The sequence below is a fragment of the Henckelia pumila genome, unplaced genomic scaffold, assembly GCF_033568475.1.
Source record: "Henckelia pumila isolate YLH828 unplaced genomic scaffold, ASM3356847v2 CTG_525:::fragment_3, whole genome shotgun sequence".
Lineage (NCBI taxonomy): Eukaryota > Viridiplantae > Streptophyta > Magnoliopsida > Lamiales > Gesneriaceae > Henckelia > Henckelia pumila.
Window position 1 is genome coordinate 2305436 of NW_027331857.1, and position 72089 is coordinate 2377524.

The 72089-nt window shown below is 34.7% G+C and overlaps 5 protein-coding genes across 9 annotated transcripts; 1 reads left to right on the forward strand and 4 right to left on the reverse strand.

Moving 5' to 3' along the window:
- The first annotated feature begins 2089 nt into the window (after nucleotides 1-2089).
- LOC140873016 (uncharacterized) lies at nucleotides 2090-3741 on the forward strand. Its single transcript, XM_073275978.1, has 3 exons — nucleotides 2090-2325; nucleotides 2436-2580; nucleotides 3445-3741. Exons 1-2 carry the CDS (start codon nucleotides 2164-2166, stop codon nucleotides 2577-2579), a joined length of 306 nt encoding a protein of 101 aa, XP_073132079.1. The 5' UTR covers nucleotides 2090-2163; the 3' UTR covers nucleotide 2580; nucleotides 3445-3741.
- Nucleotides 3742-3863: 122 nt separating this feature from the next.
- Nucleotides 3864-5836, reverse strand: LOC140873013 (pentatricopeptide repeat-containing protein At4g31070, mitochondrial-like). 2 transcript variants are annotated; one of them, XM_073275973.1, is made up of 2 exons: nucleotides 4254-5836; nucleotides 3864-4061 (listed from the first exon to the last, which is right to left on the reverse strand). In XM_073275973.1, the coding sequence occupies exons 1-2, from the start codon at nucleotides 5815-5817 to the stop codon at nucleotides 3964-3966; spliced, it is 1662 nt and encodes a 553-aa protein (XP_073132074.1). In that variant the 5' UTR covers nucleotides 5818-5836; the 3' UTR covers nucleotides 3864-3963. The 2 variants fall into 2 exon arrangements, with proteins under 2 accessions (XP_073132074.1, XP_073132073.1); XM_073275972.1 differs by having other exon boundaries at nucleotides 3864-5836.
- Nucleotides 5837-5979: 143 nt separating this feature from the next.
- Nucleotides 5980-8068, reverse strand: LOC140873014 (3-ketoacyl-CoA synthase 15-like). Its single transcript, XM_073275974.1, has 3 exons — nucleotides 7489-8068; nucleotides 6741-7325; nucleotides 5980-6667 (listed from the first exon to the last, which is right to left on the reverse strand). Exons 1-3 carry the CDS (start codon nucleotides 8005-8007, stop codon nucleotides 6116-6118), a joined length of 1656 nt encoding a protein of 551 aa, XP_073132075.1. The 5' UTR covers nucleotides 8008-8068; the 3' UTR covers nucleotides 5980-6115.
- A 204-nt stretch (nucleotides 8069-8272) lies between these two features.
- Nucleotides 8273-12008, reverse strand: LOC140873015 (organic cation/carnitine transporter 7-like). Of its 3 annotated transcripts, none has more exons than XM_073275975.1 (6): nucleotides 11941-12008; nucleotides 11323-11624; nucleotides 10297-10534; nucleotides 9713-10211; nucleotides 9303-9505; nucleotides 8273-8610 (listed from the first exon to the last, which is right to left on the reverse strand). In XM_073275975.1, exons 2-6 carry the CDS (start codon nucleotides 11589-11591, stop codon nucleotides 8377-8379), a joined length of 1443 nt encoding a protein of 480 aa, XP_073132076.1. In that variant the 5' UTR covers nucleotides 11592-11624; nucleotides 11941-12008; the 3' UTR covers nucleotides 8273-8376. The 3 variants fall into 3 exon arrangements, with proteins under 3 accessions (XP_073132076.1, XP_073132077.1, XP_073132078.1); XM_073275976.1 differs by having other exon boundaries at nucleotides 11323-11620; nucleotides 11941-12001; XM_073275977.1 differs by lacking the exon at nucleotides 11941-12008 and having other exon boundaries at nucleotides 8471-8807; nucleotides 11323-11901.
- Nucleotides 12009-13139: 1131 nt separating this feature from the next.
- LOC140873131 (uncharacterized) lies at nucleotides 13140-16137 on the reverse strand. 2 transcript variants are annotated; one of them, XM_073276111.1, is made up of 3 exons: nucleotides 15891-16137; nucleotides 14922-15146; nucleotides 13140-14806 (listed from the first exon to the last, which is right to left on the reverse strand). In XM_073276111.1, the coding sequence occupies exons 1-3, from the start codon at nucleotides 16071-16073 to the stop codon at nucleotides 13238-13240; spliced, it is 1977 nt and encodes a 658-aa protein (XP_073132212.1). In that variant the 5' UTR covers nucleotides 16074-16137; the 3' UTR covers nucleotides 13140-13237. The 2 variants fall into 2 exon arrangements, with proteins under 2 accessions (XP_073132212.1, XP_073132213.1); XM_073276112.1 differs by having other exon boundaries at nucleotides 15645-16031.
- Nucleotides 16138-72089: the final 55952 nt, after the last annotated feature.

Here is a 72089-nt window from a genome sequence, read left to right on the forward strand (position 1 = left end):
AGTATTTGTGAAATTTTAAAAGTTTTTAATGATGCTAGTGACCAATTATCCGGTGTTTATTATCCTACTTCGCATTTAGTTTTAACACATTGTTGCAACATTGCTTATATTTTTCATGAACATGTTAATTCTAATGATAATGCTTTATCTCAATGTATTCTCGTCATGAAAGCAAAATGGAAAAAAATATGTTTTGCTCATTCCTGAAATTTTTGTATGTGCTTTTGTTTTAGATCCTAGACTTAAATTAGATGGCTTAAGCGATATGTTAACATTATATTATGAATCTTTGGAGCCTATTGCGAAAACGATTCCTTCTATCTCATTGATTTTGTTTAATATTAAAACTCATTTACTTGATATTTATAATGAATATAGCATCAAATATGGTGGACAAATTGTTTCACATGAAACACAATCCACTGCAACTAGTAATGTTACTTCTAAACTTACTAAAGCACAACTTTTATTAAGGGAGCGGACGAAACGTCCACGAGGATCCTCAAGTTCCAGTCAGGAACTTGAGAATTATTTTACCACTACTTTTGATTTTAGTGATACAGATGAGGAAAACTTCGACATTTTGAGATGATGGTCGCAAAAAACACAAATATATCCAATTTTGGCTATAATGGCAAAAGAAATTCTAGCTTGTCCGATTTCAACAGTTGCAGTGGAGCAAACATTTAGTATTGGAGGAAATACATTGGACGAGAGACGTTCTAGCTTAAGGCCGGAAAATTTGGAAGCCCAATGTTTGCTCAATGATTGGTCAAAAGCCGCTACTCGAACACAACATATTCAAAGTGATGAAGAAGACCAAGATGATACCGAAAGAACATCCGGAACTACGACGGGAGGAAATGCGAGTGAAGTAGAATAAAATGTAATAGATTTGTAATATTAAGTCATAAGATATTAAGATGTTGAAATTATAATATATTGTTTAATTAATAAATGTAATAGATTTTTATTATGAAGATATGAAATATTTGATTGAGATTATTTAATGAATATGTCTTATTAAAAATCTGTTTAAAAATTTTAAAAAAATTAAATTTCGAAGGTGCAGCGCTCCAGCACTGCATTGGTAGCGCTGGGGCGCTTCCCCTTTGAATTTAATTCGAAGGTTTAGCGCCCCAGCGTTGCAATTATTATTATTTTTTTAAAATAGCACGGGTTAGCCCGGATCCTGAACCGGCGGTTAACCAGACTCGGACCCGGATCGGAACCGCCGGTTCACCGACCCGGATCGGAACCGGCCATTGGCGGGACGGTTAAGGGTTGACTAAAAGCCAACCCGGACCCAGACCGTGGCCAGGTCTAGGTCTAGACAGATTAACCAACTTTTGGTGCGTAGATGAAACATTTTCACAATTTCAAAAGTATTCTTTAATTACTTCATTTCATATTTTACAAATATATTTTCATTCTTTTATCTTCTGTCATTTTGAAATAGTCATTTCAACATCAGAAATTGATAATTTTAATTAATATTTTTTTTAAAAAAAACATATATTTCCAACCACAGTCCACATTGCATTGAAATATACATTGCTATTCAACTCCAAAAATAAAAATAAAAAAAATGAAAAAATACACTGCTATTTACCTAGTAGATGATCTATGGATAGTGCCTCTGTTTCATAGATCATTGTATAATTAATACTCCCTCCGTCCCAATTATATTGTCCACGTTTTCTTTTTTATTTGTGTCAAATATATAGTCATATATTATATTTAGTAATATTTTTTACACTTCTTTATTAATATACCCCTATTAACTACACCTTGAAAATTGTGCATTCATTTTTTAATACATTGAATAGGGATAAAATAGAAAGTTTATATAAAATTTGTTTTCCCAATCCATTTTTCTTAATCTGTGTGAAAATCCAAAGGAGACAATATATATGGGACGGAGAGAGTACGAAAGTCCATAATATATATGGGACGAAGGGAGTACGAAAGTCCATGTCATTTCAGTCCAAAGGCCCAACATTTAGTTAGAAGCCCAATTCAGTGGGCCCGATAAAATGCACATGACATTGCAAAAAAAAAAAAGAAAAGCCCAAGTGTACTGGTACCACACGACGTCGTAGCTAGGGAAACGAAGGGTTTAGCAAGGGTGAAGATTGGGAGCATAGAGGAACCTCAACGCCAATGAAGCCGGTGGTGGGGATGGTCGTCTCAAACAAAATGCAGAAATCTGTGGTGGTGGCCGTGGATCGGCTCTTCCACCACAAGCTCTACAATCGATACGTGAAGCGAACCTCCAAATTTATGGCGCATGACGAACAAGACCAATGCAACATCGGCGATCGAGTTAGTTTCTCACATTTGGTTTTTCTTGTATCAATTTGAGTCGTTGATTTTGATATGAATGATTGTGTGGATGCAATAATGGTTATTTCGGGTTGTAAATATCGTTGCAGGTGAGGTTGGATCCTTCGAGGCCGCTTAGCAAGCGGAAGCATTGGGTGGTGGCTGAGATTCTTAAGAAAGCTAAGATATACGTGCCTCCGTCGCTTAGTAAGGTCAGGAGTGGGCCTGATGGTTCGAGCAGCAGTGCCTCGTGAGGTGATTATAAATCTCTATTGTCTAAAGTTTGCAGCACTTACTATGTTAGTTAGTGGCTTTATTATTCGATGAGTTTGTGTGAAGAGAGGTAATTTATTGATGCTACTGTTGGCTTTCAATGAATTGTGACGAAAATAAAATTGATTGCACGGTTAGCTTTGAATGTCCAAGTTGGTGAACTAGGCGATAGAGCATATAAATTGAATTTTCAAGGTGCTCTCCGAATGGCTAACATCGAGATGCTAAAAGTTGCTCAAGATTGTGGCACTCATGTAAGAACTTGAGAAAAAAAATGGTACTTGGATTGGTCATGGGATAAGAAACTGGACAGTTCTGTGTCCATTTTTTTTATCAAGAAAAGGCGTTCGTGTGCTTAAAACTATGGTTTTTATGCTATTGAAAAACTATCATTGGAAACATCCTTTTAAATATTGAATATGTTTTACAACCTTGCCACCAATGAGATCATTGGCCTCCTTTCCGTCCATTTGTATCCCTCATTTTCCGTCCATTTGTATCCCTAAGTAACCTCTAAGAGATGGCTTAACACTTAATTCTTAGGCCGTATAGTTTCTCATGTACTGTTAATGAATGGATATTTCTACGCAAAAATGTTGGAAGGCCATTCACATGATCTGGTAAGCACACAATCACTAATGCGATGCCTTGAAGTGTTTAAAGTTATAACATGTACACAAACCGAATTATATGATTCCAAGACACGCAAGATCTACTTCTGAGTACTTGTTAAAAATGGTGCTTTGTATCTTGTTAAACTGATTCTTGTTTGTAATTTTCTATTGAAATCTATTTGCCGTAGGTTAAATCGATACAATCTAATTGCAGTGCATTTGTATTTGCTAGGTGAAATAGACTGTAAGGTTCTGCTCAGCCAAAACGGGCCTACCGCCTGTACAACATATTTGTTATCTTCAGAGGATAAAGACGGCATTCTGTTGGTTATCCAATTACTGATTATACTAGTTTCATTTGGTATAGGACTTTTGGTAGGTTGTTTCTTTTCTAGGCAGTTTCGGTCTGTGCCCTGGATCCGAGTATTAGAGTTTCTGGAAATCGGTCTCAAATACCAAAGGTTGTATAGCCAAGCATTTCTGGGCTTGAATTTATCTGGTTTCAATTGGAAATGATTGTTGTGGTTTCCGAACTATTTTTCTGACTTATCCTTTCATGACATCCTGGTAATGTGCTAAATTGCTGATAAAAAAGAACAATAATATGCTATTGTATGATGTTTTTTGACTTTAAAGCATAAATACACCAACTGTAAATATATTTCCTCTCTCTTGATTTACTTCATGGTGACAATAAACATGAAAAGTAAAATGTTGGTGAAGACCAATGAATTCCAAACCCTCGGGTTTATTATCCTACCAAAATTTTGCTAAAACTACAGCTCTTCCTCAACTTCCTCTCCTTCATGTATCTTCTCACTTCTTCCATCCCAGTCCACTTGCCAGATTCTGCATACACCACACTCAACAAAGTATGATTAGCAGGATTCTCAGGTTGAACACTAACTAGCTTACAAGCTAATGATTCTGCAATATCCAATCTTCCATGAAGTTTACATGCAAAAACCAATGAACTCCAAATCCTTGGGCTAGGTGCCATGGGCATTCTATGAACAACATCGCATGCATTTTCAAGCTTACCAGCTCTTCCAAGAAGGTCAATATAACAAGCGTAATGCTCCATCGTCAAGGAAACATCGGCATCTTTCAAGGCTCGATGAAAAACCATTTGGCCTTCATCTAAAAGTCCAGCATTGTTGCAAGTGGATAAAATGGCAAGATATATCACTTCATCAGCCTTTATTCCACTCTCCTGCATCTCATTAAAGGCTTGCAGAGCCTCATCTGCGTAGCCATAAAGTCCATACGCATGAATTAGAGCACTCCAAGAAACACAATCCCTAGTTGCCATTTCATCAAACACTTGAACAGAATCTTTAAGATCTCCACACTTGGAATACATGTTAATAAGAGCGTTTTGAATGAATAAGTCGGAACCCAAACCCAGTTTCAGAGAGCAACCATGGACTACAAAGCCATCTGGTAAAGATGCTAGATTAGCACATGCAGAAATTACTGCCAATATGGTAACGTTATTTGGTAGAATCCCAATCTTTTGCATTTCATTAAATAGCCTTATAGCTTCTCTAGCACCATCCTTTCTGTGAGAATAGCCTGAGATGATCGCACTCCACATAACGACATTATCTTTACCCGATTTTTCAAATATGAGCTTGCCAAGCTTCAATCCTTCCCCAGATTCACAGTACATATGCAATAGAGTTGATGATAAGTGTGAATCAGAATCAAAACCATGGCCTATAGCGTAGCCATGAATCTCTTTGCCAAGCAATATTGAGTCTAAACCAGCACATGCTGGTAAAATGGTAATCAATGTCACTCTATTGGGCTTCATATGTTGAACTTGCATAGCTCGAAAATAGGTGAACCCAGTGAAATAATCACAAGCATCCATGCATCCCGAAATCATAGAAGTCCAAGAGACCACATTTTTTTCTTCCATTCTGTCGAAAATAAGAAATGCCGCATTCGAATCACCAAACCTCCAATAGAAATCCAGCAATGCAGTGTAAACAAAAACGGACTTCTCTATTCTCTCATCAAGTAATACAAGAGCATGCACAGCCCTTCCTATCCTCCAATTTTCACTCCTAACACATGCCGAAACAACACTAGCAATCAGCTCAGGCTTGGGAACAAAACCATGTGCATACATATCCAAGAACATCTTTAATGCCTCCAAGAAGAGCCCATTTTGAATATATCCATTAATCATCCCATTCCAAGAAATGGTATCTCTACTGGGCATTTCATCGAACACCCTCCGCGCATTCTCCATACCCGAAATCTTGGAATACATCGATATAATGGAATTCGATACAGTAAATTCTGAGCCAAGCCCATTTTTGAGGACGTTGCAGTGGATCTGAAGACCCAAAAACTGGTGAATTTGGGAATGAGCACAAGCTTTGGCGATGGATGGAAAAATGAAAGCTGTGTTTGAGCTTGATTCAAACGGGTGGACGTGTTGTTTGTAGAATGCAACGGCTTGGCCGTATTGTCCTTGCGAGACCAATCGCTTGATTTCAATGTCTGGCCTGTGGGCAGATGCTGTGGCGCCTGGAGTCGTTGAAATCAAACGTTTAATGTTTTTGAAGTGGTAGCATTCCCTTTGTCTCAACATTCTTGTGCCATGGTGTAATAAATCGATATAAATATTTTCTCTTTATTTTCGTGGAAACAACTTGACAATTCGTTTCAAACTTCAGAAGTCGTGTTTCGTTTATTGGTAAAATTTCTACTCAAGCATATGCGTTAACACAGTTTATTATCATACAAATGACCAATAATAACTCATTGTAACTTTAAACTTTATTTTTTTCCGCAACAATTATAAGCTGTAAGAAAATTTGAAGGGCACTTGATAAATTTTCCTGTGCTTATGATTATTAGTTAATACGGTATATTTAATTTTATAGTCATCACTCCTCATTCCATGGGTTACTCCTCTTCTCCTCCCTAATATTGGTCACAGCCTTCCACACCACACTGTTACACTTCAAACCGGAACCAAAAGCCAATTGCCATATCCTGTCACCATTTTTAACCTTACCTTTTGCTTCCAAATAGGCCAATTCATACCAAATACTACTACTAGAGGTGTTCCCGAATCGTTCCAACGTCTTTCTTGACGCTTCCATGTACTCATCCGTGAGGTCCAAGTTCTTCTGTATCTCATCAAGAACTTTCTTGCTCGTGGGGAGGATGCATACGTGCTCGAACGCGAGCTTGTAGTCGGGGATGTAGGGCTTGGAGGTGGATTTTTTCTTGAAAATGAGGGATTTGAAGAAGTGGAATTGCTCGGAGACGGGGAGAACTAGAGGGCCTAATGTGGTGATATTGGCCTTGAGTGCTTGGCCACCTATTTCTATGATGTCTTTGCTCACTGAGAGGCCTTGTTTGCCTTGTGAATCTTCCTTGATTTGTATGCTTTTGAAGCTTCTAGCGTCCATTCCTTTGTGGGTTCTAACCAACTGCAAAACAATTTTATGCCCTTTCAAGAACGAAAAATTATCATGACAAGAGTATTGGAATGAGTTCATGTACCTGTTTTAACTGATACTTGGCGCGCCACCGATCACGGCGGCGGTTGGAGAGCAAAACAGCGGCGGCCCCCATGCGGAGGAAGCAATTTGGGAGCACCATATCCAATTCATTCCCACCATACCAAGTAAACCTGATAACTTCAGTACTCACCACCAATGCATTTGACCCAGGATACGCATTCAAAAGATCGTTCGCCAGGTCCACGGCGGTGATCCCAGCGGCGCAGCCCATGCCTCCGATATTGAAGCTCTGGATTCCCAGGCCAAGCTTGTAGTGGTTGATAAGCATGGCGGAGAGCGAAGGGGTTGTGTTGAGAACCCCACAGTTGACAATAAGTATCTTGATATTTTTCAGACGGAGGCCCGTGGCGGCAATGAGCTCGTCCACCGCCCCAAACATCATCGCCGCCGCCTCTTCCCGGCCGCCCTTCAACTCTTTCTCGTAGTCAGGCTGAAACACTACCCGGGGAAGGTACGTTTCGTCGCCGAGGCCGGAGTTCTTAAGGACACGCTGCTGGAATTGGATGGCAGCGTCGTTGAATTGGCCTGATTTCTTGGCTAATTCTATGAACTCATCTTTCGTGATCTGCGTCATGTGATTCATTATCCATTATAAGTTTACTGATCAACGCAATGCAGATAATTTTCATGTATTTAAGAGATCATGTTGAGTTTTGGGAATTTGTTGATTGAAATGATGAAACATCGTGTCTGAAAAATGAACAGTGAAACAAAATATGTATGCATACCTTAAGTTCATTTGGTGGTCGGCAACATGCAAAGTCAACCAAATAAGTGGTACGAGGAGTCAAATCAAGATACACATACACAACCGAACACAAGAATCCCATGTAAAGAAGTGCCTTCCCAACTTCAAATTTCAAGTGAAAATCATCCCAACGTAGCTTCCCACTTAGTGTACCCATTAACACAACAAAAACAGGCGCCACCACGAAGCAAAACCCAATTCCATGGTTAATAAGGTAACCATAGCCAAGTCTCACGTATTTCAAATTCACACTGCTGAGGAAATCCGGCAGGCCGCGTCGAACCCTTATGGAGAAACTTGGTGAACCCGCGTATGGACCCGAGTCCTCGACGCCCCGGTTCACGATTTCAGGCGAAAGGTACTCCCTTCTGCTCGCCATGAAGAGGAGGGAGAACGTCTTTGTTAGATCAATGGACCTCAGAAAAATGTGTATTTGGAAGGGTAATAAAAAAAGGGAAAAATTTATGTTCCAGATGATATATATATATTCTAATCTCATAAAAAATGTATTAATTTAGTAAATGCCTCGCGTTTAATAACAACACTTGTGGTTTACTTGAAATAGTGAGAAAGATATTGAAAACTGAAAAAAATGTTGAAGTTGTCCATCGTGAGGTATAACTGAATGAGAGGGGCTTTTGGCATGAAGCCTTGAAATCTGCTGGTGAGTAGGCATGCACGATACGTTTTGTGCTCATATTTATTCATTGAATTATTATTATTATCTCTCAAATATACAAATGGAAGAAAATGAAATGCATATCAAATTCCAACAAATGATTATTATGCAGAGAAAACTAAATTCTCAGGCAAAAAGTCTTCCTTCTTTCATGGATTACAAGAAACCAAAATCCTAACATGAAAAAGATTATTGTGCAGTGCTAACAATGTTGTCTGATAGACCTCTTCCTTTGGTCTCAAATTTGAAAAACAGAACACAAATTCCGGAAATAACTATTACAATACCGAACATAACAACAGCAGCAGTTTGATGACATCCTCTGACCAAACCTACAGCCACGAGTGGACATATCATTCCACCAATTCTTCCCATTGAGGTTGCCAGTCCTGAGCCACTGGCCCTTACACATGTTGGATACACCTATCATCATAGTTAACCCCAAAGGAAACAACAACAGATCTTCATTTCATCATTTTCGGGATAAATGGATGTGATGCCGAGTGTGCGTTGTGTGAACGTCTTCATAAGATCAAGCAAGCAACTCGTGTGTAAAACGAGGATAGAAGTCAAGTAGTTGTCAGTGGAGTTTATAGTGTTGAAGTCCCATTTGAGTGATCCTGGTGCATGTGTGACAGTTTATATGTATATCATATGGTTGTAACGTAAGACAGAGTAGCCAAAGTGCGGAATTGCTTGAGAACGATGCTACATAATTGAGCCGAGCTACTTGAGCAACTAACCATAAATTAGCTATTTTAGCTAGATTCGTTTTTATTTCTTTCATTCACTTCATTTGATCTACTTTAGTTAAATCACTATTATATCTTGGTATTTTCATGCCATAATCTTTTTCTGAATCAAAATTTTAAGCGGGATAGGGTGGTCATTTTTAAAGTGTGAGATTTTTGAATTCGAGTTAAGAACTCAATTAACACATGGATTTAAGTAACGGTGGTACTCAAAGATGAGCATTTGTCGAGCTTAAGTAGTGCTATGGCATTTAGCATAGAGCTAGCGAGTCATATCAAGTTGAACTCAAGGATAGCATTACTACTTAGGCTCGATTCGAATCCTTTAGACTCATGATAAGACAGAAGGATATTGCAATTTACCTCCTTTGCATAGATGGTTAAGGTGGAAAACGCTGCAAAAAGGAACATTCGAGTACCAAATAGCAATGCCGTTGTTACAACCTGATTCTGATGGGAAGCCAATGGTAGGATTAGAATGAGCCCAAAAATGGTCAAAATTTCCATGGTGAGCTTGCGGCCTATTCTATCCACAAGAACTGTTGCGATAAGAAACCCTGGAAATTCTGCAAATCGATACACAAGAAAATAAAGTTGAGCTGGAGAGGAGTCCCATGGGCAAAACTGTGAATCAAGTTGAGTCTGATAATAGTACTACTGGAGTATATTTGAGCTCAACTCAGTTCATGTGCAATTAATCTCAAACATTTTGTCCACAATTTCAATTTTGAAAAAATAGCTAATAATTTACATACATAGAAGAGCAAGGTTACCTGCTAAACAAGCTATAAAAACACTAACATAGAGGGTAGCATCCTTTGAAACTTCCAAATTATTAGTCTTCGATGCGCACTCATTGCTTCCGCTGCTCAATGCAGATGTCATGAGCACAACTCCGTAGTAAGCAAATGTGAACGTGAAATGCAGAATCCATAATAGAAGAGTGGTCCCCCGCAGATCAGATGAAAGGAGTTCGAACATGGATTTAAGGAATGTCGTCTTTTTAATCGAGGATGAGAGAAGGGTTACTTGCGAAGTAGAATCATCTTCGTCTATAACCATCTCTTGATCAGATACAAGACAACCAGTTGGGAGTTTTTTGTGGTTGATAAGAGCGATTTTCTCCAAAATTCTTAACGTTTCGTTTGTTTTGCCTTTCATGTGCAAGTATCTTGGAGATTCTGGAATGAAATTGGATAATACGAGTGCTATTAGAGATGGTAAGGCAGAGAGAGCAAGTAGCCATCTCCACCCCAATCTTGGCATGATAATCTGCACCCAAAAAAACAGTATTTAAATTGTATGTATAACAACATAAAAATAAATATGAAATGGATTGATTTGGCAATTGGCATACCCAAGCAATTGAGGCTTCAAACACTTCACCAAGAATCCAGAAAATCAGCAGACTTAGCATCCAAGCACCTCTGTTACTACTTGGTATGAATTCAAGTAACCAAGATCCGAAAACATGTCCACCCGCAACAGCGAATCCAAGCAAACACCGGAGCACAAGTAGCGACCCGTAATTGGGGGAAAATGAACTTAGAAATCCAGCTCCAACTGTTACTGCGGCTATGCATCGAAGACCCATTCTGTAAAGAGCAGAATAAAGGTCATTTTAGAACAGAATAAGTAGGAAATTAATAAGAATATTGAACAAATGGAAGTAATTCACCCTGACAGAAATCTGGCAGACTCTAATAAAGAGAGAACGAAAAGTAAACGCAATCCAATTTCTTCAACAAGATTTAACTAAGCTAAAAAATGTGGCCATCAGTTGCTGTGCTTTGAATTTTTTGGAGAATACTGTATGCATAAAAGAAATGGTTGATTCAAAGTATTTTATAATTCAACTCAGTCGAAGCTAAAAGTAACGAATAGGGTCCGAACAACAAGAAGAGAGATGGAAAAAGAAACATGAAGTATCGAGCACGATGTTGTTAGAATAAACAGTGACAATGTTGCTCGCCAACAGAGCATGCCCCCGACTGAACCCCCAAAATTTGAATGACAAAACAAATCTATATATATAATAAGGTATCGGTGTCTACTTATATATGCAAAAAAAGACTTTAAGAATGTAATGCAGGAATCACTGCTGTTGGATATTATCAATTCAAGTTGCTGTCATTGAAAAGAAAGCAGGGGTGTGTGCAGATATTGGGGAGCGAGATTGAGATTGTAAATGAATTTTGAGTGCCGGCACTTTCAACTTTTTTTCACAAAAATCAAGTACAAAATTTCCAGAGCATGAATCTGAGGAGTGATGGTCTCACTCCACAGCTGGATTCGCCCCTGGAAACAATGGTAAGTTTCATTCTTTAAAACAGAAGATAAAATGCTTCTAAAGTTAATATAAGAAATTCCCAGAAATGTCTACCTTCTCCCATAGCTATCAGATAAAAATCCCCAGAAATAAGCTCCGATCAGCATCCCAGCGAAAACAGCAGTCGAAAGAAGGCTCTCTTCAGTGGGAGAAAGTGACCACTCAGACTTGACTGCTGGACCAATAAAGGACAGCAGATTCATCTCCATGGCCTCTGAAAACCAACCGACGCCGGCGAAAACCAGAGCCAGACTTTGAAAATTCCCGAATCCCACCTCAGAAAGTGCTTCATCTAGTGTGTATACATTGTTTTGATTTTCCATTTTTGGGAAGAATTCTCAATTTCCAGTGGCTGCCTGGGCAGAACATTAGTCCTTCATCAACATACAGCCAAATAGTAGAAAAAAGAAAATGGACCGTAGTCCGTACAAAGTTTTCATCATAATTTTTTTTTTGTTTCGATTTGATCTTTTTAAGTTGATGATCAACAGAAGAATGTGTTGAAATGGTGAAAAGGCGGTGACTTGGTATCCATCAAATTTTGATATTTGGGGCCGTGTTGGAAGCAGAATCCGATCAATAATCAATTTTCAATACCAAAATCAAGAAAATTTCAGTCCCAAGAAAACAAAGTGAAATTAAAATAAAATAATTTGAAAGAAAGAAACCAACCTTTTTAAAGCCTACAGGTTTGGAATTGACATTGGAGTTGGTGAGTTGCAGTGACAGGAAGATTTTATTGGGATGATTAATGAACCTTTGCAAACCAGTCAATCTTCCACATGCTTTTATATATTACAATTTTATATATTAAATATTTTTTTTAAAATTTTAAAGTGCTTTAAAATATGAACTTGATTTGTATATTTTAATGTGCTTACTTTTTATAATGTTTTGATGTACTTTAATTAATAAAAAATTCTTAATTATATTATGCGCTTGGTTACAGTATGATGCAATCAACCTAGGTATAATATATGAAATATAATTTAATTTTCTAAATTTTATTTTGTAAATAATTTCTAGTTACATAGCGTATCAAGAATTAAAACAAGGTATCAAAACTTCAAATATTGATTTAGTGGTTAGTTACCTTTTAATTTCAAAAACAGTAATGCTTAAAGAGTGAGTTAAACTCGAAGCAGCTCATAGTTGTGACTTGTGAGAATATAATATAATCATTTGGTTTTAACTTAGTTTTGAATATTCTAAAACATATTCGTATTCAAACTTGAGAGCTACAAGCCGACAACATAAAAAACTACAATTAATGTATTTTTATCAAGCAATTATTTATTAATTAGCAGTAAAATCAATTCACACACGCATATATAATTATATATTTTACAGACATATTTTAGTCACAAAATTTTCAATAAAGTTAATGGCTAAATAAAACTAACTTGCCATAATTTTTTAGCATAATATCATTAATTCATATGGTATATGGTAATAATATATAATTACGCTTTCTTTTCAACTTGAAAGAAAATGATATGTCATCATTAAAATATGACTCCACGAATACATTGGACGATACACATTTATTCATAAATGTTAGATCTATATTTTTTCAGTGGTCCATGCATTATTTAGATGAAATGTTGTACAAAGTGTAGCACAAAAACGCGCTTTCATGTGAAAGCGTTTCGCAATCGCAACTGAACAGAAATTAATCAGTAGCATCTAACTTTGTACAATTTCGACATTATGTCATTATTATGTGAACGTTTCGGAAAATGTCATTTTCTCGGTTTTGACTCACCATTCTTTTTTAAATGAAACAAAATCATTATCTTTTCCCCCTATTTTTAAATGGTGGTTGGATTATTAAATGAAAACGTGGTTGGATTAATAAATGAAAACGTGGGTAGGAAATGAGAAACGACTTATGGGCTACGAATAATCCTTTGACCATACAGCAAAATCACTTTTACACTACATTCACTCGATTCAATATTTTCTTTGCCTACTCACTCTCCTTTGACTTCTCCCTTTTCTTGCGGGCAGTTAAAGTTGCTTTCATCTTCGCCCACTCTTTCATCGAAGCAGCACTTCTCATGAAAGGGCAAGTGTGGCTTATAACGATGTCCGGTACTGGTACTGGCACTGGCACCCGTGCAGGTACTTTTTTAGTTGCTGGAAACGCGAGCCAGTCTGCATTTTCTTGTTCATCTAGACTCGTGTCATTCTGCACCTTGGTTAAAGCATCCAAATTCGTGATTCTTGGAATTTCAGGTGCAATGAAGGTATCACTGTCGGCTGTTTCCCTGGGTTTGGGGATATCTCCAACAAGATGATTTCGATTGTCGGGGACTGGTTTTTGCTGGTTTTTGTTTGTTGAACTCGAACCGTCATTCCCATATGATTGTTGAGATTCTTGGTTTTCTGAAGGAGCGACGACAGGTAAAATTTGTGCAAGATTGAATGACCTGTTAGTCGTGTCTCCAACCAGTTGTAACCATGATGATTTTTTAAGCCATGCGGCACCCCTGGATGATCTCATATCATCAACATCGCTCAGTTTAATGGGTTGAATATCAGGAGCTTTCTTGGATTCTTTGTCAGTGGATCTCATATCTTCAACATCGCTCAGTTTAATGGGTTGAATATCCGGAACTTTCTCTGATTCTTTGTCAGTGCTGGATCTCATATCTTCAACATCGCCCAACTTAATTGGTTGAATATCAGGAGCTCTCTCCGATTCTTCGTCAGTTCTGGATTTCATATCTTCAACATCCCTCAGTTTAATGGGTTGAATATCAGGAACCTTTCCCGATTCTTTGTCAGTGCTTGACCGGTTACGCGTTTCCTTCTTGCTCGAGGATGCAACTTCCTGACCATGGTTCGTCAAAATATCTGACATGTGGAAAGTAGCACTTCCCTTCTGATTAACCAGATCTCTCCATGCTGGCTTTTTCGATAATGCCACACCATCGGTCAACTGTGCACCTGATTTGATTTCTGCTGGTCGAGCAGTCACATAAATCCGTAAATCACTGATGCGGTCTTGAGGAACCTGCTTTCGCATCTTTCTTTTATCAGGGGACGTAACATATGCATCATCCATGGATACAGATGCTTTCCTCTTTTTGTCAAACACATGCATCGATTTTTTTATTCCAAGCAATTCATGTTCCTGTCTCAGAGAAACTCCATTACGTGGGTGGGAAATTACGTTAATCACAAGGCCATCTTCATCACTCACTTGATCATCCTCATAGCCACACACTTGCACACCATCAACCGAGCTAATAGAAGTATATGTTTTCTCAGTAAAATCAATCACATTAGAAACTGACTTTGCACGGTTCTCCCTCTCCAAGAACTTGTTCAACACGGACTTCACCATGCTAAGCTCTTCCTCATTCACCCCACAAGTTTCTGTGTCAATATCGGTTCCAAACTTTTTCTCAACCAATTTGAGAGGCACAGAATGCTCCTCACAATCACAAAAGTGGATAGGGAGGGGAGGAACTTCAACACGTTGGAAACTATATTTGTGCTTTCCCGACCCTTTGAGAGGCAGAGGTTTTATCTTCAAAACAGGACATGACGCATCAGCGATATTATATGATAAAATCAGAACAAAGATAAACTAGTGATTTAAATGAAAAAGGCATGTGATTCAAATTATTTATAAAAAAAAACACCTTTCTCAATTTGGGGAAATAAATCCGGAGATGCATTTGTTCAATGTCTAAGTTTTTCTTGGTTGTCTGCGAAGTATGCATGTTTGCATCAGCACAAACTTTCTGATCTGGCAACTTTTTCTCAAGATCAGTATCTTCTGTCCATTCACGCCTCAAACGAAAAAGATAGTGTTCTTTGGCCTTCTCGAGTTTAAGCCTCCCCCCTTTCCACATACACCCATTATACTGCATAATTTATTCATCCAACGGGAAATGAAGCACAACTCTATGGCAAGTGAGACATTGAAATCTAACAATTTGGTATGGGAAGTAAAAACAAGGTTAAAACCATAAGTTTAAGTCTTCACTCAAATTTAAGTTAAGCCTTCGCTCAAATTTACAACAATCTTTTTTTCTGAAAAATATTGACTCATATCTTTCTGAAACTGCCAAAAAAAAAAAAAAATGTTCTTCCCTACTTAAGATTGCATAGAGCTTCCTAAAACTCAATTATTACAATATTTTCTGAACTTCCTCATCAATCATAGCCTAGCAGTAGCAGAACTTTCTACCTATTCACATAAGAAACGTACTTCTTTATAAAGGCACAAGGTTCTTGCTTTCTTAACCAAAGTACTTCTTTATAAAGGCTCAAGGTTCTTGCTTTCTTAACCAGGAGAATTGATTAATGGTGCTCTCATTAAGACTCTAGACGAGGCCAAGGGTGAACCAATAACTAATTACCTTCCATAATTTGTCATTGAAACATGTATTCCTGATATAAATGAGCTAGTCGAATATTCCCCGTTCGGCCTAAACACGATAAATTCAAAACAAATCCAAGGGCGAACCCTTGAAATTTCATGAAAAGATTCAAGTTTTGCTCAGCTAAGCATATTAAAAGACTGAAATGTAACGTCCCCTGTTCATGAATCACCATTCACAGGCAGGCATACATGAACATAACAAGAGCGAGAGGCAGAAAGAAACCGTGCTGAATAGCTTGGCGAGCCCCTTCTCGGAGGCGGGAACGAAATCTAGGTAGGCGAAGCTGCGACCTTTGTTGCGAATAATTTCAACAGATTCCACTGTACCTAAAACCGGTGAACTGAAAATCTTTCTCAAATCACCTTCCGTTACAGTAGCTCCCAATCCTCCTATATAAATCCTCATCTTCTCCTTGTGTTTAATCAAAATTCAATCATCCAACCTAAAAATGCAGCCCCCAAATTTTCGTGAAAACCCTAAACCTTTAATTTGACGGGGAACATAGATGGGCCAAATGTCAACTAATCCATGAAACTGTGGGCCAATCTTAAAATATAAATGGGCCTCGATACTGGGTCGGTTTACTTAATGCTACGAAATCAACTGGTTCAGTAGCAAGGCCTTCTCTGTATACTATTTTCATGTCTGATTAACAAAAATATCATAAAAAAGTTTTATAAATTTGTATCTACTATTCCCCAAAAAAAAAACATTTGAGAATAACTTAATAAAATATTTTTTTATACTTTAAATTTTAAAATGATCGTATAACCCAAAACATAAAAAATATTATAAAAAAGTAATCTTAAAAAAATTCAAATTTATTATAATTTATAGAATTTTTATTAAATTATTTTTATATATATGGATGCATCACGTGACAATAGGCACTCATTCTTAATAATTGTAGTTTGTAGCTATAGAACTTTGTTACACAATAAATACCACTGTCCTCAGATATTTATATAAACATGAAAATTTTGTAATTTTCAAAATAATGATTCTTTAAATTTTTTTATAGGATTGAGCAATTATTTAAAAATTTTAAAATACAGATAAAGACATAATTGAATTTTATATTATAGTTAAAGATAAAATTGAAGATTTTGAACTCGTTTAGTTGGAGAAGTCAAGAGGGATAAAATTCTTTTTTTATTTAAAAAAAATCATTTTTCTAAAAAATTATCGACTTTGGCTACAAAATATTTTTTTAAAAGCACTTAAAAGCGATAATTTCTGACTTTTACTTCTAACAACATTTAAATATAAAAAAAAATTTGCAGCATTTATCCAAACTTTTGGGTGGTGAAATAATTGTCTCTGCTGAGTAGAGCAAACGATTGTGTTGTTGTGCGATTTAAAATATTTGAATTGCATCATCACTATCAGTTATAACTTTTGGTAAAGCGACAAGCTCTCGGTATTACAATTGTTATCAAAACAAAGATCATGAGTTCGATTCTCATTAATTGAAATGAGTCCAATTATTGGGAGAGACATTGTTGGCCGCAATAAAACGACAAACACTCGGTCCTACACAAACATCAAAACTACTTTTGTTTTTTAGTAAAAGATCTTGAAAAATCTTAACTTTTTTTCCTTATAAATAGGGGTGTCTAACCTCATTAAAAAATCGTAATTATTTTACTAAAAATATGCACGCTCTTAAAAAGAAATGATCATTTTAGGAAAGCTTAAAAAAATATTGATTAGTAAAGTTATATAATGAGAATATATAAACAGTAACATGTTTTATTCTTTTGTTTCAACAAAATATGAAATGATCAATTTGAAGCTGACGTTCGAGTGAAAAATAACAAGATTTTTACATACCACTAAATTAAATCTGAGAAATTATTTTCAAACCTTTCGATGATGTAACTATACTGTGTTACTGTTCTTGGTGTGTAAGTGTGTGTGTGATAATGAAAGCATTACTATAATAATAATAAAAATAAAAAAATATTGGACAACAGAGATAGAGAGCTATTAATATCCCTTCTATTTAATTATGATTCACATAAATAGAATATAAAACGCTAGCTGTGAAACGCGTCTTTGGAGCCTTCTTTTAAAAAGTCATGCATTTTTAGTGTTTTAATAGACGCGATTACTTCTCATAAAAAAAAATACTAAGATGGAAGCTGTTAAAGTTGTGTTTGCCTTTCTTTTCCAAAGGCGAACAAAGTTTTCTAGCTACATTGCATGCATGTGATTAATTTGTTTGTCTCGATTTTTTATCTTTAATTATCTTATTTAAATTTAACGAGATAATTTTTTTAATATATAGATTCTATTATTTAATTAATATAGGAAACGAAAAATGGAAAACAACTAACCATAAAGTTGCCTATAAGCGGCTAGCTAGTAGCTACAGCCTACACATAGCTTCAAAATTATATATTGGGACCCATAATTTGATTTTGTATTTGAATGAAGAAAGGATAATCTTATGGTTTAATTTAATAATAAAATAAAAAAGGGGTTCATAGTAGGGGTGACAAATTTTACATAAATTCCAATTCGTCCCGATTTCCAACCCGTTCCCGTCCCGAATTTTTCTCGTCCCGAACTTTTCCCAACCCGAGTGGTCGGGATTTTTCCCGACCCGATCAATTTCGGGATCGGGATCGGGATAGGCAACTCTTTCCGACGGGATTTTCGACCCGATCCGAATATAAAAATAATATTTTTTAATTAAAAAATTAATTTTTTTAAAATTTTATGTTTTAATATTAATGTTTTATAATTATATACCATATAATTTTTTTATATTTATCTTTTTTAATATTAACATTGAGTTATAAATTTTTATTTTGTTTTTTTATTATTATGAATAATTATATGTTTTTTTTATTAATCAAGTAGTTGTTTTAATTTATTTGTAATGTACTAAAAAAATATTTTAGTTTTTTAATGATTATATATAAAAAAAAATTTAATTTATTTGTAATGTATTAAAAAATTGATTGATTTTTTTCATAAATTTTTTTCAAAAAAATATTTTCATAAATTTTTTTTAAAAAAATATTATTCGAGATTACCCTCTCCCGACCCGACGGGATCCCGAATATTTGGGTCCCGACACTTCTCGGATGCGGGATCGGAAGAAAAAATATATCTCAATTCCTATCGGGACGGAAATCGGGTAAAAGGGTTACGGGACGGATCCCGACCCGATTCCACCCCTAGTTCATAGGATTTTGTATTGAGATAAATAATTTAATTTATAAAGTCGTATCAATCAATAATCATCAAATTTGCCTGACATATTAGCAATTTTCAGGAAAAAAAAAACAGATTTAAAAAATCATAAAAAATATATATATATTTTTTTTGGTATTAATGAATTGATTGATCTCAATATCACCGCCGTCCGCCAATTAACAGTTCTTATAATACACCAACTGCGTGTACTTCAATATTTCTTCCCGGAAATTCATGAACTTAATTTGCATGTTTCCTTTTGTTTTGGAAACTAACGTCATAGATGAAATTTACGTGACTGTAATTTTATTGTTTAAAAAGAGAAAATTAATCAAATTGGCAAACAAGTATTATGATCAATATCGGTCAAATTATGTCATAAAATAATTCACTTTAATTACTAGCATATTTTTTTACATTTTTTCCCTTCATATTAGTCATTAATATATGATCTTAGTTTTTTTTTTTATTTTTAGTTTTTTCATTTGTCCGGTGTTGAAGTGACATCGAAAAATACTGACATGACAAAAGAATTAAATTGCATGCATGTTCATTATCATATCACGTTGGCATTTTATTAAAAAATGACTAAAATTGCAACAAAAAAGTACAAATTAATACATTAACACTGTGAATTGATCAATAATATGACCAAAATAAAAAATGTACAAATTATCATAAAGAGTAATTAAATCTTATCTTTCACCAATGTTATTAAACATCTAGATGATATGATGTTAACGTTTGGCCTGCTTTACCTTTATGATAGGAATACTTTGAAGTTTGAAATGAAATTAAGAGAGTGTTTGGAAGAGCTTTTTAAGATGTTTTAGAGTTTAAAAGCTCTCCGGATCTGTTTGGTAAATTTTTTTAGAAACATCTTATAAGCTGTCAATTATTTTTTAAAAAAAATCCAAATCACATAAATTTTTCTAAAATAAAATATTATAACAATTTTATTTTTTAATATATGTTTATTCTAAAACTATTTTCATATATGTATAACTCGAAACATTATTTTCATATAATTATACCCTTTTTGGTAATTTCGACGATAAAAAGATCTTATAATACCAAACACATCAACATCTTTAAGTTATTTAAAATAAGTTTATCCAAACACTTTAACAACTTATTTTTAAAATAATTTCTAACATCTTATAAGCTCGTAAAACAGTTTTTAAGCTCTAGGAGCTTATAAGCTCTTTTTAATAAGTTTAGTCAAATACCCTCTAAATGAGGTAACTAGTAAGACATTATAAATTATGATTCCATGCCATAATCGTTAGTTAAAAAATCATTTTCAAATATACACGACACATTAATATTCATTGAAAGTTACACGATAAAACAAAAACGCACATTTCACAATTTTAGTACAAAAAATATTATAATAAAAAAATTAAATAATAATAATGCTTATTTAAGGTGGCATCAACCCAAAAGAATCACACTTTGGTAGTTAAACCGTCACCGCCGGCACGTCCTCTTTCTTCAAGCGCCTTCATTTAATGATCAAATTTATATAATAATTTAACAAACTTATATTATCTATATATATTTATTCAAATGAAAATATAAAATGGAATACGCGCCATAAATTATGGAATATATGTGTGTATGTGCGTGTGTGTATATATATATATTATATAGGTAAATTAAACTTTATACGTAATAGTAGAAATTAATATTGTATATAATGTAATCATATATCAAAGTCAAGAAAATAAAATTAATTTAACCGGCTAGGTATTATAAATTGTAGCTATATTCTCAAATTAATATATTGTACGTACAAATCGATGGAATCTCTTGATTTTACATGCAATACAAGCACTTGATCACCATTATTTAAACCAACTCTTTCTTCCGACTTCCCCATGTTCTGCATCATGATAATTATAATATTTTCTTAGCCAAAGAAAATATATGCACACATATTAAAAACACTCTCCCATCACTTAATTAATGTCACAAACATGGCTTTCAAGAAAATTCTCTTCTTGCTGAGTCTGTGTCTGTGTTCAGCTACTATTGTACACTCGGAGTTGGAAGCATTGTAGTGTTTTAATGTTCCGATGCGCATGCCGGAATTGGTAGGTTCCGTCAAGGCTACGATCGGGACTATCCAGCAGGTGAGTTCCGTTTTATCGGGGTTTGCCGGAGTAATGGACGATTTCCGGCTATCTAATGTTGTTCAAAATTGCCAATATTTGGTGGATACTTCTGTTCTGTGGACGAGTTGAGCTGAGTTGTTTCGGCTTCTCTCAACAGAAATAGTAAGTAACCATATCTTCAACCTTAGTTATTTATATTTTCTGTTTCTCTTAATTGGCTGAATATTATGCGTGCGTGCATGCATGTTGTAACTTTTTACTAGTGTTTTAAATTTCATGTTCAACTAAAAAAATTATTAAAGAACAAAAAATACAAAAATTAACTGTTAAAATAATTAAACCGATTAAATGAATTTATTTGTGACCGGTTATATTTATAGAAATATTGGTTAACGCAGATTTTTGATTATTTTTTATTTTTTATTTTATTTTTAATCACAAAGTTGTTTAGCGCAATTATTGGCTTATTTTAACTTGTTTGGATTTATGAAGGACATAGATTAGTTAATTCGATATATATATATATATATATATATATATGGGTCTTCTTATTTTAATTAATTGTATAATTAATAAATATGTTTATAAAATATTTATTTATTTATTATTGATATAGAATTTTGTTTCTCAAAAATTCTAAAATTTAATTTTAAATTTCGGATTTCATGTTCCACTAAAAAAATTATTAAAGAACAAAAAATAAAAAAAATTAACGGTTAAAAAAATTAAACTGATTAAATGAATTTATTTGTGATCATTTATATTTATAAAAATATTGGTTAACATAGATTTTTTATTATTTTTTATTTTATTTTATTTTATTTTATATTTTCAATTATAAAGTTGGTTAGCGCACTTGTTGGTTTATTTTAATTTGTTTGGATTTATGGAGGTCTTTCAGTTCTATTAACAAACCTAAAGGAGTTAATTCGAATATATATTTGGGTCTTCTTTTTTTAAGTATATAATTGATAAATATTTTTATAAAATCATTATTTATTTATTATTAATATAGAATTTTGTTTCTAAAAAATTTTAAATTTTAATTTTAAATTTCGGATTTGATGTCCAACTAAAAAAATTAGTAAGGAAACTAAAATAAAAAATTTAATGGTTAAAAAAATTAAACTGGTTATTTTGACGCCCGTGGCTGAGGAGGCGGGGGAGTGTTCGCCGGTGCCAAGAGGTTGCACTGACAATGAGCGGCTCCTGGTAGGCTTCTAGGCGAAGGAAGACATGAATGAACCGATCCTGCCGGAATGAGAGGGATTCTGAGACTGTGTAGGTATGGGACTGCATAGTTGAGAAGAGGTTAAAAGATTTCATATATACTACTCATATCAAGAAGGTGCTTCTTCCTTTCGGGAGCTCATCACATAAAGACTCGTCTTGATACAGTGGGACGTTACAAATGGTATTAGAGCCGACCTCTCTTAGTACGGTATGGTTCGGAGACGAACCAAGCGGAAGATGGTGGGTTAAAAAGGGTATTAGAGCCGACCTTTCTTAGTACGGTATGGTTCGAAGAGGAACCAAGTGGAAGCTGGTGGGCATGTGATGCCCGGGGCTAAGGAGACGGGAAGTGATCGCCGGTGCCAAAAAGTTGCAAGGACAATGAGAGGCTCCTGGTAAGCTTCTAGGCGAGAGAGATATGAATGAACCGATCCTGCCGGAATGAGAGGTATTCTGAAATTGTGCAGGTATGAGACTGCATAGTTGAGGAAAACTTAAAAGATTTCATATGTACTACTCATATCAAGAAGATGCATTTTTTTTCCGGGAGCTCATCATATAAGAACTCCAAAGTTAAGCGTGCTTGACTTGGAGAAATTATAGAATGGGTAACCCCTGAGAAATTTCTTAGGGTGTGTGTGAGTGAGAACATAAGCACGCTGGAAAGACCCGTCTTGATGCAGTGAGACGTTACAGTTATATTCGAGTTGGGTTGACGCAAAATACTATTAAAAAATTTTCTCGAACCGAATTCGATCCGAACATAAATAAAAATTTCACAAAATTTATATAAAATATAAAGGATTATCTAATAATAAATAAATAATGATTTTATAAAACTATTTATTAATTATATAATTAATTTTTTTTTAAAAAAAGTGACTTGGGGACTTGCATTTTTGCTGGTCCCCAAGTCAAAGGTGCTGGAAGCGGACTAGCGGACGCTCTCTTTGCAACGGAGGGTTGTCGTATTTTTAAAATTTATTTATTTATTTAAATTAATAATAAAAAAAAACCTTGCTTCATACGGGCTGAAAGAACACGACTTCAGCTCAGATACTTTCTTAAATTTTGAATGGGTCTTTGTTGCTCGATGATAATCAGAATTAAACAGCGGAATCCATAAATAAGTTACAATCCAAGGAAAGGAATCTGTAAACACTTAAGTTATACAACCAAATTGAAATGTCTCTGGTATCAAACTTTATTGAAAATCCAACATAAAACATAAATAGTAACAACAACTCCACTGCTAGAAACATGCAGTCTAAACCCTGTCGGAGCCACTCGCATCATCCAGTCGCAAACCTGTCCCATGGAATAGGGTGTCCCAAAAATAATACGAGACATGAGCATAAAACGTTTAGCACGAGAGTATGATTATACAAATATTATATATATGCATGAATGCAAATGATCGGGTACAAAGACACGAAGGTCAAGAATTCAAGTTCTTATCAAAGACCGGGCCCAAGATATATAGCACTATGCGATGTCGCACCAGAAGATGGCTCATATACCCGACAGTGGAATAATGGTGACCTTGATACGAGTCCACGTATCCAACCTTCCACGACAAGTAGGATTAACCTCCTACTACTAGTTATTCAAAGATACAAGCTCAATATGCGACATAATACATGCAAATAAATTATGTTAAATAAAACATATAATCACGCAAAACACATAATAAATGCATACTCAGTCTGAATATCTCGAACAGTACTTTCGTACATTAAACCGAAATCGCTACCGATTTCACCGGCCGAGCCGATTAATCCGACTAAACTCCCGGATCACTCTAGGATTTCAAAATATAATTTAAATTTGAAAAGATACTTCTCACCCTAGTTAAACCTTCTGGTCAGCCCCCTTATTGGTGAGGAACAACATGCAAAATTACAATTAACCACACTTAGCCATGCATGACATCAAGGACTCAAACTTGAGCAAAACTAAGCCATATTTTAACTTTTGTCTTAAATCATCTAAGTCCACTAATCATGCAAAATCCAGTAGGGTGTCCATCATCAAGACCTCATAATTTGTGTGCTTAAACACGCTAATCCATGAGATTTGATGTTAATAAGTTCTAGGAGTCACAATTATCCAATACAAGTTGAAAACACATCATGGCTCACCTCTTAACCCCATGGCCGAACCCATGGCTCCTCTAGGGGAGTGTGGCTGACCCCTTAGTGGTTTAAATCAAGTGTGTTTCACTTTTTTTTAATCATATTACATGATGATGTGTGCTTGATCCCAATCTTGATAGTTTTAAGTTAAGCAAACGCCTTCAAATCATGAGTTTACCAAGTTAACTTTGATAAATCTTTAACCTCATTTACCTATGTACAACCGCCTAGGCGGCCTGGGCACAGGTGCCTAGGCGGTTTATCCATTAATAATAATAAAAAAAACTTTTAATTTTTTTAAATAATAAAGCAAACTTAAAAAGAAGAGAAAGGACAACAAACTCACAATTAATTAAGAGAAAAAATAAACAAAATAAAACAAAAAAGGGTGGAAGAAAATAGAGAAAAGCCACCGTGAACTTGCATTCAATCTTTAACTTTCTTGTTGTCTCCCCAACTATTAAGTATTGACTATATTAGTATATATATTTTACTATATTATTACAATTTTGAAAGAAATTTACACAAAAAATTTGGAAAAACATAAGACATACAAATTATTTTTCATAGTAAAACTCATAAATATTCCAAGATTTTAATTTTTTAGGTTAAAAAAAATCGCCTAGGCCCCGCCTAGGCAGCTAGGCGCTAGGCGGTGGGTCGCCGCCTGCCTACCGCCTAGCGCTTTTTAGAACATTGCCTATGTATATTTATACATAATTAGAGGTGTTTTAAGATCTTTACCAAAGAAAATATTCCTCTTGGTGTTGTGATGCTGGCAGGGACGGATCCAGGAACGAGAGTTGGGGTGGGCTTGAACCTAATGTAACAAATTATATATAATTAAAAAATGCAACAAATTATATATATCTATATAATATTATTAAAAATTAAACCCAATTTACTAACTAACTTTATCATGGTGATTAATCCTTTTTTAATTCTCAAAGTACCCTCTAACCATCCAATTAAATATCCTACAATTTTATTTACATTTAATTTTCTATTATATTATTTTAATTTAAAAATTAATAAATTTATTTTAAAATTAGAAAAAACTACTTCATTATTTATTTAATTTTTATATTAAACACGCGCAGCGCATGTGCCATGAGCCGCTAGTATATACTATTTATTAAAGTTAATTAAACACCATTTACTAACTAATTTTGGTGTGGTGGTGAAACATTTTTAATTCCCAAAATACCCTCTAACCATTCAATTATATATACCATATTTTTTTTACATTTAATTTTTCTCTTATCATTTCAATTTCAAAAATTAATATTTTTAATTTTAAAAGTAAAAAAACCCTAATTTATTCTCTAACATTTTTTCTGAACACACACATTGTGTGTGCCATAATCCGATAGTTATATATTAAGGGCAGGGGTAAGAACATTTTTTGGGTACGTTTGGTGTGTCATTTATCATTTTTTTTACATTTTAATATTTTGTTTTCTTTTTTCTTTAGTGGCTAATTTTAAAAAAAAAGTCAAAACACCACAATAAATTTTGATACTTTAAATTATAAAAAAAATTCAAAACATCAAATATTGTACAAGTACGCAAAACGTGCGTCGAGATACTAGTATGTGTGTGTGTGTGTGTATATAAATTCAAAGACACCAAATATAAAATACAATAAATAACTTTAATTTTTGTCTAAAGTAAAAAAAAACATGAATATAACAGAAAAAGAAAAACCCTACTCGATTTTTCCCCCATTTTTCCCTAATTGAACAACCCATTAATCAATTCAATATTAGTTATGATAAACATAAGTGATTACAATTTTGTACAAAACAAATAGAATGAAAATTGAATGATAAAAAAATGAAAAGAACACTACCCCTGATTTGTGCAATGCATATCCTATTGTTGATTTAAATTTTAAAGTTAGATCTTTTTTATGTGCGTGGAATAAACAATTGGTGGGTTAGAACTTAGAAGCAGCATATATCTAGGTCAAATAATTGGTGAATTACAAAGTGCACGTGTTTTTACTTTTTAGCCTCGGAAAGTAGTTAATTTATTGCTTCAAAATAGTACACTTGGATATGAATTAAAAGAGGTGTAGGTTAGTTGCTCAAAAGGGTGGGCTTTTTGTGTGGGCTATTGGTGTTATATTTAAATTTTAAATAGGTGTTAATTTTTTTTTGTTATAGGCTGGGCTACAGCCCACTACAGCCCCTTAAATCATTCGTCTCTGGATGCTGACCGTGCACTTTAATGTTCCAAGGAAGACCAAATCCAAGCTCAACTCAACTTGTATTCTAGCTTGCATCAAAACCAACTTTAGTGAGTTAACTTGTCTAGATCTTCAAGCATATTTAAGTCAAGATCATAAGCATAACTTAGCTTAGTTTCTTACCTTGACTAAGCTCCAACTTTCTGGTTTTGAAGGTGATGATGAAGTTGATGGTAAAAGAAATGATTAAGATCTATTCTAGCTTGCTCTTAGCTAGTCTTCTTGCATCAACTTGCCCAAAATCTTGTTACTTCAAGTTATGCTTCAAGCTACTCTTGTCCAAGCCTTTGATCCCTTAAACAAGGCTACAAAATCAGCATGACCAAGTCTTTGGTCGTCCATGATAAGCTCAAGAAACCACAAGACAAGGAAGAAGTTACAACTTACCCAAAGCTAGCCAAGCTTTCCTTGCTCTAGAGCTCTTGGCTTGTTTGAATTGGTTCTTTCAAGAACCAGACTTAGCCCTTCCTCACCCTTAAAGTACTCTAAAAGAGGAGTGGAATGAAGCGACCAAACCAACATTTCTCACTTCATTTCCATCTATTCTAAGTGTGCTTGTTAGCTGGAAGGGTCGGCCAAAGGGGTTGATGATCAAAACATCAAGCAAAGAAACAAACACATCACAAGACATCACTTTGAGCAAGTTTGGGAAAAGATTTCGGCCTCTACCTTCCCAAGCTCCCTAGAAATATCAATCCGATTGAGTTCTCTTCTAAGAATATTTGTTTTAATTAGAATTTAAAGGAATGATTTTAGCAAATAAACTGGGAAGATGGATACTTAACAAAGTCTAATAACGGGACTTGTTAAGGTTTCAAAGTTAAATAACTTAATGAACCATTTTGTCACAAACCGACACCTACTTGCGCATTTCGAAAGATTCTAAAGCATGGTGCAAGATAGAGGTTGTGCATATTCTAGAAGTCTCTACATTATCCATGAAATGAACTTATGTAAAACCCTCTAGAATGTACTTGTATATACATGACTTGTATAGACTCATGTACTAGGAAGAATCTAGAATTGTGTACGTTGTAGAAGCTATTGGATAGTTAATATCCACCGTTGGATCACAACGATCTAGATCATTCATTGTAGGAAGCCATCATTATAAAATGATGGATCCATCATTTAAAATGAAATGATAGAGAAACTCTTCTCGCGATCACTATATTATTTCCTATCAACAATCAATCAATTACCAAACACTGCTAGCACAAAACATAAACGAATTTCGGATGATAAACAAAGCAGAAACTCCCAAAATCAATCCAAACCTAAAATCAAACCAATCAAACGGCCAATAACACAATGCAGAGGAAATTTAAATACCCATAACTGTATATTTCCAACTCAAATGACATGCACCTTGTTCATTTTTTACAGTGCAAAAGAATCTGAAGCAAACGGTTCAATAAGTTATTTAACTTTGAAACCTTAACAAGTGTCGTTATTAGACTTTGTTAAGTATCCATCTTTCCAGTTTCTATGCTAAAATCATTCCTTTAAATTCTAATTAGAACAACTAATCTTAGAAGATAACTCAACCAGATTGATATTTCTAGGGATTTAAAACGAAACGAGCTATTATTGAATCAGTATATTACAATCAATCTCGTTAACAGTTCCAGAATTGAATATCATCACTACCAGTGTCTCATTTCCAGGCTCGAATATCATCACTACCAGTGTCTCATTGTACACACAAAAATATGGAAAAAATTCAGAATAAGGTGCTATGTACACACAAAACAAAGCAATTTTTAGTGGCGATACAATATAGAAACTCTATTGTATCGCCGCAAGCACAAGTCATAGGTAGAACAATATATTTTGTCTCCTGCATATGCACTTCCACTTCTTGTAGCTGTGCTAGGCCGCCTTTCTGTGCACAAGATTGTATTATCAAGAAAATACATATCGTATCATCAAAAATAACAACACAAGCCAAGAGTAGCTCAGAATAATAAAAAAGAAATTGATCAAGAAAACATGCGTACTCACCGTATGGGCCTCTGTCCGCCTTATCAACTGCTGCGACTCCTGCACCGTCTCGGGCTCTATCCGTCACATCTCATACGACTGTTGTGAGTCCTGCGACGCAGGGACCTCCTGTAATGAAAACAAACGCAAATAATTGACAAGAAACGAGAAGTAAGCAAAGAAATGGAGAGTTTTGTCGAGAGAGGAGCAAAACCCGGTGGCGAGGTGGAGACGAGGTTCTCCGCCTCTTATTAGCTGTTGTTTCATTCATGTCTACACAATAGACGATTCCCTGCTTCGTTTCTTATTATTACGTCTAGGGGCGTCGTAGTGGTAGTGAGTGTACGTCCAATCCATTGGATCATCCATTTTTTTAAACAAAAATAAATTTGGCGTCTTGTAGATTTTTTTTTTGGCGTCTTGTAGATTCTAGTGCCCTTTTATAGTTTTTTGGCTCAAACTCCTATAACGAATATTGCAACTCCCTTATAATAAACATAGTTTTTGTTGCAACTACCCCATTTAATTAAGGGTAAATTATTGTTTAGTCCCTAAATTCCAACTGAAATTGATGTTCAGTCCTTTGTTAGAAAAAATTGTATAAACTCTCTGGACCCACATATTTTTTCTCGAATGAAATTTGGTACAAAATATTGAAAATTTGATACGAATACATGATATTCGAGAACTAATTGTTCAAGATCGAGTATAAAAAAAATAAGATTTTGAGTATAAAATCTAAACATCTTTATTAATATGAACTTGCAACATATGTTTGAATAATAAAAAAATCATAAAAAGTCAGTACAAAACATTGAAAATATGGTACGAATATATGATATTAAGCACTAATTGTTCAAGATCGGGTATAAAAATAAGATTTTGAGTATAAAATCTGAACATCTTTATTAATATGAACTTGCAACATATCTTTGAATACTCAAAATAATATATTTGTACCAGATTTAACATATTTGGTACTCAAAAATCATATATTAGTACCATATTTTCAATGTTTTGTACCGATTTTCATTCAAATAAGATAAATGTATCATTAATAACAATATTTTCTTAATACTCAAAGATCATATATTTGTACTCGATCTAACTTATTTGATACTCAAATATCATAGATTGATAGTGTATTTCTGATATTTTGTACCGATTTTCATTCAAAAAAGATAAATGTGTCATAATATCAATATTTGTTTACTTATTTGAGTACTCAAAAATCATACATTTGTACTAGATTTAAAATAATTGATACTCAAATATCATGTATTCGTACCCTATTTTCAACGTTTTGTACCGAATTTTATCCAAAAAAACTTATGGCCCAGATAATTTAAACAATTTTTTTTTTCTGACAAGGGACTGAACACAAATTTAAGTTTGGGTTCAGGGAATGATTATCAAATTACTCTTTACTTAAAAGTACAAAATACAATTATGCCCTCCTTCGACTTTAACACAATATAATATTTTGATATCTTGTTCACGTTATCTTTTTTTCATTTTTTGGTTGCTTTTTTTTATTATTCACTTGAAAATTTAATAATTTTATATAAGTTCAAGTTATTGATTTTAAATAGGTTAGCTGACTAAAAAATGTTGTGACTATTTTATAATTTTATATATTTATAAATAGGAAATTTTTTTTATAAAAAAATATAAATCTAATTTTAAAATCCTAACAATAACAATGATGGGGTAATTAAAGAAAACGAGCGACTTAAAATCAAAATACAATAAAATGTCTTTTGTATAGGATATTGTTGAATCCGATATTTTGGTGATAACAAACAACAACTCATCGTATAGGAATGTGCTGCCAACCATTGTATTTCAGGAATCTACTACAACTTCTACCGGAAGCTTGTCAACCGCCTTTGCTCTCGACCGGCTGAAGTCACAAGCCTATCGACTGGCTATCAAAACCAGCAGAGGATAAATCTATCTACCGGAAGCTTGTCAACCGCCTATGTCTCTCGACCGGTTGAAGTCTCAAGCCTATCGACTGGTTATTCAAACCAGCAGAGGACAAATATCCCTACCGGTAGAATGCCAACTGCCTATCAAGATATCTCGAGACAAGAACCTGTGACAAGATGTTCTTTGCAGGATCCTTTATTAAAAGCAGAACTGGCGTATCAGAAGATTTGTTGACTCCTGCAAATCAAGACAACAGGTTGTACCAAAATGGCAAAAACACAGAATGACTGCAGATAAAGCACTCGACCGTTTATTCCAGTTTTGGACCCTGGAAGTTGTCTGCAGTGTACGATCCTCATGCAGAATCATCAATGCATTTATGAGCATTAAATATGCATTCAATGCAGCATCAGAACGTTCAAAATAAAGACGTTGATGATTGATCTATTTAAAGGGAGGATTGCTCAAGAAGTGAATAACAACAATAACAACAAAAAAGGAACAACAACAAGTGGTATCAGAGCGGGTTCCTTTCTCAACTGTTGATCTAAAGTTTTAAAATCATGACTTCTTTCAACAGAATTCCTATGTTTTCTAAAGAAGAGTATGATGATTGGAAAATTCGCATGCAGGCACATCTTGCAGCACAGGATGATGACATGCTATATGTCATAACAGACGGTCCTATCAAAATTATGAAGGTCAACCCAGCTCTAGCCGATGGTGCAGGACAAATGATTGAGAAACCAAGAGCTGAGTGGACCACTGAGGACAAAAAGAAGGCCAATCTTGACAATGTGGCCCGGGACATCCTATACAAAACACTGGACAAGAATATGTTCAGCAAAATCAAGTCATGTTCCACAGCAAAGGAGATTTGGGAGAAGCTCACTCAGCTGTGTGAAGGGAATGACCAGACAAAGGAAAACAAGCTCACCTTGGCAATTCAAAAATATGACAACGCCAAAATGAAGCCAGGGGAAACCATGGCTAAATTTGATGAACGGTTCAGTAGTATCATTTGTGATCTTATTGCTTTAGGTAAAACTTATACTAACCGTGAAATTGCTGTGAAGGTTATGAGAGCTCTGCCCAAAGAATGGGAGATCAAGACAGTGGCCATGAGAGAGTCGAAAGACTTGAGCAAGGTTGAACTGCATGATCTCTTTGCAGATCTTAAAGCCTACGAGTTCGAGCTCAACATGAGAACAGAAGATGAACCATCTACCTCTCAACCAACCAAGGCCTTAACCTCAACCGTGATACGTCCACCGGTCGAGGAAGCTCCAAAGAGATCAGCTGAACAAATCAGCAATGAAGCCATGACACTCTTTGTCAAGAAATTTGGTAAATTTATGCGTAAAAACAATTCTAATTTTAAAAATTATCATAAATCGGACCATACAAACGATGGTCCTACTTGTTTTAACTGTGGCAAGCCAGGCCATTTCATTGCAGAGTGTACCAAGCCTAAGAGCAATGATCAGAAGCAATTTTCTGAAAGAAGAAGGGGCAAGGAGGACAAGAGGACCCTTAGAAAAGGAAGAGACCAAAGGGTTCTAGTAGCAGACGAAAGCAAAAGCAAGTGGGCCGAGTCTGACTCCGACAACTCCAATACCGGAAGCTCTTCAGATGACAGCGATGATGAAAAAGTGGAATGCCTTATGGCCGACATCGAAGAAGAAGCTGAGGAGGTATTTGACTTTGGCTCACCTGAATTTACTCACAGTGATTTGGTTACTGCTTTACACGAAATGGCTAATGAATACAAAGCATTATCCAAGGAGTTCGAGGAAGTAAAGGCAAAAAGAGCCGACCTAAAAGATAAGTCAAGCGAATCAAGCTGCATGCAGCAAAAAGAGCTTGATGGTCTTAAGGTCAAGCTAAGTCTGCTGGCTACTGAGAACGACACCTTGAAAAGAGTATTCCAAGCTACCTTGATTGAGAATAAAAAACTACTTGAAACCATTAAGGCTTGGAATAAATCTTCTGTAACCATTGACAAGATTCAAGAAATCCAAAGACCGGTACATGATAAGACCGGTCTAGGGTTTGGAACAAATGAACAGTCTATGGAGTCCTGTATTCAGTCAAGCCTGGACAAAGGCAATCTTAACAAAATAAGATTTGTCAGGTCCAGCACGATATATGAACACGATAAGTGCAGCTTTGACAAAAATCAGAAAGTATCTAACGAACGAAGTTCTAAGCATAGAGGACTGGGATATGTGGATCCCCAGATCTCTAATCAAAGAGGAACTTGGATCAAACCTAAACCTAATGAAAGAAGAAAGGGAAACCAATCTAATTTCAAAAGGCCATGGAATGAGCCTAACTACTCTAAGAAAAGATGGTCAAAGGAGAAGCCTTACCAGTACTTTAATTGCAGGCCAGTTCAAAAGAGGTACAGGCTAACTGATAAAAATCAAAAAGGCAAGCAGCACACAGTAACCTCACAAGCACACACATTTACTGCCTATCGACCGCACAGATTTCTGGACACACACACGGGCAAACCTGTAAGGGTGTTCCAGGTGTGGGTCCCGAAAGGGCTAATCCGACCTGGACCCTATTAGATATGGGTACCAAAAGTTCTTCACCCTTTGCAGGTACTAAAAGTCCAAACAGGCGAGAAAACCACTTCTATCAAGGACACTACCTGGTATTTAGATAGCGGTTGTTCACGACACATGACAGGGAATCCAGAACTTCTAACAGAAGTGGTGTTGTGCAAAGGACCAAAGATCAGCTTTGGAGACAACTCCAAAGGTAAAACCATGGGTAAGGGTAAGATTATCCATGGTAACATTATTATTAAAGATGTGTTACTTGTTGACAAACTATGTTATAATTTGATAAGTATTAGTCAACTATGTGACAATGATCATTCGGTCGAGTTTCACAAACACACTTGCCTCATAAAAAATGACAAAGGTGAGACTCTTATGACCGGTGTACGAGACCTAAACACCTACAAGGTAAACTGGTCTTGCTCACATATTTCCTCACCTACTTGTCTTACTGCTCATCATGATAAACATTGGCTGTGGCATAAGCGATTAAATCATCTAAATTTTAAGTCCATTTCTAACTTGAGGAAGCATGATTTGGTTTCTGGACTGCCCGAAGGAGATTTTATAAAAGACAAAGTTTGTCCTGCTTGTCAACTAGGAAAGCAGGTGAGAGCAACTTTTAAAAATAAAGGGTGTATGTCTTCTTCCAAATGTTTAGACTTACTTCACATGGACCTATTTGGTCCTATACCAGTAAGAAGCTTAGGGGGAATGAGATATGCTCTTGTTGTTATAGATGACTTTTCTCGATTTACTTGGGTCATCTTTCTCTCTTCAAAAGATCAAACTGCACCTCACCTGATTAAGCTTTTTAAACGCTTGCAAAATGAACAATCTACTGTGATAGATAGGATCAGGAGTGATAGAGGGACTGAATTTTTAAACACCACTCTTATGACTTATCTAGATGATCAGGGAATCAAGCATGAGTTGTCAGCTGCTAGATCCCCACAGCAAAATGGGGTGGCTGAAAGAAGGAACCGTACTTTAAAAGAAGTAGCCAGAACTATGATTGCTGATTCAAATGTTTCTCAAAGGCTTTGGGCAGAAGCAGTTAACACAGCTTGCTATACTCAAAACAGATCTATGATTAATAAACGATTTAACAAAACTCCATATGAGATCTGGAATGGCACAAAACCTGATATTTCATACTTCAAAATTTTTGGGTGCAAATGCTTTATCCACAACAATGGCAAAAACCATTTGACAGCCTTCGATGCCAAAGCAGACGAAGGAACTTTTATTGGTTACTCAGCCGTTAGCAGAGCTTATCGAGTGTTCAATCAAAGATCACTAACGGTCGAGGAAACCATTCATGTTGTTTTTGATGAATCTACTCTTTGTACAGAACAAACTCAAGGGAGCATAAATGATCTGAGTCATAGACTGGAAAACACAAATCTACAGGAAGAGAGTGACAGTGATCTATATCCTCCAAAGAAGGATGATCCAGCTCCCTCTACCGTTTGTGATCAAACAAGGCCAGAAGTGGATCCACCGGTGGATAACGATCCTCCTGCCAATAATGATCCAGTAAACGAGGACGTTCATCAACCAATTGATGACAACCCTTTAGGGAATTATTTTAGGTGGAACAAAAATCATCCACCTGGGTTGGTCATAGGTGACCCTTCTGCTCCTCGAAAAACACGTGGTCAAATGATTAATGAATTCTTGCATGCAGCTTTCATATCTCAGGTAGAGCCCAAGAAGATAAATGAAGCCCTATCAGATGCCAGCTGGATCGAGGCAATGCAAGAAGAACTGAATCAATTCACCCGCAACAATGTTTGGCATCTAGTTCCTCGACCGGAAAATCAAAATGTGATTGGAACTAGATGGGTGTTTCGTAACAAGCTCGATGAACATGGCACTGTTGTGCGTAACAAAGCTCGACTTGTTGCTCAAGGATTTAGACAAGAAGAAGGCATAGACTTTGAGGAATCCTTCGCGCCAGTTGCAAGACTAGAAGCAATCCGCATCTTTCTTGCTTATGCAGCCTTCAAAAATTTTAAAGTTTATCAAATGGATGTGAAGTCTGCATTCCTCAATGGTCTACTTAAAGAAGAGGTGTACGTTGAACAACCACCAGGTTTTGTCAATCCTACTCATCCTCAATATATCTATAAACTTGACAAAGCTCTTTATGGATTAAAACAAGCACCACGTGCTTGGTATGACACATTACTAAAATTTTTACTGGAACATGATTTCCAAATTGGAACGGTCGATAAGACCCTGTTTAAATTTGTAAAAGGTGATCATGTGTTACTAGTACAAATTTATGTTGATGACATTATATTTGGGTCAACTAACCCCAAGTTGTGCTCAAAGTTCTCTAAGCTAATGCAGGAGAAGTTTGAAATGAGCATGATGGGCGAGCTAAACTTCTTTCTTGGACTTCAAGTGAAGCAACTTGAAACTGGAATATTTATCAATCAGTCCAAGTATGCCAAGGAATTGGTAAAGAAGTTTGGAATGGAACAATGCTCAACTGCATCTACCCCCATGAGTACATCAATCAAGCTTGATAAAGATGAAGGGGGAATTCCGGTCGAGGTAACCATGTATCGAGGCCTTATTGGCTCATTGCTTTATTTGACTGCCAGTCGACCGGATATTATGTATTCAGTCTGTCTATGTGCTAGATTTCAAGCAGCACCTAAGCAATCTCATTTCATTGCTGCCAAACGAATCATTAAATATATTAAAGGAACTACTAATGTGGGTCTTTGGTATCCCAAAGATTCAAATCTTAATCTTATTGGCTATTCAGATGCAGATTATGCAGGGTGTAGAATTGATCGCAAAAGTACAAGCGGCACATGTCAATTCCTTGGAGATAGACTGATTTCGTGGTCAAGTAAGAAGCAGACATCAATTGCTACCTCGACCGCCGAAGCAGAATACCTTGCTGCTGGCAGCTGTTGTGCTCAAATACTTTGGATTCAACAGCAGCTTAAGGATTATGGAATCCGGTCGAGTGAAGCTCCAATCTACTGTGACAATACAAGTGCCATAGCCATCACTCACAATCCAGTGATGCACTCTAGGACAAAGCACATTGATGTCAGGCATCACTTTATCCGAGATCATGTCTTAAAGAAAGAAATCAAGCTGGAATACATCTCTACCGATCAGCAAGCAGCAGAAATATTCACCAAGCCTCTACCGGACGCTAAGTTTTCATATTTTCGAAATATTCTTGGCTTAGTAGATCTGAGTTAGTATGCATGTTTTTAGGGAGAATGATTGCCATTATGCCATTAAAAGCTTAGCTATTACATTGCCATAAATATTGGCATATCATCCGCCTTTAACCAGTCTCTGACAGGCTTAGTACTAGCAGCCTTGTGCTTTGAACCAGTTGATATTAATTGGGCGCGGTGATTATATTCTTCAAAACTTTTTGAATTTCAAAAATACTTTTCATGACGTCACCCTATGGCCCATAGATTCCTATATATACTGCTTTATACTCGTATATCAATCTTTCACCTTTGCTAAAAGCTTTCATATTGTATTAAACGCATCATCGAATTACTCTCTAGATTTTGCTTACTTTCTGCTCTAGTTCCTATTTACAGCTATCATGTCGATCCAGAAGACCTGCCTGGCAATCAACTTTGACTCCGTGGTTAAGGCAAACAATGCAGGAATTACAGAGGTCTTCACCATGCTTGAAGCCTCTGGACTGAAGAAATTTCTGGAATGCAGTGCCATCTGCGATTTGCCTGTTTTGAAGGAGTTCTTCACTACCGCTCAAATCGAGCATGGGACTATCAAATGTGTGATCAAGACAGAAGTCTACTCTTTCAATCAGCAGTTCTTCGCTAGCACTTTTGATCTGCCCTCCAGGGGTTTGACAAAATGCACGGATCTTCCAGACGGTAACTGCTCTTACTGGTTGAAGGAGTTCTCAACCACTGATGCTCCAATCAAACTGCCGGCCAGAAGACATCTCTCAAAGCTCCATTCAGGCTCTTGACCAACATCGTAGCCAAGAATCTTCTGGCCAAGGCTGGTTCTTACGACAAAGTGACACTGGAGAAATTTCAATACATGGCGTGTATTGCCTCCAAGATCAACATAAACTGGTCAGACATTCTGTTCAATATTCTATGTGAAATGATCAGGGGCAAAGGGCAATCCGAGGGATTTGCTTTGCAAATCTGCCATATCTTGGGCGTCCTTGGAGTGGACTTCTCCAAAACTGAGCCTCTGCATCCCACCAAATGGCTCAACAAGTCCACGATTCACAAATTCCTGAACAAAAAGGAGACTGCGGTCGACACCTTGCCCGCTACCGCAAAGATTATTGCTATCCCACAACCGCTTTCAACGGTTCCGGTCGTGGCCAAACCAGTCGACACCAAAAAGTCTGCCAAGCGCCAACTGATCATCGAATCTGACTCTGAAGACGAATCACGTGAGAATGTTCCACTGATTCAAGCTTTCAGCAAATCATCTCCTTCTCTATCCAAAGCAGCTGTGTCATCTACGCCTGCAGGCGAGAAGAAGAGGCAGCACAAGAAGCTAAAGTCTCTGTCTGGCCTTGCTCCTACCCTGCCAACGGTCGAGACCACTACCGCTGCTGCTTCTACTGCTCCTCATCCTACAAAGGGTGTGACAATCCGGGAAGGTGCCTTATCAGCTCCTAAGGTCACTCTAGCTGATCCCAAAGACAAAGGGAAAGGTGTGATGATCTACACACCCAAGGCTCAACCAGCAGCTACGGTAGAACTCAATTTGATCATCTCTCACGTGCTCCGTACTGTCAAGCGTCATCTACAACGTTTTGACAAATGGCATCACTCCCGCACTCACTTGACACTCGCTCAAATATTTCCTAAATGGAAATCTCTAAACGTCATTGAGCAGAAGATGCTTCTATTTGCTGATACTGAAGATATCGTGGAGGCTTTGGGAAGAAGACAGCTCATAGACTTGAAGCTTCGAGGAAGCCTGCTATCTCTGCTAATTAATGAGCGTGTCAAGAATTTCAAATCCAAGAGTCCTACCGCTGCCGATGACTTTGTGATTTTGACTGGACTACAGGATAGTCTACGTCAAATCACTCAACTACTTCAGCACTTCCAAGCTCTCAACAATGTCAACACACCAGCTTCAGCAGCCTGTTTACAAGCTTATGTGCTGGAAGGACAAGTGATGATGAAGACCTTTCTCACTCAAGATCAGGGTGAGGAAGACGTCTATGCTTTTTCTTCTTCAGATGGGATTCTGACCGATCTCATCACTGCCGACCTCTTTCAATCATCTGCTCTAAAATCGAGTGTGGCAGCCTCTTCATCGGTCGACCCCTCCTCCACCGCAGTCCAAGCAGTCACTCAACCGGAAGTAGTTGTGATTGCTCACTCCTCTCCAGTGACGACCGCTCACACCTCTCCCAGTCGTCCACAAGATGTTTTAGAAATGGTAGCACAAGAGATACCTGTCACCTCTGTGACAGAGGCTCCTTGCAGTAGTGCAGCAATAGTGCCCCCAATGGAGACACCAAGAACTATTGTATCACCTGCATCTCCAGTACAGCAAGTGACTGATGCTGATCAAGCACATCAACCGTCTCCATCCACTGAAAAGTTTATGGAAGATCTCATTATTGATGAACCAAGTGCTGATCCTGATACTCCACCAACCATATTGGCTGCAGTCGAGACTATTACATCTCCAACTGTACCATTATTGGAGGGTCCATCATCTAGCTCTCCAGCCAGATCACCATCACCACATCATCGTGAGTCAAGCCCGGTTTCACCAAGAAATGACCCACAAGGGCAAATGCTTCAGACTGATGATTCTTTGATTGACGCCATGGCCGCAGCTCTAGATCATACCTTGATTAATAGGCTACATGAGCTCACGCAAACGGTTAGGTCCTTCTCTCAAGATATCACTAACTCCTCCTTCTCCGTTGATAATTCACGCCAGACGATGATTCGGCATTTCGAGACCGTGTCTCGAGACCTTGCTCGTATGACCACAGAGATCACTAATCATCATCGCACTCAAATCAACACGCTCTCTACCGTCTCTGAACAAGTTGTCCGATCCGAAAATCGCCTTCACAAGCAGTTGAATGATCGGATGGACACTATGCAAGCTACTCTACTTGCTCAACTCGATGCAAAGATTGACAATATGCAATCCTGCCTTGGCACTCAACTCACTGAGATCATCGTTCGACTCAACCAAGGTGATGCCAAAAAGGGGGAAGAAGAGCAACGTAGAGCAGCAGAGGCAAGAAGACGAGAAGAAGAGTCCAGAAGAAAGGAAGAAGCCGACAGAAGAAGAAGAGAAGGCGACAGGTCAGGCGATAGGTCGGGAGGAGCCAGTTGGTTCAAAAGATGAACAATCTTCACTTATCTCAGCTGCATCTCTTTTTGACTTTCTTCTGTAGGTGTAATAAAAATGTTTATTGTACTTAATGAAATTCATTCTCTCAATGAAGTTCATTGTACTGCTTTCATATTGTTCTTGGGGCACTTAAGTTTTGTTATCACCAAAAAGGGGGAAATTGTTGAATCCGATATTTTGGTGATAACAAACAACAACTCATCGTATAGGAATGTGCTGCCAACCATTGTATTTCAGGAATCTACTACAACTTCTACCGAAAGCTTGTCAACCGCCTTTGCTCTCGACCGGCTGAAGTCACAAGCCTATCGACTGGCTATCAAAACCAGCAGAGGATAAATCTATCTACCGGAAGCTTGTCAACCGCCTATGTCTCTCGACCGGTTGAAGTCTCAAGCCTATCGACTGGTTATTCAAACCAGCAGAGGACAAATATCCCTACCGGTAGAATGCCAACTGCCTATCAAGATATCTCGAGACAAGAACCTGTGACAAGATGTTCTTTGCAGGATCCTTTATTAAAAGCAGAACCGGCGTATCAGAAGATTTGTTGACTCCTGCAAATCAAGACAACAGGTTGTACCAAAATGGCAAAAACACAGAATGACTGCAGATAAAGCACTCGACCGTTTATTCCAGTTTTGGACCCTGGAAGTTGTCTGCAGTGTACGATCCTCATGCAGAATCATCAATGCATTTATGAGCATTAAATGTGCATTCAATGCAGCATCAGAACGTTCAAAATAAAGACGTTGATGATTGATCTATTTAAAGGGAGGATTGCTCAAGAAGTGAATAACAACAATAACAACAAAAAAGGAACAACAACAAGTGATACGAGACAACGAAGAGAGACATTTCAATCACTTGAATAATATCAGAAGTCCTGATCTGATATACTTGAGCACACTTACAAGATCATTCATTTTGCTGCTCAAATAAACCCTCGCCTACAGTTCACATATCTGATCGTCAAGGATCATCCTAGGGTTTCCAAGCCTCTCGACCGCTCTGCAGTTTGAGAAGCTCAATTCAACTATACTCATTGTTGAAGAGACTTGAAGCTACTCTGAAAGCTTCCACCAGTCTGATAAGAACTGAGAATCTTATCTGTGTAAATCTAGGAGTTTCGGATTAGGCATTGGATAAGTCCTAAGTCTGAAGTGGGTGTATTACAAGACGTTGTAATAACCAAAGTCTTCTAGTGAATTCCTTCCTAAGTGGAAGAAGGGGAGACGTAGAAGGATTAAGCCTTCGAACTTCCATAAAATCGTGCTTTAGCCTTTACTGCCATTTATCTTACATCCTGCTCATACATTGCTTTATAAACTTTGCATCACTAAAACCTCTGAACTAGTTCCGCACTATTTAAGTTGTTCAAAACGTTTTAGAAGTTGAGAAAACAGATTAAGTGAACTAAACCTCACTTGATCATTTTAAAAAAGAAGAAGAAAAGTTTCAGAGTGTATTCACCCCCCCCTCTACCCTCTGAACCGATCCCAACAGATATTTTGGAATGCATTGAATATGATGATATATTAAAATTTACAGCATTTTGCATGGTATTTTTTTAAAAAATATATTAAGATATTATGAGAAATTTGTTCAACTATTTTAAGATACAATGTTATATGTAAAATGTCGGATTTTTACGTTCTTAATTTAAAAGTGAAAAAAGCAAACTAAAAAAACCGACCGAAAGTAGTGGTATGACTATTTACAATGTTGTATTTATTATTTTTACCCAATTTACTTTTTTAATCACCGAATTTGAATCATTTTATGCCCACTGTATGTTTATTTGGGATAATTTCAGCTTTTCTTTTGTGGATCCAATTGTTAGGATACAAATATAGAATATAAGTTAAATTTATAATTTTGAAATAATTAATAAAATAGAATCATCGATATTAATACTCTCATGCTTCAAGCTCAATTTTAAATTGTGGCTTAAATTAATAGCTTGAAATGTGGTATCGATAATTTACAATTTTGATTCAAATTACCTCCAATAAGCATTTGTGCTCGATTCACTTGAAAACATTTGTGCTCGATTCACGTATATTTTTCAATTCTATATTTCATACTATTGATATCGGCTATCGGTCATCGCTTTGTTTGTACCTTAATCATACACCAGGAATATGAAAAAAAAAAATGTAACATTTTTTCTTATTTATTTACATATAAACCATATATGAGATTCCATCACCACCACCACCACCACCACAATGATCTTCCAATATTATACTTGAATTTCGGTCATTTGTGTCCAATTTAAATTGTATTATACCGCTTTTTTTTTTTTAGTAATGCTAGATGTATACCTCGGTGTACACCTTGATTTACACCCTTCCTTATTAATTATAAAACTTTTCTTGATCAACTAGATATTTATTTCTTATCATGAGTATTTTGCAATTAATAAGGAAAATTAGAAAAATTTAAGTAAAAGTGTAAACCAAGGTGTACACTACAAGGTGTACATCTAGCATTTTTTTTTAATTATACTTGAATTAGCATATCTTGTAATAATTGTTATGTACATTTATTGTTGATAAATTGGAAGATGCAAATAACGGTAGCAATTTATTTATTTATTTATTTAATCACTTAATGTATATGATTAGATCAACACCACCACAATATTTTCAGTTTTATACTTGAAGATCAATGATATGTGCCCCATTTTAAATACATAATACCAATTTTTGAATGAATGATGCTAAAATTATCACATCTTGAGTAAATTATCTTATTATTATGATCATTTATTTGGAATACACTGCAGACAATTAAATTTTTCGACCTTCAAATATGGCAAGTACGAAGTAATTAAATATCAATAAAATAATTAGCTATTTTTGGGAAGATTATATTTTTAAAAAATAAATAGTTAATTAATTGATATTTTAATATATTTTGTGATCAAATCAAGATTTTTAAATCAAGATTGCATCTTGCAATAAATGAAATGAAATACTAATATTTTTAGTATTTCAAATCAAATCTTGAATCAAATGGAAGAAAATACTAATATTTTTAGTATTTAAAATCAAATCTTGTGATTAATGAAAGATAATCACCAAATAAATCAGGATGAGCCAATCAAATTACGACACCTCATCAAATCGAAATGGTAGGAATCTGCATCCTTTAGCTATAAATAGGGGGCACATGACCAACAAAAAAACACAACACAGAAGGCTGAAGCAAAGAATTAGAAGAATTCAAGATTTTTCTCTCAATTCACATTCAAGAAGTTCAAGGTGCAATTGAATGCGTTCTTCTTCAAAATCATCAAATTCGAGAAGATCAAGCCGTGATTCAAGGGATTAATTGCGTTCTTCTTCAAATATATTTAAATTCATTCAAATTCAAGAAGTTCGTGTTCTTCATCAAATTCAAGAAGTTCGTGTTCTTCATCAAATTCAAGAAGTTCGTGTTCTTCATCAAATAAATCAAATTCAAGAAGATCGTGTTCTTCATCAAATTCAAGAAGTTCGTGTTCTTCATCAAACAAATCAAATTCAAGAAGTTCGTGTATCAAACAAATCAAATTCAAGAAGTTTGTGTTCTTCATCAAATAAATCAAATTCAAGAAAATTGTGTCCTTCATCAAATTCAAGAAGTTCGTGTTCTTTATCAAATAAATCAAATTCAAGAAGATCGTGCTCTTCATCAAATTTAAGAAGTTTGTGTTTTTTATCAATTCAAGAAGATCGTGTTCTTCATCAAATTCAAAAAGTTTGTGTTCTTCATAAAATAAATCAAATTCAAGAAGATCACGTTCTTCGCCAAATTCAAGATCAATAAAATTCAAAGCGCAATTCAAGGAGTTTATACAGTTCTTCTCAAATTTTGAAGGTTAATTCGATAACAAGATGTGAACCCATTAGATTAACGTTATCAAGATATCAAATCATCTTCCAAGAAGATCAAATACCCAAAAAATTCACATTTCACAAAAAATTGTCATTGAAGAGAAGAATCAAGGGATTATCTAGAGATTGTATACACTAATCTTTATTTAATTCGCTTTGTATAAAGTTTCTATTTCTTAATTTTAAGAAATAAAGATTTGCGCTACAAATTTTGGCACGCCCAGTGGGACCATATTTATCCTTCATCTTTTCTCTTCACCAAAATTTTTAAGCCATCATGTCCACCAATGAAAAGATCTCTAACATTAAGATTTCTACTACGAAGTCAACTGGAAGTCCTGGAGTCATCACAAAAAGCATGTCTAAGAAATTACAAGAATCTTCTGAGCAAATTTATTTTCTTGAGACCTATCAGAACTCTCACATAGAAAGCGTGATGGTGACAAATGCCACAAATTTAGAAGATCAAATAGCAAATTTGACGAAGGCCATTGAGAGACTCACGAAACATGTTCAAGAAAAAGAATCCCAAATTATGAAGTTGATGGACAAGATAAACCATATTGATACAAGTTACATGGACAAAGAAGATGAAACTAATGATGGAACTGAGTCATCATTGAAGAAAAAAGAAAAAGGAACATACTAAAGATTTATATTTTTCATCTGACAGTTCAGTTCCTGTTGACCAGTTAAAAAAGTTTATCATGGGTACTATCAAAGAAAAGCTTGATGGATGCTCCAATCCATCTCTTACCTATGCCAAGCCATATTCACAAAAGATTGATAACTTAAGAATTTCAAATGGCTATCAACCTCCAAAGTTTCAACAATTTGATGGCAAAGAAAACCCGAAGCAACATGTGGCTCATTTCATTGAAATGTGTAACAATGCTGGGACATAGGAAGATTACCTAGTCAAGCAATTTGTCCGTTCACTAAAAGGGAACACATTTGATTGGTACACTGATCTGGAGCCATGCTCAATTAATAATTGGAAACAACTAGAACAAGAATTTCTCAATCGCTTCTACAGTACTCGACGAGTAGTTAGCATGACTGAGCTAACAAAATCACGACAATGGAATGAAGAAACCGTAATTGACTTTATCAATCGATGGAGAAATTTGAGCCTTAACTGCAAAGATCGATTGTTCGAATCTTCTGCAATTGAGATGTGCATCCAAGGTATGCATTGGGGACTTCGATATTGTGAGGACCTCGACTCTAATCAACTAATCTCAAATAGTAAAACAATCATCGATAAATAAATGAGCCAATTTTTTTTTTTTAAATCAAGAACAGTGCCTCGCTCGAGCGGTAGAAAAATATTCGGCTCGAGCGAGATCATCTCGGGATCAACTATAAAAATCAATTTAACTCGTTCTTCGACATACATCAATTCTAAGAATAATCGGGGCATAAAAATACATGCAGTATTATAAATCAACAATAAAAGCTTGCTTCAATAAATAACCGAGTTCTAAAAGTTATTCGACTCTAAATCGACGCCTCACATCTATCATTCGATCCCAAGCTAACCACATCGACTCTGACTAGCTTCTGCCCCACTTGTTGTCAAGTACACATACAAAACAAGACAACAGCCGGATAACTCCGGTGAGAATAAAATCCCAGTAAAAGCGACGTAACATGTAATATCAAGTAAGTATATTAAAATCATAATATACATTCAAATTCTTCAATGAAAATGCCAATAAAATGCATGTGTTTAAAAATTGGGATTATCAAATAAGATAATCAAGGGAATATCGGACAATCGGTTGGGATCACGAGGTCAAGATCATGCAACTAACCCACCTACGCTCCCGCTCGGGGTGGTGCTACGCGTCTCAAACCTCTAGACTTTGGCGCAACTATAGGAGTATGCTGACACTGGGGGAACTCAACATTCCAGGCCACTCGATATAGCTCCCAAACGTCTAATTCGAATCTGGGCAACTCAGCCCTCTAAAAATTTAAGAAATTTGGCTCAAGATGAATGCATATGAATCAAATGCAATTTAATCGAATCGAAAATAATAAATCTGTGTATTCAGACATCAATGTATCGAAGATGTCAACACATTCAACTCGTATATTCAAACTCATGAACATAATATCGAAAATCATTGAAGTAATTCAAATAAGAAATCTCATGTTTTTCAAATCGAATATATAAATCACTTACTTCAAACAATTTCATATAGACAAACTCATGTCTTTCAAGTAATATTGAAAATCAATTAAATCATTCAAATTCACATTCAATATCAAATAATCAAATAAACATGCAAGTATGTGATTTTAATCGGGAACTCGAGAATCTCAAACTCGCTCGAGTATTCATTCCCTTAGAAATCGACATCAGCTCATACCTCAATTTTTCAAATCTGGAAAAGTCCAATCCCTATGATCTCTGCCTTAAAATATCCTCGACTGGCTTCCAATCTGCGAAAAATCACATAATATACAAAAGTCAACCATAGTCAACTCTGGTCAAACTTTGACCAATAATTCGTCAACTTTATCGCGTTCTCACCGCTTCACTGTTTCGAATCTCAATTCGAAACTTGGATATTTGGATCTATCACGTCGAGACGATAAAAAATGGTTAACTCACCGGAGGTCACCGGAAAATCGGAGAAGACGGCGGCGACGCGGCGGTGTCCGTCGGTGATGTCAAAACTGCTCCAAAAATTATGAAATTTGGCAGGCTTGTCAAGCTCTACGAGACGATTCCAACCATATAAGCCACGACCGGAACGGAGCTCCGACGCGGCCAGGATCAGAGAAAAACGAGCCGACTCCGGCGAAGTTTAAAAGCTTCGATTTGCTCAATTCCTTCACCAAAAATGCTACAATAAGCTTGGGAAATGTTCTTCACAACTCAAATAATCGATTACTAGCTTTAAAACCAACAAAAACAAGCTCGAATCGCGAAAATCATACCGAGGAAGATGATGAACAGTACTCGCGCAGATCCCATCTATTCTAACTCGATTTCCCAACGATACAACCGTCGGATCGTCGATTTCTTTAACCAATAGCTTCGAATTGATGTTGGCTACAAAGTGACCGATCGGATCTTCGATCGGAGCTACGGTGAACAGTCGACGATGGAAAATGTGGGACTGCTACAGTGAATACGAAAATTGAGGAAAAATTCAAAACTCTGTAATTGCTTTTATGATGCCCATCGCGCGTTGTTTTCTATTTATAGTAACCCGATAATTTCCTGATCTGGACCAATTTATTAGATACTCAAATGGTAAAATTAATCTCCAATATGATATTTTTCTGATACACACACCCAACATCAATTAATACCATTTCTGAAATTATTGACTTTGACCAGTCAATTGGAATCAAAATTTTTTCAATTAAATACTAAATCCAATTTAGACTCTGACCAGTTCACTCGGTCAAATATTCTTCCAAATTAAGTTATCTGGCATAAATAATTATTTTTATTTCAATATCTCAATAATTAATCCCAAAATGCCAAATATTGAAGATCTCTAAAAAATAATCAAACTCATTGATTAAATGACACGTGTATTTGTAAATACACTCTATAATCTCATTAGAAATAATAATTATTTAGTCAACTCAATAATTATTTCAATTGCTAATTAATTCGATAAATATATTTTGGGGCGTTACAGATATATCCTTCAAGGAATCCAGCCAAAGACATTTGAAGAATTATCTACTCGAGCCCATGACATGGAGTTGAGTATAACTACAATTGAAGCGGAAGGACCTCCAACTCAAGAATATCATAGATCAAGAGAAACATAAATTTTCAAGAAAAGAGATGAGTATTTCACCAATACTCCTGACCCACAAGAGTATAAACTGTGAACGGTATCCACCAAAGGTGTTACATGTGGTTAAACTGTTATGTACTCCACCAAGTTATTACATTTGGTTAAACTGTTATGTCCCCGCCAATAGTGAATTCATATGGTTAAACAGTATTTCTCCCACTTATGGTATTTTATGTGGTTAAAATATTAAATCCTCACCTAGTCTAGGGTGGTTAAGAAATAGATACTCCTTGCCCGCATAAGTATAAACTATGCACGGCACCCCCCCATCTCAAACAATCAGATTTTTGAACTACGTTATGACTTGATCCATATATTGGGTACGTAGGCAACTTAGATATATTCTGAGTACACTCATGAATTTGTTGTTTTTTTTTCACGAGAAATATTAATATGCTTTATATTTTCAATGAAAGTTTAACACAATCAAAATATCACAAAAAAAAATCTCCAAGTTTTTTAGGCAACTTCAAGATTGATCGTCGACGTGTTCAAATTCATGATAACGTCATCATTGAAAGAAGAAATATTTTCAATCATAGTGTATTTTTCCTCAATCTTATGAAGTGGTTGAGCACTGGATACATTCATCATTGTCTCTTCAAGAAAGTGGATGATATTTTTTACCCTTCACTTCTTCAAATCACCAAGCCTTTCAAATTATGCGTTTTTACCATCTTGAGTTGATTGGACCGGCCCACCTTTAGAAATATCTCGAAGTATGTGATGTGCAGCCGCAAGATTGAAAAAAAAATTTCCAATATACGCTTCATCAATGCTGGTGAGTTCTTTGGCACTTTGAACGACTTCATCATATATATGTTCGGCGATGGAAAGACCCAACAAAGAATGCAAATCACACAAATATGTAAATGGTTAACAATGTAAAAGTCAATAGTTTATTATTGAGTAGACACCATGCTTCTCAAAATGTCTTCATAATGTTGGAATCTCGATCTAATGTGAATAATGAAGCATACACGGGGTCGTATATTTGCACCGCCTGAAGCATATGATCACCCCGATAAAGAATGCCTTCAGTACACTTCCAATATCATTTGATGTAATGAAATTAGCCAAATAATTGAAGTGTACTGTCTTGTATTGCTTTTTGTTCAATGATTCATCGCTTCGATGATGGATATGAATAAAAGGAAGAAAAAAAAATTTCATCCAAAGAAGATGCATGAAGGAAAAATAAAAGTTTTTATCTTTCGCTTGCTTGGTGAAGAAAAAAATATGGATGCAAGAAAATTTGGAGGGAATTAAATTTGAATTGAGGATTCGTGAAATCTCAAAGAAATTGCTGCAAGTAAATTATCGCGACTTATTCACTCAAAAAAAATCATTTGTGAATAAGTCTCGAGGTGACATTTGTAGACAATTAAATTTGTCGACCTTCAAATATGGCAAGTACGAAGTAATTAAATATCAATAAAACAATTAGCTATTTTTGGGGAGATTAAATTCCTAAAAAATAAATAGTTAATTAATTGATATTTTAATATATTTTGTGATCAAATCAAGATTTTTAAATCAAGATTTCATTTTGCAATAAATGGAATGAAATACTAATATTTTTAGTATTTCAAATCAAATCTTGAATCAAATGGAAGAAAATACTAATATTTTTAGTATTTAAAATCAAATCTTGTGATTAATGGAAGATAATCACCAAATAAATCAGGAGGAGCCAATCAAATTGCGACACCTCATCAAATCAAAATGGTAGGAATCTGCATCCTTCAGCTATAAATAGGGGGCAGATGACCAACAAAAAAACACAACACATAAGACTGAAGCAAAAAAGTAGAAGAATTCAAGATTTTTCTCTCAATTCACATTCAAGAAGTTCAAGGCGCAATTCAAGGTGTTCTGCTTCAAAATTATCAAATTCAAGAATATTTAGGCGTGATTCAAGGGATTAATTGCGTTCTTCTTCAAATATATTTAAATTCATTCAAATTCAAGAAGTTTGTGTTCTTCATCAAATTCAAGAAGTTCGTGTTCTTCATCAAATAAATCAAATTCAAGAAGATCGTGTTCTTCATCAACTTCAAAAAGTTCGTGTTCTTTATCAAATTCAAGAAGATCGTGTTCTTCATCAACTTCAAAAAGTTCGTGTTCTTTATCAAATTCAAGAAGATCGTGTTATTCATCAAATTCAAAAAGTTCGTGTTCTTCAACAAATAAATCGAATTCAATAAGATCGTGTTCTTCACCAATTCAAGATCAACGAAATTCAAGGCGCGATTCAATGAGTTTATCGTGTTCTTCTCAAATTTTGAAGGTTAATTCGATAACAAGATGTGAACCCATTGGATTAACGTTATCAAGATATCAAATCATCTTCCAAAAAGATCAAATACCCAAGAAATTCACATTTCACAAAAAATTGTTATTGAAGAGAAGAATCAAGGGATTATCTAGAGATTGTATTCACTAATCTTTATTTAATTCTCTTTGTATAAATTTCCTATTTCTTAATTTTAAGAAATAAAGAATTTGCGCTACAGACACACATAATTGTAATAAATGTTTTCCATACTTATTTACTCGTTATATGTGTGATGTTGGATCACCACGCTGTAGAACTATCAGACGGTCAATTTATGGTAGGGCCGGTAGATCCATCAAAATCCCACCGTTTGGTGGATCGAGGGCGGGCCGGCCCACCATCTCGGTGGGCTGAAAATCCTCAACCCAATCTAATCCAACCCAAACCAAACCAATGTGGGTTGTGGGTTAGACGAACTAGCTCAAACCGATTTTGGACGAATTATGTCGTAATTAACATATCGTGTGTAATTTGATAAAAACAAATATTAAAAAAATTATAGTTGAATTCGTTATGGGGCTCTATAATTTCTGATGGGTTATATCTAAAGAATCTATTGGGCCCTGGCCCAATTATAAAGGTTCACTCTAAATATTGTTGAAGCCCAAGCTTATTTGAATATTATTTAAATTTAAATTAAGCATGCCTTGAAATCTACAAAAGCTCATAAGAGGCTCAGACTCGCAAAATTCTTCGAATATCTATAAATAACTTAAGTCACCTTATTATTAAAGGACACACTTTTTCTTAGCACTATAACGCTCTACTCTTGATTTCTTTGAATAATCACTAACTTGAGCGTTAGAGTGCCTTTTTTGGAAACCCTCCCGGCTCTTCTGATTTTGTTTTGTGACGTTGGAACAAACCATTGAAGATCTCAACTGAGAACGTACAAAGAATTGCTGATACTCCGGATTTTGCGAAAGCAACTTGCCGAGTACAAATATTTTTTGGCTACATCAGCTTGGCGCCGCCTGTGGGAACCTGTTCCCTACGTCATTGAGAACACATACTACTTCAAAAATGTCTCGAGAAAATAATGACAATGGAAATGTACCGCCAAACATTACCCTCATCCAAGAATCCTTGACTACATTAATGGAAAACACAGCCCCACGGGCAGCAACAGAAGCAGTTGCTAAGTTCCTAGAATCCCGTAATGTAGCAGTCAGAGTTCTACGACAATTCAACAATTATTATTTTGACAGGATTTTAATTTCTACTATCTGCAATTTCATTGCCCCATAGTCCTACTACAATTACTCCAGAACGGTATCTCCATATTTCCTACCCTCGATCATCCTAGCGCATGCGACACGCTGAGATAGGGGGACTATGATGGGTTACGCCTAAAAAATCCACTGGGACCAAGATCAATCATAAAAATCCAGTTAAAATATTTTTACGGCCCAAGCTTATTTAATTATTATTTAAATTTATTTAAGCAGACATTGGAATGTACAAAATTTCATAAGCGACTCAAGCCTGTGAAACTCTCTGAATATCTATAAATACTCTGTCATCTCATTATTATGGTACACATTTTTTTAGCACTATAACGCTCTACTCTTGATTATTATTCTTTGAGTAATCACTGGCTTGAGCGTCGGAATGTCTTTGTCGGGAACTCTTCTAGCTCCTCTGAATTTGTTTTGTGACGTAAGAACAACCCATCAAAGATCTCTGTTGAGAACATACAAGGAATTATTGATACTATGTTTTCATTGTTACATTTGATTTTTATTTGCATTATAGCCCGTCGTTTATCAAGAAGGCGTATGATCGGCTTAAATTCAATTTTATAATAATACTAGCAAACACACTAGGTCAAGTGATAGTAAGTGGATTAGCAGTCCAAGTATTGAACCCACGGGGACTGATTTTTAGAATTACCATAATATGATTATTTAAACTTAATCTAGACCGAGAAAAATAACTGATTTGATGGATTCAAATAAAACTAAAATTAACAAATAAATTAATAATAAAATAAATTAAAATAAAAACTGAGCAAAGACTTGGGTATTAATTTCAAATAAGAAAGACTCGATCAAAGCATACGCATGTACTGAACAAATCATGCAAATCACGACAAATCTATAGGACCTAGATTTAATATTAAATCACGACGAAATCTCCTAAATTGTTTAACAATCTATTTCTAAAATTTGTTAAACCTATTCAAATCAGAAGGATTAAATTATTTCTACTTAATTTTAATCAGGATTGAATGCATTAAATTATACTTGTGAAAATTCAGTTTACACCTAAAGCCGCATACTGAAATCGAATATTATTTCTAGTACCTTTAACCATATTTTAATTGTTGAAATGAGCAAAATTAATTCCTAATTAGTCGACTCATAATCAATTAACATGCAAGCAAATAATTGATCAGATTATTCACAAGACATAAAATAAATCCAACAATCAATAAATTTAATAGAAATATGAAAATCTCAAACATAAACCACTTGTTTAACACAATCTGTTCAGTCCAATCTCGTGGCCTCAATCGAGTAAAATTTACTACTCAGTAAACATAATTCTAAACCAAGTTCTTAACAAGAAATAAAAATTTAAAAAGAAATAAAAATAATTCAGGAATCTTCACTCCAGTAGTCATCTCCTCTGTCTCTGCCGTCAGGAACTGGAACTTGAAACTTGGGAACCCTTGAAATAAGTTATCAAATCTTTTTATATGGCCAGGATCCTGAGTAAAAGATTATTTACTTCCAACCACGAATTTACATAATACTTTTATTTTTTTCTCTTTCCCGAGTTTGCGCTCGAGCGCGCAAAGCATCTACTCGAGCACGGAAGTGTAATGGTTCATGCATTTACGTAATCGTATCTCGCGATCGAGCAGGAAAAACATCCGCTCGAGCGCGAATCTTCACTGATTCTATTTACCTACAAAAATCAACCCGAAGAGTGAAATGAACATGCATGCAATAAATCACAATTAAAAACACATAAAAACACACATGAGATAATATGAATGCATGCAAACTAGACATAAAATGACATAAAATAATGCATACAAAATGAACTTATCAGCATACCAGAGACAACAGACCCATAATTTGAAGCTCCAATAAATCAGATAAACAGTTAAACTTTCGAATGAAATATTTTACTCTACAGAAGAGTAGTACATTGATATAATCATCATACATGGATTAATCATCCATAGACAATTCATAATTTGGAGCTAGTAATTTTTTGTTTACCTCTCCAATTATTTTTATCCTCATTTTCCATTAATTCAATAGCGAGCGATTCAATTTATAACACAGTTATAAATTAATTGGGTCCAACACTCAGTGCCAAAATTTAAAAAATAGATAATTGTCTTTCTACTTCCTGTAGGAAGGAATGAATTCCATATTTGTGAATTAATATTCTCAACCACTCATTTCAAATATAAATCTAAAATCCAAGTGTCCAGAATGCACAATTGCAAACTTTAAACAAAAAAATTAGAAATTACATTGAAATGAACATGAGTCTGTAATCACCTTAGGATTAAGATTTGTTAATATATGATCATCTTATGATTTAATTAGAATTTCATATTAATAACAAAATTTATTATGAAATATATAATTAAATCGGTCCAAGTCCTACATAATCTCATTCTATATAAATGCCCCATCTAGATGTCTCTACATCGACGGTTTGAATAATAAAGTCACGTTCATAATGTTCATGGGCCGCATTAGTGGTGCTTTAATCAAAGATCTCATACTTTAATTAATTTCATCACAGAATTTATTTAAGTTTATTATCCATAATTTTAATATTCTTGTATATATAACTATTTTATACACTAAAATTAAGGTTACATCCAATAAACTAAGAATTTTGCTATGATATTCAACACAATAATTTCAAGCAAAACTGTTCGATAATAAATGTCACTATTATTAATAATAACATGTACAATTACGTCAAGGACATTATCCCAGCAAACTTTCACTTGACCTAAAGAATGTGAGACATATCTCTAAGTCCTAGATTCAACATATGCCTTTCAAACAATTTTGTTGGCAATGTCTTGGTGAATGGATCGACAAAGTTATCAATAGACACAATCTTAAGAATAGAGGTTTCACCTCTTTGAACTATCTCCTGAATCAAATGGTACTTCTTTTCTAGTTGTTTCAATCTCTTGTGACTACGAGATTTCTTTGAATAACCACTGCCCCACTATTGTTTCACCATAGTGTGACTGACTTATATTAAGAAAAACTTCCAGTTCAGATAGAAACTTCTTAAGCCATACAAACTCTTTAGTAGCTTCGGAAGTGGCTATATATTTGGCCTCCATGGTCGAGTCAGTTGTGCTGGATTGCTTAATGCTTCTCCAGACTATGGCACCTCCACCAAGAGTAAAAAATGATCCAAACATCGGCTTACAAGTATCTCTGTCTAATTGGAAATCAGAATCAGTGTAACCGTCTATTTTGAGATCTTCACCCGAATGGAAAAGCATATGATTTCTCGTTCTCCGAAGATACTTGAAAACGTTCTTTACCGCTATCCAATTATCCATACCAGGATTTGACTGAAAATAAATGACTATCCCCTCAGCTTAACAAATATCTGGCCTTGTGCACAACATTGCGTACATGAGGCTGCCTACTACAGAGTAATAAGGAACTTGTCTCATGTCCTCGATCTCTTGAGGTGTCTTAGAAGTTAGAACATTGCTCATTGGAGAGGATGACCCTATGTCGGGTTGTTAGGTAACCCTTCTTGGAATCTTGCTCTATAACACAGTTGCATCTTATCAGTATAATTTGCTTGAGACAATGCCAACAATTTATTCTTGCGATCTCAAACGATTCGAATTCCAAAAATGTAATTGCTTCTCCAAATATTTAATGTAGAATTTCTTGGCTACCATCCATTTACCGTAGACAATTTGTAACGCCTTGATTTTATCTGAATTTGAGATTATATGATATTGATGTTGATTTTTCGAGATTATGAAAATCCGAGGATTGAATTGAAAGATGAAATTTTGATCAAGGACTGAATTGTAAATTTTGATGAAAGTAGGGACTAAAGTGCAAAATCCCTATTATATACACATGGGCTTGTTATTTTTCATGACTAAGCTCATTTATTTTCCCTCCCTTGAAGAAATCGCCATTCCCTTCTTCTCCAACGTGATTTTAAGTTCTTTGATTTGCGAAGTGTTCTATCTGTCCGTTAGATTTCAGATTTTATCGTGTATTCACGATCACAGCTGCGAAGAATTCGTTATGCCGTAAGTTTTATTCCGATATCTTATAATTCAATTTTTGGATGTTGTTGGAATCAAATTTTTATTGGATATATCTATGCCTCAGATAGCCGCGATAGTATATCTAGTCGGATCGAAAAAAGAGCAGCGTTTGAATTTGTTATGAATTTCTGAATTTTATTTGAAAAATATAAAATTATGATATTTATGAGTTTTTTGTGTATTTAATGAGATTTTGATGAATTGATGATGATATGATTTAAATTTGAGAGTTGTGATGATGTTTGTTGATTTTCGGTTGGCCGTATATTAGCCGTTATGCAGCCGGTTCGAGAATTTCTGAGTTTCAGAAGTTTGATTTGAATTTAGAATCAATTTGAGTTGAATGAATGATTTTGAGTAATTATGCATCTCTTTACAGATTTGATTGAGGGATGTTGAACTCAGATTATTCAGAAGTCGAACCGATAAAGAGTTGATCAAGATTGGTAATGAGTTTTACTTTGATTATTTGAATTGAGATTGGATAGATTTTGATTGAAATCTATTGATATTGATTATCCAGATTTTGAGCACCTTTGATCGAGAAAAAGGTATAAGCTGACATCGAATTAAAAAGTGATGAATACTCGAATCAGATTTGAATATCGAGTTCCCTTAAATCACATACTTGCATGATTATTTGATATTGAATGAGAATTTGAAATATTTATTGATTATATGCTCTTATATTATTTTATATGTCTTGAAGTACATGATTTTATTTGAATGCATTTTCGATTCATTATTGCATTCATATTGAGCCTACATTCTTGATTTGAGAGAGCTGAGTTGTCCAGATTTGAATTAGACGCTTTGGGAGCTATAATCGATTGGTCTGGGATGTTGAGTTACTCTTAGAGTCTGAATACTACTTATAGTTGCACCAAAGTCTAGGGGATTGAGATACGTGACTCCACCCTGATCGGGAGCGTAGGTGGGTATGTTACGAGATCTTGTCATCGGGATCCCAAAAGAAGAAACAAGATTTCTTTGATTATCCGATTTGATAATCCCGATTTTAAAGACATGTATTTTATCTTTATTTATCGCCGAATAATATTTTGGTTATATCATGATTTTGATATACTATTTGATATTGCATGTTATGTCGCTTTTACTGGGATTTATTCTCATCGGAGTTATCCGGCCATTGCTTTGCTTTGTATGTGTGCATGGTAACAGGTAGGGCATGAGCTAGTCAGAAACATCTGATTAGCTCGGGAATGAATGATAGACGTGAGGCGTCCGTTTAGATTGAATAGCGTGTCGAACTCGTTTATATTTATAAGTTGTATAACTTGTCATCGGAGCATGTTTAGACTTGAATTATCGAGAAATTATGTTGAAATGAGTATTTTATGAAAGCATGCTTTTATTGTTGATTTATGATATTGCATGTATTTTTATGCCCCGAGTATTATTTGAGTTGATGGCATGTTGAAATTCGAGTTCGGGAGCCTTTTATTTTATTTTTGGGCATTTTCTGCCCATAGCTCTCGCGCTCGAGCGAGATGGATTCTCGCTCGAGCGAGAGCAGAAAGGTTGTGTGCCTTGGTGCAGGGCGCGTTCGAGCGAGAGGAATTCTCGCTCGAACGCGAGTTGATTTGCCCAAGAGGGCCTTTGCAGGGCGCGCTCGAGCGAACGCAAATCTCGCTCGAGCGAGCCAACCCCTTTTTAAAATTTTATTTTATTTTATTTTATTTTATTCATTTATTTTGGGTATTTTATTATCGATGTATGATTTTATTATTCGAGATTATGTTATTAGCAATGTTTTCATAACCGGACCGGTGATCGAACCGGTCTACCTAAAAAAAACGGTCCAACCAGAAAATCGTTTATATAATATAATATAATAAATAATATATTTTAAATTTTAAAAACTCAAAAATATATTTAAATAGACAAAAAAATATATATTTGCCATAATTTGAAAGCTAAATAAAGATGTTAATATATTCAAAATATCAATTATAGTTATAAATTATTTAAATAATGAAATATTTAATTTTAAAAAAACAAATAACTATTAAAATAAATTTTTTTAATGAAGTAAAAATTTTAAATAACAATGTATATACATAAAAAAAATTAAATTTAAAGTTTTAAAAATAAAAATTTAAATTTTCAAAAAAAAAAAAAAAATTCGGAAAACCGGTTGAACCGGTTTTTCGGTTATTGACCGGTCCAACCGGTTCTTGACCGGTTTTGATCGGTTCTGATCGGTTGGACCGGTTTTTCGGTTCTCTCGGACCGGACCGGTGACCGGTTCCCGGTCGAACCGGTCGAACCGGCCGGTCGGGTCCGGTTTTAATAACACTGGTTGTTAGAACCGATGTCCTCACACCATTTTTTCATAGCATTCCCAATAAGTAGAATTTCGTCTACGTAAAGCACAATAAACACCACTTTCCCATCTTTGATGTGCTTGTATTCACAAGGCTCATCAATATTTTGATCAACCCATAGGATTTGATCGTTCATCAAATTTATGATTGCATGATCTAGAAACTTGCTTTAGTCCTTAAATAGATCTAAGCAATTTGCAAACTTTCTCTTGGCCTTGGACTATAAATGTAGTAACCCAAATCCAGAATTTAGTGATTAAGTAAGTAATTAATCAAGTCATCATCTTCACTATATTATTAAATTTTTTTTTGAGAGTACAAGTACAATATTTTAATCTATATTATTAAAATTAAGCACTTCATAATAACTAATACTAATTTGGTGTCTTGGTCTGTTTTTCAATATATTCAAAATACCATTCTTTTGCCATTTTGTTCTACCCCATTCTTACTCACTATTCCCACGTTTCCGACGGCTCCCTTTGCCATTTCCATGTTCCTTTTTGTTCTTCCCACGTTTCTTACTCCCTCTCCCCCATGTCTCCCAGTCCAATTACCTATTTCTCAAAATCATAAAATAACCTAATCCTTCAATTTTGAAAACCCAAAACACTCAACAAAAAAGACCACAAGTGGCTCAAAAAAAAAATAAAAGACCGCAAATCTTGTCTTGACTGTAACCATAAGGCAAGGACACGTGCTCGGTGCCCCTGCTGTTTTGGTGTCCTTTTTTTCCCAAGTCTCAATTAATTATTGTTCAATTTGTATGCCGGATTAAAATAAATATTTTTTGTTAATTTATCTATGATTTTTCTTTGTGAAATGATGAAAGATTGATACTTTCTGAATTTTCAAACATTGGTACTTATGCAGGTTCAAACATTGGGATCCATATTATTTATGATAGATTGTTTGTTGATTTAAATTGTTTTTCTCACATATTGAATTTTCTTTACTATGTTCTTATGAAATCTGAATATCTGCTGAAGATGTTGGCATTTCATAACAGAAGGAAAACAGAAGGGCCTTGACTATCCCGTATGAATTTCAACAAGGCTGAAGCCACTCTCAAACCCACCAGCCACCAAGCTTTTATATCACATAATGAATCTGTAGTGGTGAAACAATTTCACATGATAAATATTTAAAAATATATTTTCAGTATGAATAAATATTTTTTATGATTTAAGATTGCATAGAGCTTCCTAAAACTCAATGATTACAATATTTTCTGAACTTCCTCATCAACCATAGCCTATAGCAGTAGCAGAATTTTCTACCTATTCACATAAGAAACGTACTTGTTTATAAAGCACAAGGTTCTTGCTTTCTTAAACAGGAGAATTGATTAATGGTGCTCTCATTAAGACTCTAGACAAGGCCAAGTGTGAACCAATAACTAATTACCTTCCATAATTTGTCATTGAAACATGTATTCCTTATATAAATGAGCTAATCAAATATTACCCGTTCCGCCTAAATACGATAAATTCAAAAACTTATACACAGTGGGACAAATCCAAGGACGTACTCTTAAAATTTCATGAAAAGATTCAAGTTTTGCTCAGCGAAAGCATATTAAAAGACTGAAATGCAACGTCCCCCGGCCCATGTTCATGTATCACCATTCATGGGCAGACATACACTAGAGCGAGAGATAGAAAGAACCCGTGCTGAATAGCTTATCGGAGGCGGGAACGAAAAATCTAGGTAGGCGAAGCTGCGACCTTTGCTGTGAATAATTTCAACAGATTCCACAGTCCCTAAAACCGGTGAACTAAAAATCTTTCTCACATCACCTTCCGTCACAGTATCTCCCACTACCCGTTTTGCAAGCTTTCAAGCGCTTTTTTTCAAACCCAAATTTCGGCCGACGCTACCGAGGACCAACGTTATTTAGTTGTTTGGCTGCTCTATTTCGTATATTTGAGGTATATTCGAAAGTTAGGGTTTTAAGTTTGGGGATTTTTGGTTAATTCGAGTTTGTATACTTGATATATGGTTATTGTTATATTTGAGCAGATGGAAGGTAGGGTTCGAATTTCCTCCTTTTCGGCAATTTTTTTTGAATTTTCAGAATATATACATTAGATTTTCAAATTATTGAATGTAATTACGGAATATTTGGGTTTTTGAATGTGTGTGTTAGTAAATAAAAGTTCTGAATATTTAATTTTATATGTCGGAAGGCTATAATTTCTTTGGTTATTCTAGTAGTAGCATTACATTTTGGTAGCTAGGTCTCATTGGAGGATCTCGATGATCTGCATATTGGGTGAAGTTCTACATTAAGAAATTGCTTTTAAAAGTTTTCATGCGGTTCATTGAGTTGGCTATAATTTGCAACTGGTCCCGAAGGATTAAAATCTAAAATGAAATTTCCACCTTTTTATTTTATATTATAATATGACAAGTTAGAAATATAAAATAGCCATGCATGCATCTGGCATTTTCCTGTGATGCAAGCAAGGAGGAGTTCGAAAATATAGATTCAGTTTTTACTAAACTGTAGCTCGAGTTTGGTTGTGTGTGCTTCTTTCTAAAACAAAACGAGCTTATTGAGATAATTTAAATGTTTATTGCTTTTTTTATTTTTCTCGAAGAATTCCGAAAATATGAAATGGGATTTATTTTGTGTATGATCTCCAGTCTGATAAAATGTGAATTAGTTCTGCAGAAAAAGGTGTATTCTTCTCGTAGCAAAAATGATTCCAATATTCATTCTTGCTGTATGTTTGGAGGGTTTTGTGGCATTCCTTTTGATGGTGAATATTGGGCCACTTAGGGAACTGGCGATGAAGGGTTTGGATCAAGTGAAATGAGAAAGACTATTATTTTAACCATTGCTGGGACTATATTTGTTATCCTGTTATCAAACTTATTTAGCATAATCAAGATTCGTAACAAGGGTGTGAATTTTGGAACATTGACACCAATGGATCTAGTACTTACTGTGAGTCTTGATTCTTGAGTATGTGCAAGCAGATTGTTTTACTTCATTTTCCACTAAAATGTTTGTCTATTTGAAGTTAGATTTATGGATGCTATGCCATTAAATCCAAATGCACGTGCTTCTGATCTAGGTATTGATTTTGTTTCTTGAAATGTTCTGCTCAATGAATATTGCTCTATATTTTCTGGTGCATTTCATAGCAACTTGTGGTTGTCTAATTAGGTGTTTCTTTGATGCTTTGATTACAGTGAATAGCAGTTTAAGGTTAATACTAACTTTGTTTAATTTGATATTATTTCTGTTGAAGGATGGATACGAGGAAAACTTTTTATGTTCATGTTCTCGGTAGAATTGTATGTCCTTTTTATCAGTTGTGTAATGTTGAGTATGTCAAATCTGTTTTCATATTTTGAATTTCCTTTGCGTCAGCTATAGTGTAAAATTGTATTGTGACACCGTTTTTTGAAGGCTAAAACGCTCTTAGGACATATCAATGGGTCCATGAGTTTAGTTTCATTATATTTATTTGGCTACAAATGCAATTGTAATTTTTGGTCGTCATTGTTCGATTTCAGCCTGTTCTTTTTCTTAGGATTTCCATGGTATTTTGGACTATTTACGGTATGTATGGTTTCGATGGTGTGTGCTCTATGTCTATGAGTAAATGGTTTTGGGATATTCTGGATTTTATTTCAGCCTCAGCTAGTCAATGATTTGGGACACGATTATCAATGGAATTTCCAGTTTGGCTTATGATTCTATCTCCTATTATGGGCAGAAAGGTATTATGCTTCAACATTAAATTTATAATATATATCATTTCACTTGTCTCGTTTTATCATTATGTTGACATATGTTTACTGCTTGACTTTTGTGTTGGATTTGGGTTATGTATGGAATATATATTTGATTTATTTTTGGTTGTAGCTATTATATTGAAGTCGATTGAAAGCATCTGATTTTTTTCAAGAATTTGTTTGAGTATAATTTCAAATTGCCTAAATATTTGAATTGAGATTTTCGAACTTTAGAGTTGTTTAAATCCTTATTTAGATGCTTATATGTGTTAGAAATTGTCTACGTTAATTCCAGGTTATTTTTAGCAATTTTATTCCTTTTCAGATTAAGAAATAGTTTGGGTATTTCGATTTTTAATTTCATTATATTATCGGTGTATTCATTTAAACAAAATAGCATATCTGTTTGTTGTAAATCTGAGTTGGAAAAGCTTTTCGCATCTGTAGTCATGCCCGTGGCAGCTTCAGCTATTTACTTCCTCAATCTTCGTGGCGATGTCCTCGTCAATCGTCTCTATGGTGACGATGTCGGGTTAATCCTTTAGCTTTTGTGATCTCCCTGTCGCCTTCATTCACACGTGCATTTATTTATATGCTCCATAATTGAGGTATTCTATTTTTTTGTTATGAGATTGAATTGAGCTGCATGTTCGGTTTATGCCTGATTCGTTGAGTAAATTAATGTTGTTTACAAAATCATTGTGCCACATAAAACTTGGAGTCAATTATTCAATAATTCTCTCAAATCTACCAGGTTTTTTTTACAAGTTTCTGCTAAATACATCATCTAATATGATGTATCATATATGTTGCTTTATTGTTTTCAAATGTGTATGATAATTTATTTAGTGTAATTATCATGTTGTGTAACATTGTTAGAAAACATTGGTGAGTGATGTTAGTAAGTCATCTTAGAGACATATAACTTTTTTAATGATCTATATGGTATTTTTTAAAAAATTATACCGTGATTAATTTAGCCACGATTTTTTTAAAAAAACTATGGTTATAACGGTTTTAAAAATATAACCACGGATTTTTAAAAATCTTTGCTAAATTCCGTGGTTAAATTAACCACTGTTTTTTTTAATCCATGATTAATTTAACCACGATTTTATTTTGAGCCACGGTTTAATCAAAACTGTTGGTAATTTAACCATGGTTTTTAAAAAAATCGTGGCTAAATTAACCATGGTTTTTAACAAACCGTGGCTGAGGTTAACCACAATTTTATGAAAACCATGGTTAACCTTAGCCATGGTGGATTTAACCACGATTTCAAAAATCGAAAACCATGGTTAACCTTAGCCACAGTGGATTTAACCATGATTTCAAAAATCGTGGTTAAAATTTTTAACTGACAATTTTAGCCACAGTTTTGTAGTGAAATGAAGCAAAATAAATTGACAACAAATTGAATGTTACGACGTCGACGCTGTCTGGGTTTTATTTACCCAAAATTGAATTAACTATTATTTTTGTTTTTATTTATGAAATATTATACACATGCATTTAATGTGGTAAGTAAGATTGATAGAGGTGGGAAAAATTTAATTTTTCCATTTTAATTTTGTTAGTCTTGGATTTCTAAAAAAAGAAAAATTTTTAGCTTACGAATCGTAATTTATTTTGGTTTTATAAAAAAATAAACTACTAAAAATAAAAGTTTTGATATCACGTATTTTAGTGTGTAAGATTTTTTTAAGCGAACATTAAAATTCATCAATGAGTTTCAATGATTTATAAAAATAAAATAAAACACTAAGATTTGTGGTATCAAAAATATTTATTAAAATATAATCAAATTCATACCATATAAGAATAACGTTAACAATGTACCAATATGGTCTAACAATATTTACATTATCGCAAAATTTGTATATATATCATGAATTTCGTATTGAATTCATATTTGATAAGTATGGTCTAACAATATTCACATCAAATATGAATCGAGTGGATCGTTCTCATGTACAGTCTCACAAGATAAGTATGGTCTAACAATATTCACATCAAATATGGATCGAGTGGATCGTCCTCATGTACAGTCTCACAAGAGACCACTACAAAACACAGCTTTTATCATTGATCTAGTTATATATATATATATATATATATATATATATATATATATATATATATATATGTTACGATTTTATATGTTACGATTTTATATGAGTTTTTAAAATTTATAAATCTTATTTAATTAATCTTATGTTTCTTAAATAATTTTATGCCAATTTCGGTTAAAAAAAATATCGAAACAAAAGCTATTAATCCAATAACATATATTATATAAGTAGATAAACCAAAAAAAAACTATTGTGGCCCATTATTAGGTCCGAAAAACAACAAAATTATTGCATTGAATTGAGCTCATTTGACTTAGAGCTCGTTTGAATTTTGTAGTGATTTTTTTAAAATAAGTGCTTTTAAAAGCTATAATTTTTGGCTTTTAAAAAAGCTCTAATTTTGACTTTAAAAAGTGCTTATTTAAGCACTTTTTTGGTCAACCAAACACCTTTTTAACTGAAAAGCACTTAAAAAATGCTTTTTTGGCCTGATTTTTGAAACCAAACAAGGCCTTAATATATAAAAGACGGCCCTCAAACTCTTAAGCCTTGAAAATCTGTCGTATTCTCCACATTTTTCCTTTCCGTGTCAACAAACTCTTCTTTGTATCAACCGAAGACATGGCTGATGACATTGTTGGTGTTGATTTTTTTCTTTTCTTTTTCTTACAACTTTCTCATCTCCATGTTCAAGGTTCTTACAAAGATTGGTGTGTGGCCAATCCTACAATGCAGCTGAATACCATTAAGCTTCAACGGTATATCATTTGAAAATCCGGAGAGGAGGCCTACTTGGACGTAAAAGCGGGCAGAGGGTGCTGGAAGAAAAATGATGAGTCGATAGTATCCTCGTACATTTTTAACTCCGTGTATCAAAAAACATGGTATGCAAGTTCGAGAGATATATGTACATTACAACGGTGAGATTCCAAGTACACGGAAATGTCGTTTCCCAATCATTGCCTCTGCCTCTGCCTCTGCCTCTGCCTCTGCCCCTAAGCACAAGGAGTTAGTCCATCCTACTGAGCTATCCATATCAATTATAGGATCAGCAGCTGGAATTTTCTCATTAATTCGAACATGTCTTTGTTGGAGGTGTTGGAAGTATCTATCAAAACCTAAACCAAAACGGAATTCGTTGATTCAAAACACGAGAAGAGGGCCATGGGTGCGACGGAGAGCAGTTCGAACGTCGTTGAGAAGGTTCAAAAAACCACCGAGCTGTTTTGATTCAAGCCGCAACAAATCTCAAACATGAGTCCCAACATACATAGTTCAAGGCTGCGATTGGCATTAGAGAGATTCAAAAATCTTTTGAAATTACACATGGTAATGATAAGTATGGTGAAAATTCCCTTAGATTGAATCTCCCTCATGAAAATCGCAGCCTTGAACTATATATGTTGGGACTCGTGTTTGACATCTGTTGTGGCTTGAATCGAAACAGCTCGATGGTTTTTTGTACCTTCTCAACGACGTTCGAATGTCTCTCTGCCGCACCCTTAGTCTTCTTCTCGTGTTTTGAATCAACGGCGATTTTCATTTCCGTTTCGATTTTGTAGACACTTCCAACACCTCCAACAGCGCCATGTTCGAATTAATGAGAAAATTCCATCCTCTGCTCCTTTAATTGATATGGATAGCTCAGCAGGATGGGCTAACTCCTTTTGCTTAGGGGCAGAGGCAGGGACAAGGAAACGACATCTTCGTGTACTTGTATTCTCACCGTTGTAATGTACATATATTTCTCAAACTTGCATACCCCTGTTTTTTGATACACGGAGTTGAAAATGTACTAGGATACTATCGACTCGTCATATTTCTTCCAGCACCCTCTGTCTGCTTTCAATTCCAAGAAGGCCTCCTCTCCGAATTTGCAAATGATATACTGTTGAAGCTTAATGGTATTCAGCTGCATTGTAGGATTGGCCACACACCAATCTTTGTATGAACCTTGAACATAGAGAGAGGAAGTTGTAAATAAAAAAAAAAAAAAGACCAACACCAACAGTGTCATGTCTTTGGTTGATACAGGAAAAAGTGTTTGGTTGACACAGAGAGGAAAAATGTGGAGTTTGACTTAATCATCGGAGTCTGGAAACTTCTCCGGCTCCCCGCCTACGAATTTTCTTATTTTCGGGTGGGTAGATCCTACTTCCACAAAGATAAAGGACATTTGCCGATTCCTTACCCGGGCTCTCACCCACTACCTGGAAAACCTTTTTTATGATCTGCGGATCATTGGCATTGTCTGTGGGAAAGTGAGTTTAAGGCGTAGATATGACTATCATTGTAACGTCCCAATTTCACAATCGAAACGTTACTCAAACATACATACTTAAATTTGGTAAAAATATAAATTTTGCAGAAGCATCATCTTCTTTATTAAAAAGAGCATATAAAAAAAAATGCACATAATAAAATAGCATCTAAAAATCTTTTCCAAACATGGCCAACAACTAAAGGAAATTAAACTTGTTTGCCTCTCATCAAATAAAAAAATGTTTTTAAAACATCTTTCATGCTAAAGCGCCCGTTGGACCGACTCTTGCCTCTTCTTCATGTCCGCCCACATAATCATCAATAAAAGCATCCACATCATCGTTACCTGCACCATTCAAGTATAGTGAGTCGAAAGACTCAGCAAGAACATGCAGAAAAAGGATTTTTCTAACTTTAAAAGAGAAAACATTAACTTAAACTATCATGCAATAAACATAACATTGGTATAGCCATATCATAAAAATATTTGAGGTGATGAAGTATGAGTAGTGTGGTAACCGTCATAACGAGCCATTCATGGTTTTCTGTTGATCAACAAGCATATGGCATTACGCTCGTAAACTTTCATTTTTTGGATAGCCACTTCGGCGCTCATCCCGAAGTGCATACCCCATATTACCATCTCGTGAGCCATGTTTGGATAGCTGCTCCGGAGCTCATCCCGAAGTGCATACCCCATATAATCACCACAAGATGCATAATTCATCAAAATATTTTTCATGTATCATATCCTTCATCTTATCAAATCATATCATATCATTTTCATAAACCTCGTAACATGCTCATAAAGTTTCTCGTGATGTTACATGCTTAAAATTCTTCAAAACATTTCATGAGAAATTAGCTTTCATGAGTAAATCACATAATCATGCAATACATAACTTAACCGATCCACGTGAGGCATTCCGTCCATTTCGGACCTTGAAAACTTTAACATTCTTCATGAACATTCTTAAAAATAATTAAAAATACATTAAAATATCAAAATCATGATTTTTAGGACCCAAAAACACGTACATAGGGGTGGGGATTTCGAACCTGCGGCACGGGCGCGCCGCCCGCTCGCATTCAGGCGGAACCGCGGCGCGGGCGCGCTGCCTCAGCAGCGCGGGAGCGCCGCCTGTGCGTAAAAAGGCGGAACTGCGGTGCGGGCGCGCCGCTTGTGCGCAAATTTGCGCAGCTCAGGCGCGGGCGCGCTGCTCGTCAGCGCGGGCGTGCCGTCGCGACACCTAACTCCGAAAACTGATCTTTTCTGCACCATTTCAAAACCCAAAATGCATTGGGACGATTTTTCCATCAAAAATAACATTCAACCACATCAAAACTTCAAAATAACTTTTCCCAAAACAACAACCATTTCAAAGATTTTGAATCAAAAACCCTCATTCAACTTTTACCCCAACAATCTGATTTCTTGCCTTCAAATCATTCAAAACTCAATAAACTTGAACCGAAAACATCAGAAATGCTTCACGTATCACAATCAAGCAACATACTCATAAAATTTTCAAGAAACATGCATAGATCATCAATCAAACACCTAGGGTTTTACCTTCAAACTACATATATTCTTGAATGGGTTTCAAAATCAGTAAAAACTTGCCTGAATCATTTGATTGGGATTAACCTGGACGGCGGAACGATCTAGCCTTGAGAAGTCAAAGAACCCTAGCTTTGATGCAGCATTCGAGTGAGAGATTTGAAAGAAAAGAGAGCGTTCAAAAATGAGAGTTCAGAAAAAAATCTGAACACTTATTTCTTTTGTGACTAATGGGCTCCAACATGGCCTATTAGTTACATTTAAAATCCTTTAAAATTTGTACTCTCCCAATAAAAATACACTGCATACCTTTAAACTTAATTTAAAAAAAATATTTTCTTACTCGCTTCAAGGCTAAACTCGTTCCTGCGACCCAAGATTAATTTCAATATGAAAACTTTAAAATCATACATATTGCATAAAATTTCAGGCATTTAATTTAATCACATAATTAAACATAGCAATTAAACATTCTAAATAACATGCATTAAATCATATAATTTAATCAATTAACCGTGATTAAGCTAGTGGACTTTTTGGACCTTACAATCATCAATGATAAGAAGGTTCTCAACGTATTGCTGCTGCAATCCAGGAGCGAGTGGATGTCATGGTAGATGTTGTTGTACAAAGAATTTTTAATGCACTGCACAACAAAGAGGGAGAGAGGACGAACATGAGAAGGAAAATGAGTTGGAGGTAGAAAACGAGGCGGGAAAGGAGAAAGGAGAGGGAATCGGGGAGAGAAAAGGAGTAGGGAAAAGGAAAGGGTGATTAAATATGGATCGAGTGGACAGTCTTCATGCACAGTTCACAAGAGACTACTAAAAAACACTTTTATCATTGATCGAGTTATATATATATATATATATATATCTATTTCTATATATAATTATATATATATATATATATATATTATATATATATATTTCTATTTATATATATATATATGTTACGATTTTATTAGAGTTTTTAAAATTTATAAATCTTATTAACTGATTTTTTTCGTTTGGTTACACTTTAACGAGCATGTCATCTATATAAACTTCCATGATTACAGCGTCTGTTTCTATCCTAAGAGACAAGCAATAAGCTCAAATGTCTACCATATTTTGTGGTTGAGTTTTGCATCTTCAACTCATGATTTTGTCCAATTTGTTTGTTGTTTTTGGTAAATTGAAGGATGTGTTTGAACCTATAATATTCAAGCACAGCCCAGTCGTTGCCCCCAAATCTTTGATCATTTCTTGTTCGAATTGTCGTTGCCCGTGATAAGGAACTTACCAACCATATGTTATTTAGAGAGGGAGAGAGCAGGTATCTCTTTTTTATCCTCATCTCTCTTACGTGCACAGATTAATATGGTTTTAGGTTGTGTGTCCTTCATATTTTTGGATTTTAACATTCTTTTTGTGTAATGGTTTGTTTAGATACTCGTGATGATGGAAAAAGAGATGGGAGTACAAGGTCGAAATATTTAATAAATAGGTAAACTCGCCTTTTGTGTTTGTAAAATGCCCTAGAGACCGATATTGGGTGAATGGAAATTTTTATAGTGGTGTTTGAGATCAATTTTTTTTTCTTCTACAAGCAGATTTTACCTATTTATATGGTTTCTGCTTGAGGGATGCATTTTCTACATTGAATTACATGCATTCTTCATTACGTGGTTAACTTGGACTTCATTAAGCTTAATTGAATTTTTGATTTAAACTGGATCGTAGTTTAGTAAAAATATACCGCGTGTTCCTAACTTTAGGCATAACTTCATCACTCCTGACACGTCTCTGGAACGAGGCGTGTGCCTTGAGCTTACAGGGTTACTTGATTTTTGTTTTGTTTTGTTTTGTTTTCTTTTTCACTAATAACAATAATGATAATTGTAGAATATTGCCAGAGTAGTTAAAAATGGTGGAGTAGATCACCAGGACGATGACTGTGGTAGTTACTGAGATGATTTGGAAATTGTGGGTAATAAAGGTGAGATATTGAATCTATTCATTTTATTGTCTTAGTTTGCTTGCTTAATTATTTGAATATTTGTCTTGAACCCTGTTTGGTTTTAAAATTTTATTTCTATGGAGTTGATTAAAAAAAAAGAGTGATATACACTTTAGATTTTTATTTTTTAGTTTTACATATGCATATATGTAGATTGTGTTTACAGGTAAAAAGAAAAGAACATTGAATATTTACGAGGATGCAGTGGTTGCAGATGATTTACGAGGTTGAAGATATTCTACGAACCAATTTTAACTGATTTTTTTCGTTTGGTTAAACTTTGTTGCTAGATAGTGTACCAAAACTAAATGTATTTGTAGGCAGTAGCAGTAATATGGGCAATTAAGTGGATGGAGATATTCAAAGGAGATTGAACACTATATATGTTCGGCCTCATTGACTCACACATTCCAATGGAAACTATACATGGCTCTGGATCCTTATATTATAATTCAACCCCATTCAATACTCGTCTGGGACCGCTGAGATCGATGCATGCCAACCATTTATCACCATATTTAAAAAAATTGCACTGAATGAATCTAATTCATGAATTTATTTATTTATTTTTTTCAAAAGATTCAGGTAGCATGAGGAAATATGCAAAAGATATTGGCGTTAAAATTACAAGTCATTCGCCAAGCAAGACACCAAATCTACTATATACAAAAAAATTATAGAGAATATTTTCATTCTATTCAAGAATAGTTTATGGCTTCCATAATTTCGTAGCGCGGTCTGCCCCATAAGTTGCAGCAAGCTTTATACGTACGAAAATGGTTAGCAATATATACCAATCGCATGATCCTTTTGGTGTGCCGCAAAGAGCACAGTGGTTTACTGATCATATGCCCATTAAGGGTTATCGAATATACAATTAGAACAATGTATGTAAGAACAAGTACCAAAAACGCGCGAAGTAAAACTATATATAAAAATAAAATTAAAAATATCTCTTATTCCTCGATCGTATTTATATATAAACCGGCTGGCAAAGTACAAATCCCAAACTAGCATGGCAAGATGGATTTTTTCTGTTATGATATCATGTATTTCATGTTGTCTCTATATTTTATACATAATTATAATAAAATTAATAAGCAACCATGCAGAATATTCTATTATATGTTTTCCAAAAGCTATGTTCAGACAAATAAAAACAGTTAAATATATTTTTCTGTTGTCTAATTAACTTTTTTTTTTTGGACAAACAAGAAAAGAATAGTTTAAAATGTTGTCATAATATATTTTGTCACAAGGCGCCATTAAGAAATGGCTGGTATCGATGGTTCGACAAGTTTTAACATACAACCAGATCAATCTCTTCAAATTCTCGAAATACTTCCAAATGTTGATGAAATCATGCATATTCAAAAGTAACACCAAACCAAAACAGATTAGTGGAGATGGAACGTTGAAATTAGTTACTAGCAAGTATGCACACAATAGAACAACACAATCTTAGTACCACATCCATCGAAGCAACAACATTATAAATACGACGCTCATTCACCTTTAATTAGTTCCTCAAAAAGCTCATTTGTAAATGGTTTCCCACCATTTTTATCCACAACTTCGTTTACCAGGAAGAGAAGGTTCTTTAGCTAGCTATTTAATTCATCTGATGTGCAGTTATCCATTTTTTAATATATTATCGGGTTTGGGTCGGAGCAGGAGGCATCACATTCCTTAACACGTAATTGTTTTAAAAAAGAATTGGAGGATTACCTGGGTAAATTGGATGGTATCTATTTTTTTTAATACCATTTTATGACAATTTCACATTTTTTGAATAACATATCTGAGATTATATATATATATATATATATATATATATATAATAGTATCTGAGGTTACTAACATCTGAACTTCCTATTTCATGCATAATCGCATTAAGAAATTATCATACAAGATTCATATTCTAGGCTCTTTTCAATAAACTAGTAAAAGTCGAAGTACGTGGAAATATCTGTTTTTGTTGTCAATAATAATTGTTAAATAAATTAGATAAAATGAGAAGATATTAACAAGCAGGTGATTAATGATTTTTATGATAATAATATATATTTTTTGAAAAAAAAAATACATGTTTAGTGATGTAATCAATATAAGTTTTGACATTGAAACTAATATAAATATTTGCAACATTTTTTTAACAATGTAGCAATTGTAGTTTCAATTTTTGTATCATTTACGATCATCATTATTCTATATCTATATTAATATTCTATTCGTCTCGATTATATAGTCCTATATTATTTTCAGACTGATTAAGAAAAAATTATTGGAAAAGCAAATTTATATAAATTTTCTATTTTATCCACATTTAATGTATTAAAAAATGATTGCACAATTTCAAGGTGTAGTTAATAGGGGTATATTAGTAAAGTAGTGTACAAAAATATTACTAAATATGTTATATGGCTATATATTTGAGACAAACAAAAAATAAAACATGGACTATATAATTGTGACGAAGTCAGTAGTTTAGAATAAGACATTATCAAATTATGTGAAGTTACAAATATAGTGTATAATTAATGTAGTTGTATATATATATATCGACACGATATTGATATTAAAATTATGTAATTATTACAGCTCGGATTTTTCATTTTTTTTATTAATCTTGAGCAATTATGATATGCATTCATACCATAAATTTGTCTTATTTTCTATCTCATGTATGTATGTCTTGAATCAATATAATTTATTAATTATTTGTTAATCAGTATGATACATTAATCAAATTAAATTAAATATTGATTTTATAATTTACTATCTTATATGTTGATAACTTATTTTATGATTATTGATTTATGGGAAAAAATTTATATGGATAATACATTCTAAATTTGAATTTTAATTTAAAGTATCAAGTCAAATATTTTTTCCTTTTATATTTTGAACTTTTATCTCTTTCACGATATTTTTTACCATGTGTTTTTTATTCTATATGAAATAATCAATATCATCATCATCTTTAATAATAATTCTTGTGATGTTATCTTCATAAATCATTTGTGTATTTTTTTATAATTATTATTTAATTTATTATTTTGTTAGATGGTCTTTTTTTATGCTAAAAATATTTACTTACAAATAACAATAATTTCATCATTTCAACTACATTCGGGTATGTTATCGTCTTTTATTACCTGTATATCAATTTCCTTAACCATCAATTTATTTGTTGGATATTATCTTATCTTATCTTTTTCTTTTTCATTTCTTTTTTTTCGAAATCTACTGATTTTTTTTATCACA

Excerpts from the sequence above, each read along its gene's own strand:
- LOC140873014 (XM_073275974.1), bottom strand. The coding sequence starts at position 8,007 with ATGAGATTAGAATATATATATATCATCTGGAACATAAATTTTTCCCTT. Across the intron at positions 7,326-7,488 it reads GACCACCAAATGAACTTAAG|ATCACGAAAGATGAGTTCAT; the intron begins GTATGCATACAT and ends CACATGACGCAG. Across the intron at positions 6,668-6,740 it reads CCAAGTATCAGTTAAAACAG|TTGGTTAGAACCCACAAAGG; the intron begins GTACATGAACTC and ends ATTGTTTTGCAG.
- LOC140873013 (XM_073275972.1), bottom strand. The coding sequence starts at position 5,817 with ATGTTGAGACAAAGGGAATGCTACCACTTCAAAAACATTAAACGTTTG.
- LOC140873131 (XM_073276111.1), bottom strand. The coding sequence starts at position 16,073 with ATGAGGATTTATATAGGAGGATTGGGAGCTACTGTAACGGAAGGTGAT. Across the intron at positions 15,147-15,890 it reads TCGCCAAGCTATTCAGCACG|TATAATGGGTGTATGTGGAA; the intron begins GTTTCTTTCTGC and ends TAAATTATGCAG. Across the intron at positions 14,807-14,921 it reads ATTTCCCCAAATTGAGAAAG|ATAAAACCTCTGCCTCTCAA; the intron begins GTGTTTTTTTTT and ends CCTGTTTTGAAG.
- LOC140873015 (XM_073275975.1), bottom strand. The coding sequence starts at position 11,591 with ATGGAAAATCAAAACAATGTATACACACTAGATGAAGCACTTTCTGAG. Across the intron at positions 10,535-11,322 it reads TCTGATAGCTATGGGAGAAG|AATGGGTCTTCGATGCATAG; the intron begins GTAGACATTTCT and ends TGCTCTTTACAG. Across the intron at positions 9,506-9,712 it reads TTTTATAGCTTGTTTAGCAG|AATTTCCAGGGTTTCTTATC; the intron begins GTAACCTTGCTC and ends ATCGATTTGCAG.
- LOC140873016 (XM_073275978.1), top strand. The coding sequence starts at position 2,164 with ATGAAGCCGGTGGTGGGGATGGTCGTCTCAAACAAAATGCAGAAATCT. Across the intron at positions 2,326-2,435 it reads AATGCAACATCGGCGATCGA|GTGAGGTTGGATCCTTCGAG; the intron begins GTTAGTTTCTCA and ends ATATCGTTGCAG.